General features: G+C 52.4%; 10 protein-coding genes across 10 annotated transcripts in view; 3 read left to right on the plus strand and 7 right to left on the minus strand.

Annotated features, from left to right (window-relative positions):
• Nucleotides 1-371: 371 nt before the first annotated feature.
• On the minus strand, nt 372-1,423 carry NCLIV_061240 (conserved hypothetical protein; the record flags this gene model as incomplete). The annotated part of the gene is made up of 3 exons (XM_003885677.1): nt 372-656; nt 801-915; nt 1,140-1,423. Coding segments are annotated over 3 exons (684 nt in total), but the record flags the coding sequence as incomplete, so codon positions are not given.
• A 3,049-nt stretch (nt 1,424-4,472) lies between these two features.
• Nucleotides 4,473-11,858, minus strand: NCLIV_061250 (putative acetoacetyl-CoA synthetase; the record flags this gene model as incomplete). The annotated part of the gene is made up of 12 exons (XM_003885678.1): nt 4,473-4,809; nt 5,395-5,483; nt 6,184-6,343; nt 6,637-6,766; nt 7,182-7,321; nt 7,487-7,619; nt 7,924-8,046; nt 8,685-8,729; nt 9,619-9,629; nt 10,328-10,469; nt 11,207-11,284; nt 11,711-11,858. The coding sequence occupies 12 exons, from the start codon at nt 11,856-11,858 to the stop codon at nt 4,473-4,475; spliced, it is 1,536 nt and encodes a 511-aa protein (XP_003885727.1).
• Nucleotides 11,859-15,063: 3,205 nt separating this feature from the next.
• On the minus strand, nt 15,064-20,750 carry NCLIV_061260 (conserved hypothetical protein; the record flags this gene model as incomplete). Its single annotated transcript, XM_003885679.1, has 3 exons — nt 15,064-15,235; nt 15,526-15,783; nt 16,648-20,750. 3 exons carry the CDS (start codon nt 20,748-20,750, stop codon nt 15,064-15,066), a joined length of 4,533 nt encoding a protein of 1,510 aa, XP_003885728.1.
• A 7,469-nt stretch (nt 20,751-28,219) lies between these two features.
• Nucleotides 28,220-32,147, minus strand: NCLIV_061280 (hypothetical protein; the record flags this gene model as incomplete). The annotated part of the gene is made up of 8 exons (XM_003885680.1): nt 28,220-28,345; nt 28,792-28,854; nt 29,335-29,443; nt 29,768-29,964; nt 30,206-30,273; nt 30,727-30,976; nt 31,260-31,544; nt 32,106-32,147. The coding sequence occupies 8 exons, from the start codon at nt 32,145-32,147 to the stop codon at nt 28,220-28,222; spliced, it is 1,140 nt and encodes a 379-aa protein (XP_003885729.1).
• A 1,916-nt stretch (nt 32,148-34,063) lies between these two features.
• On the plus strand, nt 34,064-42,933 carry NCLIV_061290 (putative DEAD/DEAH box RNA helicase; the record flags this gene model as incomplete). Its single annotated transcript, XM_003885681.1, has 15 exons — nt 34,064-34,795; nt 35,316-35,415; nt 35,724-35,800; nt 36,365-36,499; nt 37,073-37,180; nt 37,775-37,852; nt 38,396-38,725; nt 39,027-39,136; nt 39,805-39,918; nt 40,314-40,581; nt 40,808-40,922; nt 41,141-41,407; nt 41,844-42,046; nt 42,179-42,228; nt 42,711-42,933. 15 exons carry the CDS (start codon nt 34,064-34,066, stop codon nt 42,931-42,933), a joined length of 2,910 nt encoding a protein of 969 aa, XP_003885730.1.
• Nucleotides 42,934-43,707: 774 nt separating this feature from the next.
• NCLIV_061300 (putative nuclear movement domain-containing protein) lies at nt 43,708-46,180 on the minus strand (the record flags this gene model as incomplete). Its single annotated transcript, XM_003885682.1, has 7 exons — nt 43,708-43,757; nt 44,231-44,267; nt 44,537-44,581; nt 45,000-45,100; nt 45,427-45,475; nt 45,595-45,743; nt 46,093-46,180. 7 exons carry the CDS (start codon nt 46,178-46,180, stop codon nt 43,708-43,710), a joined length of 519 nt encoding a protein of 172 aa, XP_003885731.1.
• Nucleotides 46,181-48,080: 1,900 nt separating this feature from the next.
• Nucleotides 48,081-50,589, minus strand: NCLIV_061310 (conserved hypothetical protein; the record flags this gene model as incomplete). The annotated part of the gene is made up of 3 exons (XM_003885683.1): nt 48,081-49,527; nt 49,984-50,174; nt 50,548-50,589. The coding sequence occupies 3 exons, from the start codon at nt 50,587-50,589 to the stop codon at nt 48,081-48,083; spliced, it is 1,680 nt and encodes a 559-aa protein (XP_003885732.1).
• A 2,925-nt stretch (nt 50,590-53,514) lies between these two features.
• On the plus strand, nt 53,515-54,432 carry NCLIV_061320 (conserved hypothetical protein; the record flags this gene model as incomplete). The annotated part of the gene is made up of 1 exon (XM_003885684.1): nt 53,515-54,432. One exon carries the CDS (start codon nt 53,515-53,517, stop codon nt 54,430-54,432), a length of 918 nt encoding a protein of 305 aa, XP_003885733.1.
• A 7,550-nt stretch (nt 54,433-61,982) lies between these two features.
• Nucleotides 61,983-66,774, minus strand: NCLIV_061330 (hypothetical protein; the record flags this gene model as incomplete). Its single annotated transcript, XM_003885685.1, has 16 exons — nt 61,983-62,020; nt 62,114-62,210; nt 62,309-62,390; nt 62,500-62,678; nt 62,807-62,912; nt 63,016-63,331; nt 63,506-63,625; nt 63,725-63,827; nt 63,921-64,047; nt 64,144-64,212; nt 64,316-64,424; nt 64,608-64,662; nt 64,802-64,953; nt 65,066-65,189; nt 65,524-65,696; nt 66,234-66,774. 16 exons carry the CDS (start codon nt 66,772-66,774, stop codon nt 61,983-61,985), a joined length of 2,391 nt encoding a protein of 796 aa, XP_003885734.1.
• Nucleotides 66,775-67,835: 1,061 nt separating this feature from the next.
• Nucleotides 67,836-69,106, plus strand: part of NCLIV_061340 (hypothetical protein) — a gene marked incomplete at both ends in the record, with an annotated part of 1,676 nt that continues 405 nt past the window's right edge. The window contains 2 exons of the mRNA XM_003885686.1: nt 67,836-67,959; nt 68,547-68,791. Of these exons, the coding sequence (XP_003885735.1) occupies nt 67,836-67,959; nt 68,547-68,791 (369 nt within the window). The remainder of the gene's footprint in view (nt 67,960-68,546; nt 68,792-69,106) is intronic.

Consider the following 69,106-nt stretch of genomic DNA (forward strand, 5'->3'; position numbering starts at 1 on the left):
TCCCCTCATATGTTTTGCGAGTTCTGCACCACTGTTGCCAAGACTTTTCCCGCCGTATTTTCAGGGCATGATCCTTGACAATACCGAAGAGATGCTTGTTCAATGTCACCATATATAGATTATAGAGAATGTTAAAACGAGGGACAGAGATCCGTTTTATGCCACTGATCGGAGATCGACTCAGGCCCACGAGGGCGTGACGACCTGTATTGACACGAGAAGACCCATACCAACTAAGCGTAAGGAAAGAACGACTTGTTTTAAAGGATAGCGTTAACAGTGTATAGCTTAACAACCGTTGCGGCGTCATAGCGCATGCACATCGCCGAACAACTATATATATATATATATATATATTTATATACACGGGCCTGTAATAACGCATGTACACGTACGATAGTCTGCATGCTTGCAAAACAAGAAGCATACTTACATATGCATATGTACGTAGGGAGCTGTCGGAGCAGCATGCCAGCAAGAAGATCCAGTTCCTCTCTCACCCGAAAGAAGAGTTTGCGGCTGTCGAGCAAGAAGCCAACTACCCGTTGCGGGGGCGAGACGGTATCAAAATACAGGTCGCTTCGGGTTGGTAAGCGTGGAATGTGCCAGGTGCGCTGTTCGTTTCCAGAGTACAGGCCGATCCCGTACTTTCTCTCCTACGAATAGAGTTTCAAATTTTTGAGAAAAGAGTGAACCTTCGACCGCGACATAGGCTGTATCGCCACGCAGGTTGGGATCCCTTCGGGCTGTTCGATCCACAGTTTGTGGCGAAGATCTTTTGCGTCGAGAGCCTCGCTGACCTTTCTAAGCTCCTCTTCGCCGTGGACCTCCAGAACGACTTTCCGCATGCTGTCACCTTCTGCAAGGTACGCCTGTACGGCTGGGTCAGAATACGTCGAAGCCACTATGCTAATGCTGCGCGCAACATTAGAGACAGGATTTCGAGATGTAACCAATGAACAAAAAAGGCGTCCACCACGCAGACGCAGACACAAAAGAGGTTTTCCCCCTTCCAATTTTCTGTCCGTGCGCACGTCAAGCAGGACTTATGTGGCTACGGTTCGCGACTACGGCGTGTAAGAGGGATGCGAATAGTGTTTGGGGGAGGAAGCCGGTGGACTCCGTGTGATGCCGCTTACCAAGCATGACATGCCTGAGCAATGACTGCTCCTGCGGGCCATCCCAGGAGAGTCTGCAGGTCTTTCCGGAGCACAACATACTGAACAATCGGGTCTGGGCGGCCTGTTTTTCTCTTCTCTTTCGCTCCTTCGGCTTTCGCATTTTCCTCTGTTACACCGCTGATGCCCGTTCGTTTCGCGCTGTGGTCCGTCTGCTGGTTCTGGGCCCTGGAACTCTGTTTCTCGAGTGCGCTACCGGGTGCCTCACTCGAAAGGGGACAGAGCTTCCCGTCCGAAGTGTCCATTCTGGAACGCCTTCTGAGGAACACAGCGAACTGCCGTGCTTCTGTGACTGTTTCCACTGTTTCAACTGAACCGGCAGGCGGTCTGATGGTACGCGGATGCTTAGGATGGCCCACGGGGAGTGACGAAGGCAACACGGAGGTCTGAGGCGGGTGTGACGGCATGTGACAGTACACGAAGAGCCTGTTCCAGACTACCCGTTTCGTCGACAACCCGAAACTACTCGAGAGGTGAAACGGAAAAGAGGTTCCCCTCCACATTCGAAATCGACAGAACGCCGAACGAGCGCCCTTCTTTTAGCTCCTTCAACGGTGGCAGGTGTCCTCTCACGCCGTTCCATACACATTCGCTCGCACTTTCCCTATCCCCATGAAGAACAGCTTACAAAAATAGCGTTAAGCAGCTTGCCTCTACAAGTAGAATAGTGTATTCTGCCGCAAAGGTCGACAGGCACGACACAGTGACTTTTGCACTGAGTCCGACGACCTCTTCGATCAGGAATCCTTTCGTTCGTATTATCCCTCGGAACGCTCCTCCCTCTTCCACCCCTGAAGAAGTTCCCAAGAAGAAAAGAACCGCGTGAAAGGCAACACCGTCGGAGCCTGGAATGTGTGTTGCGAAAGGTAGGATGGTCAAGCCGAGGAGAAAGACCGGACCGGCTCAAAGCAGACAAAAGCGCTACCCTGGTTGAATCTGAGACCGCACGGGTTCCACGGAGAAAGTGGGGCGGCCTGTAAGCGGGAATCAAATCAGGGCCTCCTTGGGGTTTTCGCGTAAACAAGTAGACGGCAGGACGATCGACGCCTAGAAAAACGAGCCCCCATAAAGAGTCGCCTCGGTCTTCGGGGTTTAGGACGCCGAAACGGTCTTTTTAAACAGCAAAATCACCAATCGTGGCGAGACAGGATATTCGGAACACAACGGGGAGGCTCGAGGGCATCAATACAACTACAGGAAGACATATGGGCGTATACAGTCCACCCAGCAAAAAACGCAGATGTATAGAAATTTATATATATATATATATATATATATGCATGCATTTATCTTTGTTGTCAATGTGCATACATGTCGTCTAGAGCATTTTGCGGGCTCTCATAGGGAAACGCAGAGTTGTCACTCCTTTCTTTTTGCCTCAAATACGTTAGTAAACAGAGGTCGCAATAGCACATGGTGAGGAAAGGCACATAAACAAGTGAAATCGAGAGAAAAGGAAAACATCGCTTCGGGAAATCCACACACTACTGCCGTTTTCTGAATGGTTAAAGGCAAGCCCTCCGCAATACGCGTGTCTGGTGGCGAGTGAAACACACAAAAAAGCTTTTCTCTTCGAGGCTCTTAGGTCCATCTCTAGGGTTGGATTCATGGGTGACGTCGATGAAAGATTTTATATGCCACCGTCAGAATGGCGATGTTTCATGTATCTTTCATTTTATGTGCGCGTGTTGTCTCGAGCATGCAAGAAAAAATGGCTGTCTAGAAGCAGGGAATCAGGTGCATGCATGTACCAAGCCAAGTCGCATAAGAATTCTTTGTACGGGGGTGTCGATGACTTTTGGGCGGTTTCAGACAATGATTTTCCTTCACCTGTTATCCCTGAGGTCTACTACTACTCTCCATTGGTGCATATTTCCGTGAATACCTTTTTTGGCTAGGAGAGTTGATCGTTTCAGTGCACTTCAAGCGCCCGACCACACGCTTGGAGCCGGCCCGAGTGCTGCGTCACAGACACGGAGATGAGTGGTGAGGATGTTGAGTCTTGTGCATCGATAATATTGGACTGGCTTCCGTATCTCTCTTCTACCTGAGGCACTTGCGCATAGTCTATAAAGAGCAACAGCACGCGCCGTGTAGAGCCTGTAGTTTCTACAGCATAAGAGTACTTCGGCTGCTGCACAGGAAACCTGACGCCTGTGCTGCAGATACTTTTCCTGGAACGTCCTCAAGACTGCAACGGGAGAAACGCCGTCCTGCCAGGAACCAGTCATCCGCACCGAAGATATAGAATCCTGAAGAACTGCAACCAACACATCGGAAGCTAAGAGGCTAGAAAGCCAAGAAATCGAACTAAAATCGGAAAGGTGAGGCCTCCCTGGCAGACCAAGCAAAGCGGATTGCTGCGGTTCAAAAGGCGAGCAGGAAAATGAATCTCTGCTAACACAAGCGCGCTTCGGTCCGGTAAACGCCGGAGTCAAGAAAAGTGGAATTGCCTCGGCAAAAGACAGGAGAACGGGCCGTTGACATGGCACGCACCAAAGTGCATGCAAGCGAGTCCTAATGCATTTGAAACGACAAGAAGCCAAGCAGAAATGTGTCGAGCTTCCCGGAGACAAAGCGCCCAGTGCACAAAATCACAACACACACGTTGACCCTGCAATAGAAATAAGTCTATTTACATACCTTGGCAAATGGGCAAACGCCTCTATATGTACATTAACGAGAATGCACATTTCTACCTATGTATGTATCTACATTTATGCTTATAAAGAAATATATATACGCAGAACTCTGTGTGCCTACAGAAACTCATATAGATTTACATATATATACATACCGACCACCAGATCTGCAAAAACGTAGAACAACTCGACTTTTTTCTGCACCACGTTTTTTCTGGTCGGCTGTCCTCCACGATATATATTCTGAACGGCACATCGAATCGGTCAATCTCTCTCCTTTCTTTGAAGCAGAGAACGGGACCGATCACGTTTTCCTCCTCTTTCCTTGTAACAAAGGAACACATGGAGCAGTCAAACATCTGAGTCAGTGCATCCCTCTTCACGGCCCACACTCTGGATAAAGAAGGGAACACCCGTAATGTTTTGCCTGTTGTACTGCTGTTCCAATTGATGTTCGACTGCCGTGTAGGACGGAGGACGAGTGTGCGGAAAGAAAACACATGAGCATGTTTGTGCATTTTTAAACGCATACAAAAACGGTTTACCTACCATCCGTGCGACGGTAGAAGCACATGGGCATTATAAACAAATACCCATGTCACGACAAAAAAAGAAGGAAAGATTCCCCGGCCTAGTTTTCTGCATCAAATGCTTAGTAATCCATACTATCTGTAGGAGGAGGGAAGCCATGCTCCTCTTCATATTCTGACCTCCACGCATGGGGGGAAGGAGTACGTGGATGGAGTCGAGGTTTGTGAACGAAGCGTTCGTACTCTCTGAATACATCTGGGTTTTGTGCGCTTGCAAGATTTGTTGCAGGCAGGCCGTTTACGAAATTCTTGAGTTCCTTCTCCATTAGCTTCCCGTTTTTCGTCTTGGGGATTTCGCCAACCATAAAAATGTGTTTTGGTACATGGAAAGATGTCAGGGTCTCTCTGATCATCTTCTTCAGCTCTGCGACGAACGAGGCCGTGTACCGGTGTGTACCTCTGAGCGTGCACACAGAAAAGCAGAAGCGCAAGGAACAGTCACGATTTATATCGCATATGTTCAACCGACGATAAGGGCAGCCAAGTTTGAAAAGTTCCAACGGTATGGAATCTTGTACGCACGAGCAGTCAGTACCCGAAAAGGTGTAGGAGTGATGTTCAGGCGATAAATGCAGTGTTCCACAGACACTTTCGTGTCCACAAGAGTGCAGAATTCGTGTAGTACTGGAGAGTTCATGTAGACGTGCACGCAAGGTCAGAAACAACCACTGGTTGGACGTTGGATGATTCCTTCAGCGTCGTGCCTGAAACGCCGTCAGTAAGAAATTATGTTAGATGCTCGCTGTGTGCCGAGGTCACAGGTGGTGTACTGGTCATATCGAGATTGAAGGACTTTACCTATTTGATCTTCTAAGGAGACATTGTATGGTTATGCACATCAGCACTCGAACGCGTCGACCACTGGGAACGCTGCGGTCCTCCCAAATGTACAGCAACGACTGCCGCTGTATTCATGGATTTCACGCAGTATTCATCTTCAAGAGGCCTTTCGTGTTCTTTCTAAGGAAAACGTTTTCAACCTACGCGAGAACAATGAAAAGGACGATGTGCTCGGCATCATTGTGAATCCGCCCAACGGCAATGCACTCCCTAACGCCTCGGTGTCCCAGGACCTGTGAACAGATAATTGAATACCGCTAAAGCGATACGTCGTTAACTTCAACATGTAGAGGGAAGGCACAAGTCCGGCACAGCTTTCTCAAACTATGGCACGTAAAAAGACATGTCTGCCGAACGATAGGTTTCTAGGTCTGATTGTGCCCAGATACAGGAAAAGCACAGATCTTTTCAAATCTGCACTCGCAAACAAACATAAAGAAAGAGCTACTCGATGTACCACACCATGGAAACAGCCAACGGCTCTTGTCCATTTGCATCCAAGGACAAGGAAGGTAATCTCTGTCAGTTCTCCCGTGTGTGCATCTCGCAGAACACGCCCCGTCGCCCTTCGTATGTCTTCTTTCTCTCGCGTTCCGCCGGGCCAGTGTGTCCCCTCCTTTCGCCACATTTCTTCCTTAATGTAGTGCATCCCACCAGGAAAGGCTGCAAACACCTGCCTGTCACGTAGAAGCCCTTTCGGCTTCGTTTTCCCATACATTTCTTCTGTAGCCCCGTTCGTCGAATGCCTCTCTCCGTTTTTTTCCTAAGATAAGATCACCCTACACACCCTATTCGCTGCGGTGGGAAATGCCATGTAGAGTTGTTCTTTCTGTGAAGTCACATAGAGACGCTCCCTCGCCTTTGGCTCTTGATCTTCGTTCTTCTCTCTGTCCTTTTTCTCTCGATTCCTCTCTTGCGGGTTATCGGGCTTACCACTTGGTAAATTTCCGAGCTGCTGACTCTGACACCGCTCGGGTTTAATGTCGCATCGCTCCGTCCAAGTATCACGAACCCTTTTATTGGGGATCCAAATGAAAGGCAATGGTCGCCTTGTACCCACATTCCTCCCTTCGCTTTGTCGAAGTACGTTTGGCTGGGACCCGTGCACCGGCGAGACAAGGACATGAAACCGGCGTTTTGCATGAGTGAAAGGGGAGGGTGGACGTAGAACGAATGAGGAAGGAAGTAAGGGAAAACACAAGTACAATGTTCTGAATGGAACGCACATGACGGCGGGATACGCTAAAAGTTTACCAGCGGAGAGATAAGAAAGCGACAGAACGCGCACAAAAAAGACAGAGACACTGTGCAGGGGTCTGGATAGCCGAGGGAAAACCAGCATATAAAAGCTAAGCTGCTACACGACGGCATACATCTACCACGCACATGTATTTTGCGCGGTTTTCGTCGTCCCAGAGTTGTATAGGCTGGCTGACGAAAGGTTGAAGACACGCTAGCTCGCCTGTCCGGCCAACGGTGCTCTCTCCAAACGGATTGACCACAGCGACGTCCATGCCTGGAAAGTCGACAGAAAAGCAAAAGCTGCCGGTTCGTGTGCAGCGAACATCGCTAAAGAATACAGTCGTTTTCTCTGAAAAACCTGCTCTGGAGCAGACAGGCTTCTTGCACAAAAGGGAAGAACTCCACTCAAGCGTTGTCTAGGGATCCATTCTCCAATCTGTAAAATAAAGCAACCGTTTCTGAGCGAGAAAAAAGAAACCGTACAGACAAAAGAAAACGCGATCCACAAATCGCATGCTCTGTTTGTGACACTGTGTAACCTATGACCCAGACGGACTACCAGGTTGGCCCCTGGAGCACGATCAAGTGGATGAAGACGCTTTTTTCCGTCTGCAGATGACGTTGATTTAATGTGCCATTTTCATGTGCATAGGTGTACCTGTACATGAATGTAGATATGTATATCTTACCGAGGCCTTCGACCTGAAGAAGTCCTTCCCGGACTTCACCGGTTGGATTTCCAGTTAGGAAGCAGGAACATATGTCAGAGCCGCCAGACATAGACACGAGGTGGAGGTCTCTCTTTATGCACTCTGCAGCGTAGCGAAACCTACAGAACAGACATTAGCAGCAAACGAATATGAGGGTTAAGCAGCTAGCAAAACACCTTTTTGCTCCCGCGGAAGCGTGGCATCGTATACGCGGATGGTTCTGGGGGGCTGCAGTAGAAACCGAAAAATAAGCATCAAAATTTCTTTAGAATCCCTAGGCGTACGAGTGTGGGTATAACGGCGACCCCGTTGAACATAGCGTGCGCAGACGGCTCAACGAAAAGGTAGATTTGGGGACGATTTCCATTTTTTCCAAGTCCTGGAGGTACTTTGCACTCGTCCCGAAAAGAGTGCCACCTGGTAAAATCCACGAGAAAAGCAGATCACAGAAAAGGCCCCACGTTCTGTTCAACTGCTCCACAGGAGTAAGGAGATGTACCCCGGCTACCAAACGAATAAGTCGTATTCCAAAAGCTCTTCTTTGCAAGAGCACTCATTAGCTTCCTGCGTCTGGCGGTTTGCTAATCTCTATGCACACACCCAGCGCATAGCTATCTGCAGTTACGTAGAGCACCGGATATGTACTACGTTAAGATTAAAACATATTCGGTGTAAAGTTGGAAGGTAATGCAGCTTAATCTAGGGTCGCCGACGGTCGTACCGTGTTCGTCGAAAAACCTCCATAAGACTAGGGGATCCGGATGCATTGCATGGCCTTCGTACAAAAGGAGGGTGGCGCCAGAAGCGAGACCCGCGACAAGCCAGTTCCACATCATCCACGACGCTGAGGAAAGATGGAAAACGATACGCTTCGGAGCCCCAAAAGTACAGAGTTATGGAGCTATGCGTTTGATCTACAGCGTCATGCTTCGGACACTCCTGCTGCTTCTCCTTGCACGCTCACGCGTCGAGACGTAGAAACGCATACACATATGTGTATATATTGTATATATCTAGACACAGAGAGGGGGCGTACCCATTTGGATGTGCCTGATAGTAGGATTGCACATGTTTGTCTATATTCTTCTCTACATACCGATTCTCCAAACCGTGTCCGTTCACTCTGCCTAGTTCCATAGATATCTCTCAAGACACTCCAAAGTACAACTTCTCCAGACGCACTGGTCGCATACATGCATCTCTATACACGTGCACGTAGAAATGAGTATGGGTCAAAAAGCGCTCCACAGACGCGGGATCTCGAATGCCTTTGTTTACCGGATCCAAGTTCAATTGTGCTTTTCATGACCATCATGTTAAGTCCCGTAAACAACAGATACGCAAATATGTGTGGACATACGGTGACAGCTTTCAGCGCATCACGGCGAGCCCTAGGTGTTCTTATTTGAGTCTTCTAATCTTGTCCAGCGTAACGTTGAGGGTTTAGTTGCCAGCACTACGTCATTGTCGAGTTTTACGTACCTGTAGAGTAGTAGAGCATGGCGTCTCCCGGCCGAACGTCCAGATCTGAAAAGATAAGACGTAGACGAGGGTAGGAAATCCGCTGACTGCCGGTGTCACAAGGGCTTTTTTACTGAGCAGCGTTTGGAGTAATTTGTCCAGAACAAACCAGCACACCAAGGTCGATCACGTGGACGTCTAGGTCGTCGCAAGTCCACGTCAGTCCTCAGCGGATATTTGCATAAACATAGTTAGAGGTTTTACTGTTGCGTCGGTATGCTTAGACACGCAAATCTATTTGTGACACTCAACGCGTCCTTCTATACGTAAAGACGCTCCTTGACTTTTTTCATGAAGTGACAGAGAAGAGGGAGCAAGTTCTAAAGTAACCATACTGGATACAAGCCATCGGCCGTCGAATAACAGTGCCCCTCGCATTACTTCTTCCATAAAGCGTCTTCTATCTTCGGTCTGTATCTGTGTCCGAAACCACGGAAATATGAGCATGCGCACGAACTCTCTAAGGCAGCTAAACACTTTGTAGACACCCCATATCCTGCACTGGATCAAAAATGTTTGTCCTCTGACTGGGTGAACAAGGGATACGACAAGAGTGCGCGTGTTTCTCTTGCAGGCGCGAGAGGGACGAATACAACCAAAAGGGAGAAGGTGGCTTCACTGACGGAGTTGATGCTCCTTCACAAGCTGCAACAGTAACCCTTGGCGGTGTACAAGACGCTTTGGTGGACCTGTATGCACAAAGCAATGAAAAACAACAGAGGCCGAGTCGGTAGCAGACGGGTTCCGAGGACTTGCGCTCGACTTGGTTTCTGGACAAAATGGGGAAAGCGTCATGAGGAGATGAAATTATCCTGGGTCTACTTTCGGTTCCGATCAGTATTTGTCTTTGTCAGAGTGTGGTCAGCAGCGACGAAATACGTGTTCTGCTACTCACCCGTCGTGCCGCTGGAAAATAGAATAAAGAGGGGGTCATTAAAAGACAAGGCCGGAAAAGCAAGCTCCGTAGCAGCCGACCTACACAGCAAGCCGTGACATCGGGTAGTTACCTGACAGTGTTACAGTCATTGTTCTATGCTTATCGTGTGGCGAAATACGAAACGTTTGAGCTGCGGCGTTTTGCTCCAAAATTTATTCCGCTGACCGTGTTTTGACTATCTCCCTGCCTGCGTGAGTTGCATCCGACTGTCACCAAGGAAACCCGTGGCAAACAAATTCTGATAACTGGAAATGCTTAGTTTGACTTTGGCGAGTACACGCACGTGCACACGTATATACACACGGTGTAAGGGGTGTGATAAATTCGGAAGTATAGTTCTAAGAGAAGAGAGGGCAAACGATACGTTTGCACACTTATGCTTCCTGGAATACATTTCATGCGTGTGAAGCGGACTGCATCCTTCAGCCCGGTGATTTTGAGACAATCGAGGGAAGTAGTAATATAACATAGGAGAAAAAAGATAAGTGACACGATTTGGACGAAGACACACACATTCTCACGATGTCCGAAAACAACAGAACACATTTATACTGTTTGGTTACCAGTGTTTTCCTGGAGTTTTCTATTCAATTTAAAGGTCTGCTAGAGGGGCAAAGAAACTGCACTGCAGAATACACCGTGGACGGGTGGACATTGGGAAACGTACGTGTTCATGATATCGGAATACCTCGCCTGAAAAACATCAGGGACTCGGGATACGATGTCCTCGTGAAAAGTTATTTCCATTGCGCCATCCAGGGGAAGTGTAAGGAGAGTCTTGACGCTTGCCATCCGCCGGCAGAGGTCCTCTGCCTAAACACAAAACAACATCTTACAAAACCGTCACGGGAACGACTGCGCAGAAAATGGTCTTGCGTTCCGAGAAACGTCGCACAAAAAAACGAGCGAACTGTCAGTCCGGGTTCGTGTCAATTCGATGAAATGCCACTCAGTTTCATGGATGGATGTAGCCATGAGGATATAAGTAGGTAAAATGCTTGTAAACGATGTATACCCATACGTGGCTCTAAGAGGTCACAGAGGTGATGTGTGGGACCAAAATAAAGTTTCAGATCCTCATCTCACTTTTCGAATACATGAAGTGGTTCTGCCTTTCAGTCGGTAGACATCTGAGGTGACCAGAAGTCTAGGAGAGAGATCGTCAAATCTACTATGTAGAACTGGAAGGGAGAAGTCCGGCGAACACGACGACCAGATGCCTGCCAGGGCCAGGGAGAGTAAACCGTCGGTGTGATTCGAATGGAAAAACAAAGGAGTCATGATGCGCCTATAAATTTGTATTTAAATGTTGTGATGGAAATGATGGAAGCGATCGACTGTAAGTTCGCTACAGATTTACTGACGGATGGGGCTATCGCTGAGGGTCTTCGCACTTACAGGTTGAGAAAGAACAGGCCTTCTACGTTTGTGAAAACCAGCCAGTGGCGCGCTACTGCACATGCACACTGCCCTTTGGCCGTTCAGGTGATACTTGGGGGGAAGGAACTGCCTGCGACAACCGTCGCCATACGATCGATCTCCTCACCTCCTAATCCAGTAACAGCGAGCATCGTTACAACCGTCTCAGGTGTATTGCAAACCACCGCCGCGACCCGATCCCCCTCTGTAAAAATAACGCCAAAAACGGTTAGATGGAAGCTTCATGGTCGGCATTGAGCTATGTTTTTGAGTACTTGCGACCACAAGCCAGACCCTTTCTAAAACGGAGCTGTAGGGAAGAAGTATATATATGTATGTCACATATACACTTGTGTGCACCAAGAAAAGTTCTGATATATATATATATATATAAGAAGTATATATATGTATGTCACATATACACTTGTGTGCACCAAGAAAAGTTCTGATATATATATATATATATATATATATATATATGTCTAATACAGATGGAGATATGATCGCATATAATCTATGTGCACGTTGTCGAAGTGAATATGCCTATTTGTTTACGTAGTTACATGCGTTCTGACACTAATGTGTGGACGCAACTGCACGGTGATTTTTGAGAGGCGCGAGGCGAACTTACTCTGTAGACCTATCCGTCGGAAAAACTGCATCATTACAGCCACTTGACGACGCAAGTCGCCGAATGTCATGGTCCTGGATGGTGACCCTTCGCACGAGTAGACCAAAGCCACATCTCGGTCGAGCCGCCCTGCTCCTCTACACCACATGCGCCCATGGGACAGACAGGCACGAGAGTTTTATTGTTTGCGTACACAGGAAACCCGCTGAATGTCTCCTCAGAAAACCCAAACGTAAACTTAGGGGTCAAATTACTGAGTTTATTTTGCGATACGAGATGTGGAGTAGAATTCGAATGACCTCCTCGAGTTAACAGTATATACGATCTTAAAATATTTGGTTACGGATGGGTAGGTGAGTTTGTGCATCTAAAAACGTACCGGACTACGTTTTCCGCGAAGTTTAATTTTCCTTTAGGGAAAAAAACGGTATTAACGAATGCCTGACAAGATAGACCCCTCATCGAAGGAGCCCCGAAAAGGAACTGGGTGCGAGGCAGGCCCTGGGACGTGGCATGCTGAGCGTAGAATCTGTTGATGGACTGTTCACCAGGTGACAGGTTGTCGCCTCGTATCTCTAAGAGAGGGCTGCCAGCATTGCTGGGGTTGCAAACGCCACAGAATTCCCATACATCTCTCCAAAAAAACGGAGCGTAGCGAACAGTCCAGTCATGGAAAGTGTTGTATGCTGGAGGTGAAGGCGGTGGCGGTGGAAGCGGCTGAACAAAACGTGGAGCGGATGGGCAGAGAGGCGGCGGCGCGTGGGAATGCTTCTTCGCCACGTAATCATAGAACAACGATAACCGGGAGGAATGCGAGTCATGGAAGGAAGCAGACGCAGGAAAAGCCACTGGAGGCTCTTTGTCCACAAAGTACGGAAGTGGAGGCTGATCGCTTGGCCGCTGAGGCGTTCCGCCGTTTTCGGTATGTTCCACATCTCTATCGTCGTCAAAAGTATATATGCGACGGCTTGTCGAAAAAAGCGAAGCCATCTGAAAAACAGGAGCTGTTGCCCAAGCTTTCTGACAAGAGTGACCTTCTACACCTAATGCTGTGGCGTGCTTTATTTTGCACTGATTACCGAGAGTAGGCAGATACCCTGGGAAGCGAGCGGCGCAATTAGCAGCCGTACTCGCACAAGGGGGGCGCACACCTCCGGCATTTTGTCGATGAACAGCAGGAGGCACAAAGACTTCAGCAGACGGAACGTCTAGCGATCCTAGTGTCCTATTGCTATATAGAGAGCAGTGGCACCGGCTTGTAACTTTTCTCCAAAGGGCACATAGAACGGTTGCCGGTGCTCGACTGCTGCTAGGGAAGATTGGAGAATTCCGCAAGTAAGATTCAACCGATAAATGGTGGACGAGGGCTGAATTAGGTGCCCGACATCGAGTAAGAGGCCCGAGTAGAAAGACTTCCATGTCAGTATGCACGATTTATAGTCTTTCGATTTCCGTGGTAGACAGGAAAAGAATTGTACTACTGAGCATGCCGCTAGACTGACAAGCTAGCAGCCATCGCCGCGCATTGCCGATCGTCGATAGTAAACAGATGTTACTTACAACGAGTGCTTTGCAAAACTAAACACTCTTCGGGAAGTTCATCAGCTGGCAAAAAAGTCCGATGTGCAGACACTTTTGTCATTCACCCCCCGATAAACGATGAGGAAAGCTCGAGAAAACGAATGCCCATGGGAAGAGGTATCCTCAAATGCATGTCCAAAACAAGGACAAATCTCCCACGCGGCTTCCTCCCTTTATCCTTCCTCGCACCCTGAAATCTGTTTCTCATACTCAGCAGCCCATCAAGCAGAAACTTGACAAGGTAAAACACAGCATTTCCAGGTGGGTTGACAGGGGGGACCACAAGGGAAACAGCTGAAAGGTAGGAGATAAGATTGCCTGTCTGAAATGTGTATCGACTTTCTTACACGGTCAGATAGAGGCGAACAATACGATTTTTGCATTGCGGTTGGGACCATTCCGTCGCTCAGCACCTCATGAACCCACTGTCGTCATTTGTCTGGCTAAGCGTTTGTGCTAGAAGCAGCGAGGGGTGGGGAAAAAACGTCGCTGTAAAGCAGTGCATACCAGCACAGAGCCTGTCATCCCGAGCGGCTGTCTTCACTTAGGCACGAGCTTGGAATTTGAGTTAAAACATGACTCCACGATCACCAGATCTTTTCCTTCTCTACGTCTTGGCGACAGGAAACGCTGCCATTACATCACAGAGAGCGTCAGCAGCCGCCGCCTGGCTCTCGGTTACTTAGTTGGAACTGACGGAAACTCACTAGTCAGACTCTGACCTAGAGTCTTCAAGAAGTGTACGCGCTCGTCTCCAGAGATCCGCCTTCAGAGCTTCTATTTCTCTGCTTTCTTGCTGTTGACGATGTTGCCGCCGCCAAGTCGTGAAGAATCTTCTTATGAGCAAATAGTCGTACTGTTTCATAGCCTGAAGGTATGGCAGAAGACGAGACACGCCGTGGTAATTAGGGCCGGACCGGTGCTCGAGCCATAGAACAAGGTGCTTGCTGGCGAAAAAGGGTCCCAACCTGAATTCTGTGAGAACCGCGTTTGGGCTACACCTGACTGCCTCCAATTTGCCCACGAAGCCGAGATTTTTGAAATACTAACCGGTTCGTACTGAGCCTTCACAAATCGCGCCACGTTTTCCGTGAATGCCAGGAAGGCACGATGGCACCGAGAAACTCGAACTCGTTCCAGGATCTGGATTTGCAAGAGGCGCAAGGAACGACACAGCCGAGTGAAGCTGCTTAGAGAGGTGTATGCATATGAAGTCCCGTTTACGAACGCAGTTAATTACTCCTACACGTCGGCGGCGAGCATGGTAACTGTGACAAGTAACTGGACTTTCGACGCCTTCAACAGCGTTTGCATTTTCAAGGTTCAACTCTTCCGTGTTCAGTTTATGCGCCGTCCTTGAGGTAATCAGCAACACCTGCTGAGCCTGCTGTCAGCGTGTTTGTACCCAGCTCGCCGGTGACAGTGGATATAGTTCCGCTCCATAAAAATGGTAGCCGCTTCTCGATTCTGTGTATCTCTTGCATTACAGGTGCACTGCACTGGTATCGCATACGTCCATGCTGGAATAGTGACACAGGGGATCTTTGGCGCCTCTTGGACGTGGAAACTGTCCTCGCCGTCGAGCCGGTACGAGTTATTGATAAAGGCGATTCGTGCGCTACCTTCGGCTCCGCGAAGCGTGGCGTTACGATGTTGCTCAGCGCGAAACTCAGCCATAGATTCGTCTCGAGCATACCAGGCGACACCTATTGACTCGGGGAGTTCTGGATCAGCACTATTTCCTTGCCATATTTGTTGTTGATTTGATTTTTTCATGTCATTACCTCCTTTGCGCGTTCCCTTTCGGCCACTGTGCTCGATGCCCACTCACGGAAGGCCCCCGCCTTCAGCCTGTCCGATCGATTCCGCATCCACTGACGGGCAAGAGTGTCTCGCGCGAGTGGAATCGCCACGTCCATGCACCGACGCCTCACTACTATAAGCCTACAAACAGAAGCAGTACAGAGCCAAAGACATTTTTCGAACACAGATATAACCTGGTTTCCCACTACATTAGTGGTAAGGTTCCGCAAGCCAGAGTTACACTCGTATCCACATTTTTTTCGATTTCAGTGGTGTGTCTCTCTGTGGGTACAATCCAGGTGTTTTTTACACGAACGTTACGCAGTTCTTCCACCGCTGACTGAGTGATGAGTGAAGTTCGAAGATCGTGGGATCGTCCGGCTGCTGGTGTAGGGCATTACGTGGATAGCTTTTCCCTAAGCTGACCTTACCTCCAGCAGTTGACTGTGCGACGAGTCTGACACCTCGAAAGGGTTCTTTTTGCTTCAGTCACCGTCACAAGTGTAGCCTCTCTTGCAGCGCAGAGGGCCGCTAAAGTAGCAGCTTCCAAACGTCTTTTTCTGTAAGTGACGGCGCGTTGGCGCAGTTTCACCTGCTGCCTGCGCGCTTCCTCTCCAGCAGCCGCTTCTTCCTGCTGTCGTTGCTTTTCACGTTGCCGTTGCTCTTGAAGGCGAAGTCTGCTCGCCTTCCTGAGCAAGAATAGCCAATAAGATTTCGGAGTGGCTCTCAACTGATCTTCCGATGTGGACTAACATCTTTGTACAGGGTGAGAAGAGACAGTTTATTGGTAGATGCGTTTTTGTTTGCCTGATGGGCAGACGCGAGCTTCTCTTCCCCTTGATGGTGAGGTTATCATCCAGCAAAAAACACAGTATCGGAGAGGGACCACGAAATAGCAAAGGGAAGGCCACCGGCGGAGTCAAGGCGGCTAGAAGAACAAGTTAGGCGTACTTGAATCTAGGCCTCTCGGCATGACCGAACTAGTGTACATGGCCATATCAGTACGTAGCCAAACACGTTAGCCTATGTCCTGACGAAGACCCCCTGCCACACACAAGGGGTTCTTCTGCATTGTGAAGGAACAGGCAATCAATGGAAAGCCGTCCCAACGGCGATGGATCCAGTTCTTTTCTTCTTAGCTGAGACCAACTCAGATACCGACGATGCGTACTAACTTGTCCAGCTCTTTGTTTCTCGCGAGCACCTCCGCCTTCCTACAGGGAATGGTCACACTCAAGCCTAGTTCAGCAGAAGAGTTCGTAGTGCGGGCCCTCGAGCCGCAGGACCTGAAATAGTCGTATTTCTTTGGTGCAACCAAGGAAATGACGGAAAAAAAAGTCTGCGTACGGTGTTGTTTGTGATTTCGTCTCGCCCCGTTGTTGTGGAGCCACACGGGAATTCGCAGCCTGACACACTACAGAATACCACATAGAACCGACTTTATAGTTTAGACAAATTTCACGCCGTATGCGGGCTCTGGCCTTTTCATCCCATCTTCGTCAACCCTCATTCTAGGGCTTGGTAAAATCCCCTCTCTGGAGTGTGCGCCCTACCTGAGCTTGAGCTGTTCTAGACGGTGTCTCCTTTCTTCTGCTCTTGCTTGCATCCGGACTACAAACATATACGAGTGCCCCGGTTTTCTCGTTGATTGCCCTTCCCCTAACAGCTGTGGCCTCTTCAGACTGCCAGACGGCGAAACCACGGTAGGATTCCCCGGCCCCATACGTTCCAGATGGCATTGGCTAAAACAATTTAGCGTCTCTCGTCTGTCACTCAGTCTGGTCTCAGACTTTCCTTGGCTAGCGCGGCTGCTGCCAGTCGGGCAGCCGACGCTCTGACCCACGGCGTTTGGTCCACCGGAACGATTTTTCGGGTACGCACCCGAGCAGTAACAGGCGCCGAAAGACAAAGGTTTAAGCTTCATCATGACGTGCTCAGATGGCATTGGATGGTACATGCTCCTTCGGGCCCTCTCACTACACAACACGTCAACTTTATTTTGACTTCCGCGCCGCGATTGGAAATTACGCGGACGCTCCACAGGATGAGCTTCACCGCATGTCTCTGGCGAGCGATTTAGTGGGCCTTCTGCCGTACAAATGACTCCAAGAGAGCATAACAAAGGACTGCTGCTCAACCACGGATGGTAAGCCCTTGGCTGTGCGTGGGTCAGCGACTTCTGAGCCTGTGAGGGAAACGTGGCCATCGCCGGGACACCAGGTGCCCCACCCTGATTTCCGTTTGTACAGGGTTCTTCCACGGCACAAACTGTGACAGCAGATCCGCCAGACCTGCCCTCTTGTCCACACGCGTCACGGTGCACGCATCTGTCTTTGGCGTTCCCGGCCTCAGTCCGTACGTCTGTCGCGCTGGCTGCGGCAAACGGTTTTGTCGCCATGGGAGCGCCAGTTAATACCGACTCTCTACACGGGAACGGGGACACTGCGTGCCCTCGGGAAGAGTCGTCTGCTGGGGTCGATGCAGCGTCATGCCAGAGAGATGAGGCAGTGCAACATACAGCAACGTCCGGCCCCACGTTTGAGGAAGGTACGAGCCTTGGCATTGCTGCAGCTGCCCCGAGATCGATTTTCCGCTGATCAGGCACCCGTTGATCAACAGGAACAGTCCGCAAAGAAATGCCGACAGGCGGTGCGGTCTGCAAATGAGATGCTGTCGGAGCCAGCGGTGAGGTCGCTACTAATACAGACGGTTTGTCTGGCGGAGATGACGGAAGTGTAACTGAGGCGGGCAGGAGCCCTTGAGGGGTTGCGCGCGTCGGGGAACTGCTACCACTGACGGAGAAATTCTCTGAGGGATTCGGGCACCATCTGTAGCGGCTGCACGGCGCGAACAGTGATGGTAAGGAAAACAGTGTCTCACGAGAAGGCGGGGAGAGCGGGAAGGTGGCCGCCATCCGCTGTAGATGTTCCGATTGGGATTCAGGGTTTACAGGAATTTGGGAGATGCTAGGTAGCTGGGGCACAGAATCATGGGGTTCAGAACTGCATGCGAAAGATTCTTGGGGTGCCTGAACGGGGAGAGGACTGGACAAAAACGGATCGTTGGCCACGGGGACGTTGTGGGCGCTTCCACCTAGCTGAAAGCATGGTGCAGGTCCGGAAGCAACTTCGGCCGTTTTCTGGCTTTCACCCCCCGTTTGTCGCCGAAGTCCTTCTCCCGTTTCTCCTGGCGCTGCTTCGACCTCTGTCGGTGGCATCGGCTGCGTACCACCTATTTCATATTGGACCAGATTACGTGTTTCACAGGCCAACGAAAAGGGCGCATTCACGGAAGACCTCCTTTGCTCTGAGTGTCCCACGCGTAGGCGCTCATTTGCTTGTGGCGCCGTGCACCCGCTCATCGACTCTTGAGGTGCCCGAGTCGCGTTGTGACGGAGTTGCGCAAGAGCGCGAGCGCAGAAAAGCTCATCCTCCAAAATCGACAGGAAAGATATCGCTGGATTCCCCGAATCTGCCAGAAATCCAGGGACCTCAGTCAGAACGCGTCCTGATCTCGACTTCTCGCACTCGGCAGTCCTCCCCGCTGCAGAGGGAGAGGCTTTTTCCCTGCCGGAGTGGGAAGTGCAAGATTTCTCAGGGGCTCCAGATTTGCAGAAGTCAGGGATCGGAATGGATGAGTATTTCACGGGCAGATAAGAGAAAGCAGCCTTGCTCTCCATCGGGGAAGGCTGTGTATGTGACTGTCTCATGGGACCTAGAAGCTGGCTGCCAGGATGGTGGTCGTTGCAGCTTTCCGGAAGAGGCAAAGACGCAATTCGTGTTTCGCAATAAGTTGACACCGAAGTCTCCGTGAGACATGGCTCCATTGCTACAGAGGAGAAAGCGGGGCAAGGCGATTCGACCGCTGCATCGAGGTCAGACTGCGGCAGAGGGCTGTGAGGGATGCTGTTACCGGCACTTGGGACTTGAGCGGCCGTTCTGCTGGAGAATTCTGTCGGGCCATGCGGCGCTTGCAGAAGGGAATCTTCCCAGCTATGGAGCTGCAGTTTATGAGACGGTCGGCAACGGTCGTTTTCGCTTTTCGTGCTCTCCCTCTCCCGCTCGAATGGCTGCTCGTGGGGAATTCCACATCCGGCAAGGTTCAGGTGACTAAGTTGCTCTTTATCGTGTGATGTGGGGGCCTCTTCGCGACGACTGAAAAGGACGCACACCTCGGCGGCCAACGACTCATCAAGAAGCGCACCAGCTGCAGCATCGGCATCCTGTAGCGCATCGTTTGCTTCTGCCAATGCAGCATCGACTTCTCCCAGGACAGCTCGAGTTTCGGCAGACTGAGAAGGCCAGGATGACGAGTGCTCATCGGAACGCTGGCCGCTTCGATGGCCAGCACGCTCGTGAGAACCCTGAAGAGACACTGGGGTTGATCCTTCGTCCGCTGTCGTGTCATGTGCATGCAACGCCTGCCCGTTCCGCAGACTTGATGCTGTCGGTGAAGATGCTACCTCTAGAGGATCACAGATCGGTGACTCTTCAACCGCCGCCCACTCATGGAGCCGCAAACTAGGCACCAGCAGCTCACTGGAAGCCGCCGACATGCCGAGACAAGCAGACTTGGAAAAGCATTCTGAGTCAACACCACTCGGCGAAAACGCACGCGATGCGGCTTCCGTGTCGGGTGCACCGATAGTGGGAGTACAGGCCGCCGCGGAGACTGACGTCTTCATGCGCTTGTCGTCCGTGTCTTGTTCGATCGATGACCAGGGGCTGACAGCAGTTGATGTGCATGAAGCCGTGCGGCTACGTTTATCTAGTTGGTCACTCGAAGGACCACATGGCGAGACGAGCGTATGCTGCGAGGAACGGACGTCCGTCCCAATCATCCTGTCTAGACGACCCAACGACGCATGCTGACCACTGCAGCGGCGTGAGCCGCGGCGCGCTTCATCCAACGGGTTTTGCTTGTCTTCCCTTCGACACTGACGTTGGAGAGGCGACCTTACACGGCACTCTGACGGAGAAGGCGCGACAGGTGCTTCAGGTACGCTGTTCGTCGCTCGACGGAAAGTGCCCGACAGAGACAGCTCTTCATTCGCGGGGACACCGGGCGACGCCGGCACCTGTGGTGCCGCTACAGGCTCACAGAAGGGTAGCCGAAGAGGCATTGACATCTCGGCAGAGGAGAGAGGCGCGTCTGAAGGCTCAGTTGTGCTAGAATGGGCGGTCCAGGAAGGCAGTAACTCCAGCGATGTAGACGCCAACGGCTCGAGGCTTGGCGAGCGTAGAGGTCTTGGAGCAGAGGTCACGGCGACGGATATTTCCCTTTCCTTCGCTTCAGGGAAGAAAGTTTCATCATGAATTACTTCAGGGCTCACAGCTGCACTGCTACACTGCTGATCGGTTTCCGCAGAAGCACACGGAGCAGAGACGACTGTGTCTTCCAATATATCGCGAATGGGCAGTTGAGCCAAACACGTCGCTGGCGGGGAAGAAAAAGACATTCCAGAAGCTGGAGAGCTTCCCGAGTAGCACACACATGTTACACCGGCGGAAGCAACACCGTGCTTTGGCTGTACCCCCTGCTGTCGTGCAGTTGTTCCATCGCTATGGGCGCTGATGTCGCGGGGGGTTCCCCGTTCGATTGTTGCTGCTTCTGGCGCATCCCGGACCGATGGTGATAGCCGTATTTTGCTGCGCATTTTGGGTCCGTCTGAAGCCGCGTAACACGGTTCTATGTGATCCGGAGGGCTGGTTGACCCGTTGCATACCTCACCAGACAGTGATGGAGAGACTGAGGGCGATGGACTTGTTGAACGACGTGAGAACTCAACCGAGTCGCTGGATACAGGGAACGCGGACTGCGTCGCCGTCGGATTTGGAGGAGACTGGACTCTTGCGTCAGTCGCCTCCGCAAAAGCAGGAAGTGGCAGAGACGGAGGCGTGGCTGTTTTGTCACTTGGATATTCGGGAAATACCGGAACTCGAGACGGGGTGCTTCCGCGCTCTCCGAGGATCTGCCGGAGACGTTGCCGCGGATCTTGAGTAGCCTGTTCGATGAGCCTGTGTTGCCGGAGATGACGCAGCTGACCGGAAAAGTGAGGACACACGCAGGATGACGAGTCAGGCCATCTCCGTGTCCGAGGCAAACAACGGATACACAATACAAGGGAAAGCCCTATGCCTAATGCGGACCAGGCGATTCGAAATATGTACGCTGTCGTTTTTACCGGCTTTTGACCTCTTACCAGGTCGAGCTTCCTGCTCCGATAAATAGATATTAACTCGCTTCCAAATTCCAGCCGCTTGCGTCGCACAATCTGTTCACCGCAGATTCATCGCAGATATCAAGCGTAACACGATCCGGCTAGTCGAGGTAGTAGGCCAAAGTTCCCGCGACGAGCACTGCCTTACAGCCCAGAGGGTCGTCAAAGTCGAAGTGCATGCGGAGGTTCATTCGGCACAAAGCAAACTAGGGAACGTGCATGGTAAAACCCCGTAGGCGTGGCAACATGCGTGTGTTTCCCTTGCAACGGCATGCACCACAGAAGTGTCTGACTGCCTGTTGCAAGACGTCAGTCGTGAAGTATTGGGATAAGGGGGTTGTGAACGTGACTTACTCGTGCCAGCAAGCGCCCCAATACGCGGCACGAGGCAGCCTTCATCTCCACCACTGTGGTAATACTTGCCGTTGACATAGATGATCTCCTCGGTTTCGCGGTAGTGTCCTTTTTCGCCTTCGTCTCCACGGAAGGTTGCGCCTCTGCCAGCGCCTCAGTGACGCTGTTTTGGCACCTGGTGGCCTCACCATGCGGTGACAACTCTCTTTTTCCTCTTCCTGCCACATTCCTAGTGTCCGAGGTTCTCGAGTTGGTGATACCTATTCGTGGTTGAAGCACTTCAATGGGTCCTTGTTCCAGCCGCTGTGACAGCTGGACGCTATTTCTGTCGTGCGTCATCCCCTCTACACAAACTCCCGACTGGCGCTGTTGTGCTTTCGCTGAAGGCTTCAAAGATTTGCGAAAGGTTACTGAAGGCTGAGAATGACGCGCAGAAGCTTTGTTTCGAGGGGGAAGAACTTGAGTGCTATGAAGCGATCCTGTTTCTGGCTTTTTACTGGCCGCGCTACTGGCTGGTGCTGGCAGCTGGTGTGCGGTATCTTCTGTGATCCCCGAGCTATGCCTTTGACGTCTAGCAGCATGCGACTGCGTTTGCCGAAGCTCTGCCAGGACAGAAGCAGAGCATTGTACGTGAACACTCTGGCAAACTGCAGAAATTTTAGAGCATCGTAAACGGAATCTGTGGACTCGTGGCAGTGTCTTGACGCTTCAGGAAAGACCTCATGCGTTTTAAACCGCAGCCAGACGCCAGTTAGACAAAATAAGTTTACGGCTCCGATATTGCTGCTGTGTCGTCACCCCAGGCTCCTTACTGGGTACCACGCGGCAATCGGTAGCTTGTGCTTCAGGTCCCACCAACGGGAGCTGCCACGAAGAGACACCGTCAACGTCTCTGACCCCGTGCCATCAACAATTCCTCAGCCACGCCGTGTAGTATGCATTGTAGGCTTCAGATTCTAAAGATCATCTGAGCGTGACATCAGAGAGCCGGTCAACGCTGAGAATTGCCGGTATCTAGTCTTACCAGCAGTACGCGTCGTGCGGGGTCTCTGCAAAGTCGAAGACCAACGTGGACCTGGCACTTGCTGCGAACTGCGTGTGGCTTCCGGGTCTACTCGTTTTTCACCTCCTCCCTGACTTGTTGGCACTTGAACAACCATGCGAGAAGGTTCCAGTTCAAGCATGCTTGGTTTCACTCCACTACATGTCAAGGATGGCTGCTGGCATGCAGCAAAGCTATTCTTAGCGCATTTGCGGCTTAACAACCCTTGATAAGGACTGGCGGTCCCAGAAACGGGCTCGAACTTCCGTTCTTCCTCATGGCTGCAGTCGACGGACGGATCAGGAAAAGCTGGCACATCCCTGCAGGTGCCGTCACTTGGCAGTTGCGTTGCTGTGGCCGATGTACCTCTCCGAGCCAGTCTCCGGCTCCGAGACGGAATTTGGACTTGAATTGCCCGTCCAGATACGCCTTCCCCGATACCTGCGGGACTTTCGGGTGCGTCAAATGCTCTAGTAGATAGCCGATCGAGGCCAGAGGCGCAACGGCGTACGGATAAGTCGAGTCCGTCTCTCGACTGCGGGGAGGAAGTCTCTTGCTCGCAATGAAGAGTGCGCTGGGACGCAGAGAAATTAGCTGTCGTAGAGGCTGCTTTCCTAGCTTGGCGCAACCTCTCTTTCAGAGGCCCGAATGGTGATGCAGACAATGTTCCCGGTCTCAATATGTCGCGAAGTCCGGTAGTTGGCTGTCGGCTTACCCACTGACTTGTTTTTGTGGCGCTGCCGCCAGCTTTCTGAAATGTGGTGGAGTCACTACGGCTCCGCGCCGTTAGTCTCGGGGTTTCATACTTATCTCCACTGACAGATCCCCCTTTCTCTGGTTTGCCTGAAGGATTTCGGCAGACTCCTGGATCGACTATTGAGGAACGAGATGTGGAGTGTGCATGCGAGGAGCCAACACCAGTTTTCTTGCGACTCCCCAGAACTGCTGCGCGAATGCTTGCTGCAACGCCCTCTGTCTCCTCAAAGCTGGCAAGCAAGCTCTCGACGACTCCCGCTGGATTTTCAGAGCGCCGTGGTCGATCTAAATCTCCAAGGAAAGGCGAGGTCATCCTATCCCACCCTCCATCTTGATTCCTTCCCCCGGCCCTCAACGCGAAAGGCGTCGAACCATTCCCTCTGCTGTCTTCTCCTGGAATTTGAACCCTCCCCTCATGACAGCTTCGGGAGGATGACAAGCTCCTTTGCCCCGGAGACACCCGGCATAAACGAGGTGTCCGGCTCAAGGAAAACTCTGCTCTTCCTGAGGCCGGCGATGGTGATTGGGACGAAAGTGCGCGCGGAGTCAACGACGGTAGAGGTAATGGAGCCGAGTCTGTGAACAAACCGGCAGGCGGGCAAGCTCTGCCCACGCGTCCGTGCCGTGCCACTGTACTCAGAGGCGAAAGGAGTCTCCATCTTAGCCGAGAGGCACTCCAGGCTCACAAAAAGTTAGCAAGAGACACCAGGCTGCTACCGTTCGGCTCCACACCTCTGGTTCACGTTTACTTTCTCACCTCGTAAGTATTTTCCCAGCAAGTACTTAGCGTCGAACAGGGCAGGGGAGTTCTGGGATGATCGGGCATCAGGAGTTACACGTAGTCGCATGGAAAAGCTTTCGAGATCAGGAGCACCCGATGATTTCGTAGACGACTCGGCTGAGGAAGCTAGGAGAGGAAACAGCGAGTTGTATGTTGCCAAAAACAGTGATGAGAAATCTGCAGTTAATGGCCGCGATGTACGAACCCCAGAGGAGAGGAAAAGCTGTGTCTGTGCTCGCTTCACCTGCTCACCCAAGGTACGCTTGGTCTATGCTAGACTATGCACCTTAGGACAGCATTCTGGTCTGAGCTTTTCCAGAGCTAAAGTTTCTCGCGCTACACGTTACTGTCCCGCTCGCTGCAGGACGACTAGTAACGATTGATCTTCCTCATTGTGGTTGGTATAGGGTCACTCTATTTTCCCCAGCCTTCCAAAATTACTCGCATACTTGATTGTACGCCTTCTCGTCGCATGCAGAAGATGACTAGGGGTGTTCGGATGGGCTGAGAAGACAGCTCACGACCAAAGGAAGTGGTCAATAACGTCGGTCTTGGCTCTTACCGAACGCGTTGTCGAGCCACGATGTCTTTTGCCTGCTCCCTCTTTGCTGTGCCTGTGTCCCCCTGTCCCAGCTTTTGCGTGCACCTCTTGCTTCAATCCGTGATGGATTCGCCCCTGGTCTGTATGCTGCAAGAAGGTCAAACCGAGGAACGGTCACTGGGCTGCCAGATCCCGCGAACACTCGCCTAGATATCACAGGGCTTGTGCGGGCGTCACCTAGGGACGGGCTGGGCGTGGGCATGATTTTTGAGGGGACATTGAAATACGACGAAGTCAGGGGGTCCTTGAAGCTGAGTCGCGAAACAAGGGGGTTTCTCCTCTTTATTCCATCCAGCATGTGTGATATGGGGTATATTCGTCTCAATCGTATCAGAGTACGGCGATTTCTGCGGGATTCCTTATACCCTTCTTTTAATGCAGCTTCTGCATTTCGGATAGAGATCACAGCTACCTATTGCGCTGTAATTCAGCATCTCAGGTACCGTGCTATGCGGACATGCTGCAGGTAGCAGTGACCCAAGCCTGGATCCGTTTGCAGTTGCTTCGATCGATGGAGTTTAGCGTGTCGTTTCGCCACCCTTTGCCTCCGGTCTAAGGTTGCGTTTTCACACACTCTAATTCAGAACGTTGGAGAAAGGGTAATGAGGTCGACTTTCTTGATCGAGAGAGAGGCAGAGGTTGACGCAACATTCATATCAGGTAAATAGTTGTTGCACCGTTTGTGCGCAGCGTGTGCTCCACCGTTGATAGGTTAAGCAGTGGAGACGCCGTGGCTGCTGGTGTCGAGATCTACTTTTCTTTCGTCGGCGGGGTGGGGTGACCGAGAGGACGAACAGGGATGCAGCCTGGAATCATCACCAGGAGAGAAAACAGTCAAAGAATGGCGTTCGAGCTGCTATAATCCCAATGTAAAAACGGGCAAGGGTATGTTACACAATGCCAGAAATCCCGGGTTTTTGTCCGTCGTAAGGCTGTTGGTTCAGGTAGTGGCGCGGCGCCAGTTTCCGCTCCGGAACAAGCTGATCCACGAAATCGGCCTTTTAAAGTGTATTTTGTTCGTCCCACAATTTGGTGAGGTTTCGAAGTTCAGTTTAGCGCAGGCTATTCTGAAGACCGCTCATTTCAGTGGGCGTTAAAGACACTATACAAAACAGCGACTCGTGTATGGCTCCATTGTTCGCGAGACCGTTCCGTATCTTGCTTTGAGGTGACTGTCTTACCGCGGCTGTCTCGAAGGGTCCACGAAGAAGATGAACGTAAACAGGGACACGACAGCTTTCAGTTCGCTGCTCTTCTCAATTCCAACACTACGAAGTTCTGGGACTGCGAACTCCGTGCAACATAGGCACAATCCAGCGAAACAAAAACAGTCGCACTTCAACCGGTCTTGTAGTAGCGTGTTTAATTGTTCGATCCTCGATTGCGATTGCACCCCGCCAAGCCGTACTCGGTGCGGGGCATGCACACCAGCACACCACTGTTGGGGCTTCATTCTTGCTTCCATATTGCGCTGGCTTCAGCTACACTGGCACCACCACACTACTTGTTTGATGCCAGTCACGGGGCTCCTTTTTAATCAAGTATCCAGAGGTTTCACTGAGTGGGAGTCGATGACTCTGGCTTGGGACCGTTGATGCCCTGCCGATTCATCGAGAACCATCGTGTTCTCAGCCTGGTCTCCACTACTAGTCCACCGGACTGCGTTAAGACTGCGGGTCATGTGCCAGACTTCAGTATCCTACCACATTAGTTTATATTTGCTACGTTCCAGGCGTATTTGGTGGATTATTGTAATCAGCCGTATTAACTGCGACAAAAAACATTTACAAACAAGACACATTCTTTCCTTAGATATTTGGAGCTGTTTTTTTTTCATTATAAGGAGTAACCAGTATTTATTATTTACTAGTTTTAACGGCACGATGCAAATTACTTCTCCCTTTAATTTCGAATCAGATTCATAACTAGGTCCCAATCTTTCAATTGTAGAAATTAAATCTGTTTCTCTTTAAACAGCTGCTCATATCGTAGCACTTTCTCCACCTTTTCGTACCGATAGATTGCATATGATTCTATTAGGTTTAAATTTAGATACAGAATAATTTGTACAAACGCTGTTCCAGCCAAATGATTTTTTTACATGCTGTTTAATGGGGGAAAGCGAAGTAAAAAACTGAAGAAATAAACTACACCTCTAATATAAAATACATTTTGTATCACAGAACATTAATATCAACCTATTCATCTTAATTCGGATCATTTCTCAGAATACGAAATCTAATTTAATTAGTTTGTTACAATTGCAAGTTCTTGAATTCACAGCTCGAACCTCACTGTTATACTTTATGAATGAAAAAACACTACAAGGATGTGGTGCATTTTGTTAAGCAAAGCGTACTGAGGTTCAGGCGGTGAATAGCTGAATGTTGATACGCCACCAAAATGTGACTCGAACTGGGGAACGTTGAAGCGGTAGGAAAATCTGTCGGGTAATTGTTGTCGTGCGTAGAAGGCAGCCCGACAATTGACGTGTAGTTTTGATGTAGCCATTAAGAATAAACGGTTCGAACCTATATGCCCCTCGGAATCAAAAATCAGTTGCCTCACCACCTGAATGTTTCTGAGTAGTCGTACTTGTTGTCGTCGAAATAGCTATCAGATCAGTGTATACCGTACAAACTAACATCAGGAAGGAAACTAACACAATGGTGGAAAACCCGCAGTCACAAAACAATGGGCACCAATTGGTTTTCAAGCTCCGTACTAAAACAGCGGAAAATAGTCCAACAATGACAGGATAGCTGTTACCCATAACCAGCCAAAACCCTTGGGAAATACCTGCAAATATAAAAAAAATCACAACCGGCATGGTCCTTAGCAGGGTGCCGATCGTTTGGCATACAAATCGGTTGCCAAGAGGTTCCTTCTTTCTGCAGGTGTCACCATGGTTGAATAGGGTAGTGGTCTTTAAATGGGGCCAGATTCTAGACAGTGGACAAGTGAAACACTCCCGCTCCGCAGGCGCTTCCGTGTACTTCCCTAATCGTGTTTCACTCGCCTTGAAACTGCTTGCGGCAATCCTAGGACGGCTAGAAAGCTCCTCAGGAGCAACATCGGCATTCGAGTTTCTTCATTCGTGGCTAGTTCCACAACGACATATAGGTGAGGGAAGAACTCCCTCGATAGAAAAGAGAAAACAAAACTTATATAAGTTTGGCAGCAGGGCTGACCATGCTGCCGCTCGGTCTTCTTCAGCGAAATAGGCAAGCACCTATCGCAGTGGACTTAAAAAACAAAACTCCTTCGTATTTGCAATTGTTTACTGGTTATCCCACACCCTCGATGGTGGGGGTTTGAAACGATGGTAGCCCCGCATTCACACAGTTGGGGGGTCAACTGCTCTGCTCCCATCACTCCGTCTCTTTGAGGTCCGTGGTTGCCGAACCCTCTGCATTTTCCCCCCTCTCCTCTTCGTAGAGCGTGGCTACGTGCTTGAGAAACGGAGCCCGGCCGGCTTCGAAGGGGGTTACGCCTTCCTGAGAAAGCAGAAGCGCGCCCACAGCCCAAGAGAGACCACACTGTGGACCATCGAGAACTAGTAATTAAGAGTGACGACAATTCCATATTTCTGCGGTGTGACTTGCCGCTCCGACAGACACAAAGGGCATTCCTGCTTGGACCTTTTGACGATCAGTGCAGGCGAACAGAGGCCGCCGGTGTATCAAGGCCTATCGAGATACGAACACCAGACACACTCTGATGCAAATGTCACAGTGGAACAGATTTTCAGCAGTAGCCTAATCACCACGTTCTCGTCCCTGGCCTGGCTCCAGCGCTCGTTGAAATCCACCTGCGTTTTCTTCGTGTCACGCAGACTTGCGAACACCTCGTGGTCACGGTGTCCCAGTCCTCCGCGTTTTCAGACAGCTTTCACAGACGGGAAAACAGTTATCCACCAACTGCTTCAGGTTCCATAACTCACCCTATTCTTCTGAAACCGGAGCTCAGGATCCGTTCGCATCAACAGCAAGCACAGATCGGCGTGCTCAGAATTCTGCAGTCAGCAGCCGGCCAGCAAGCAAGCAATCGCAACGAGCCTCTGCCGCACAACGAGGCCTCCACCGACCTTACTGGAGAACCAAATCATCCGGTTCTCCTGTGGCGACATGGGCATGGGCCGGTGTCTCCGTTCAGCACTTTGGACACGCTATGCTACACAATCCGCCATTTCCTCTCTATTATAACAAGGTGATCCACGAGTTATTTCCCTAGCAGTCCAGTTCTTTGGCACGGGAGGTGCCGAACAACATCGGATAACAAGTTCTGTACCGAGCCTGCCTGCTTCGCCGGTGGAAATCCCCACGTGACTAAACCACAACGCTGTGGTGAACGGCCTTAGCCATCTCGGGCTCCTACCACAGGACCGCACGATTCTGTTTCTGGGTTTGATTCAGCGAGACATCCCGTCGCTGCGACAGACGCCGCATTTCTGACGCAATTACCGTACAGGAAAGCGCTGCCCTACTCCCCGCAGTCCCCTCTGTCCTCTGCGAAGCAGACTAGCACGGTTCAGTGAACGAGAAACCGCACAAACCATGGCTGTGTGTTCGATGCTCTCACGGACTGTGAATGCACTCACCACTGCAAGGTGAAGCAAGTTGTCGCCTGTGAACTTCTCGTGAACCTGAGAAGATGCAATCGAAAGCAGACGAAACTTGCGAAGCGGCGAAGTCAGAACAAGCACGTTGCCACCCCCAGTCGCAGGCGACGACTGTTTGAATCCCCGGGATCGCTAGCTTAAACGTGTTTTCGCTTTGAGCTTGTTACCCCAACCGCCTGCAAGATAGTCAGTCATGTTTTGTGAACGCTGCATCAACCCTGAGTATTTGCTCTGTGTTGATTCCACTTCGTTTTCAACGGTTTCAGCTTTCGCATTTTCTGCATGGAAATCGCGCTACGCTTCACGTCCAGTCTGACCTGTTTCGACGCAAGGGGTTGGGACTGTCTCACTGCATTTTTGCCGCAAGAGGAATGCGACACAGGCCCTCTCGAATCCAGCGAGATCTACGCATACCTGCACGCTTGCGCCTCGATGCATCAGCACTTCCACGACCGCTTCCTTGCTGGCTACTACTGCCTTGGACAGAGCAGTTCGCTGAAGAAACCAGAGATCACGTAACGGACCCGACAACGTCCTTTAACCCATGCACGTCGCCATATATTTAGATACGTGATTTTATATATAGGAGAGATCCCATCTCGCGCTTGTGGACCTGAGAATTTTTCCTAGAAGTGTATTCCTCAGCCCGGTTCGGAAGTCGTGTTCCCAGACTATGACAAGCACAGTAGAACTTGGATCGGGTTGTTCCAGCGTGGGAGCACGGCGCCTGTCGTACCCCGTAGTTGTCGGTTGCTTCGATCTCCGCGCCTGCGTCCAGCAGAGCTTCAACGACGGCTTTATGGCCTGCGACCAATGGAACACCACAGAGCAGAAGACCCGTACACTCGCAGTTCAAGGGAAAGACCGAGGAAGCAAGACGTGCGGAGTCGCACGGCATCGGCGCGGACACACAACCTTCCGAGAGCTTGCTTTGTTTCCCTGCGCCACGCTCAACCCCCGACTCGCCACCGCGTTCTCTCGGCTCAAGGAGCCTTCCGTTTTCAATGAGGTCTGGATGGTATGGTCGCGTTATTTCGAATCCTTGTTTCGACACCTTCTCTCCCGATGGGGGCGTGAAGCGACACTCTTCTCAACCTCGCCGGGCGAGTAGTGCAGGCCGACGCGTCCTCTCGTGGTTCGCGATGTTCGTCGTTTTACACTCTCTTCTCCGGAAAACTTGAAAAAAGCTTGAGGTCTTTCCCGCGTAGACCGCGGGTATTTCTAAGCCTGTTCAGCACTTGAAGACTCCAGTCTCACCTTTCGCAGCAGCTGTCGTGAGAGCTGTCCCTCCAGAGGGCGTCTTCGCTTCCAGCAGTTCCTTCACAATTTCGCGGTTCGGCTGCAGATCTGCCTGGGCAGCGGGTCCGCTCGCCTGGCGCGTCCTTGCGGCTTCAATGAGCGCCTCGACCACAGGCAAGTGTCCCGCCGACGACGCAGATAACAGGGGTGTCCAGCCGCCCTCGAGAAGAAAGAAAAGAAACCAGGGAAACACATCCGAGGAAGAGCCCTGCGGGGTAGCGACGGAGGGGAGTCACGACACCAGAGAGAAGACACGGACAGAGCACCGAGTCGACTCGCGTGCACGTTTTACGAGTTCCCGGAGGCTGTGTCCTTCCGGCACGCGCGTTTTTGCGTAGCATGGGGCATGCATCTTCACCCCACTTCTGTGGCAGTAATGGCCCGTCTGGGTACTTGTTTGTCCGGAACGTCACGCCAGTCCCGCAGCTGTGTTTGCGTCTGTTCTCTGCCTCTCGATTGGACAGCAAGACAAGGCGCGTGCTCGCTCTCACTTCGTCCGCTTTCAAAAACCCCGCGCCTGCTCGAAGAAGACACTCCACAGCCTGCAGATGGCCAGCGGCACATGCTACATGAAGCAGGCTTCGTCCATCTTCGTCTTCCAAGGCGTTGAGGTCCTCTGCATCCAGCTTTTTACCCGACTGAGACGTTTTCTGTCCTTCCGCGCTTGCCAGCTCTGTCCCTGGCGAAGACGCGCTCGAAGCGTGTGAAGAAGAGGGCGAGGCAGGGTCAGAAGGAAGCTGAACATGCGAAGTCAAGAAGTCGACGTCGTTCGAGGCCTGTAGATGCAGACACACCACACCGCCGGAATGAACAGAGAGGCCCAGAAGGCGAAAGAAAGAGACATGCAGACCGAAACGGGGGCATTCCGTCGAGTTGTGACGGCGAGAAGAGGGCGGAAAGCGGATGGCACGGCAACATGGGAATCCTCGAGATCGGCCTCTAACCTTTCCAGGAAGAGGTGAAAAAAAATCGAAGGGAGAAGGCCGCCCCAAGTACGGCGAAGACTCCAAAGAGACAAAGCAGCAATGTCGCCCCCACGTCTATTTTATGCGCAGTTTCACGCGCACATATTCCTACAGGGCGCCCGCAGAAACGCACGGGCTTCCGGTGCGGCAAAAACGTTCTCTCTGCAGAACAGAGCTGGTCGAGTTTCTGTCAGCTGGAAACTGGACAGAACGGGATGCAGTGCCCAGGAAAATGAAGCGCGGCAACCCGTGCCTACGCATGTCGCGCTGGCGTTCTTATCTCCATAGAGGAGCAAGACAACGACACCAAAGAGATGTTCTCTCAAGGCATTTCCCAACCGTCTCCTCTGCTTCCTTTAAAAAGAAACCTACAGCCGCTTTGAACAGCTCGTCTCGTCCTGCAAATCGGGCCATTTTCGTGGCTGTCTTGGTCGAGGGCAGAGCCGCGCAAATCGTCCAGTGGGCTTCCGGCTGTATGGACCAGTTCGTCGGCAAGGCCGTGCATGCAGAACTTCCGCCTGCGTGGAGGTCTTGCGAAGCGGTAAACGTCACGTGGAGGCTGAGAAGCGCCGCGAGAAAATCGGCCTATTTATGTGCTCGGCTGTAGCACTGGCCGTATACCGGGATGCGGCCTCCTTTTCCTCTGCAAAAGGCCTGTCGCGCCGCATACAATGTGCGAGAAGATACCCCCAATCTGAGGATCGAGTCAGGAAAGCCGCTACCAAGAAAACTGGCGACGGTTCTGCGCGGACGCGATGCACCGTGCGTTAGACGTTTGCATCTCCCTCACGATGCACACACTGAGAACGGTGATTCGGCGAGGCTCTTTGCTCCGCCGGATTTTGGATGTTTTTGACGGAGAACTTCCGCATTCGGCGCGCACCACGGCAAGACAGAGAGACGGCGATGACGTCGGAAAGAAGTACGTGGCCTCGAGAACGAACCGGACAGAAAACAGTGAAAGAGTATCTGAACGGAGAGACGTACAGATGAGTCTGTTGAGCACTGTCGGAACTGTAGCTCCCGCAAAAGGCGGATATTCCTGGATCTTCGCGGACGTTTTTTGACGGCGCGACCGCGACGTCAGAAGCCGAGACGCCTGTCGCCCTTCAAGGACATGTGCGTGTTCGGCCAGAGCTTCAGGAATTGGCGAAACAAAGAAGAGGACGGCGAGAAAGGACTTCCTGGTTGGTCACTTCGCGTGCAGAGTCGCGTGCCTTGAGAACGCCGCACAGGGGCGCGCTTGCCAGAGAAGACGGTTTTCCGAGAAGGACGAAAGCGCCCAAAGAAAAAAAGACAAAGGAAATCGAAGAGGTGCGCGGCTCGTCACTGGAGAATGAAAATGCGGGAATTTTTTAAAGCACTAGATGCACACACAGAGGGAGGAAAACGCTCACATGCAGTCGTTTGAATGTGTGCAGAGGAGCAACGCGCTCCTTTTGCGCAGCGAGCATCGACAACTCTTCCTCTCTGTAGCTTTCTCGATTGTCTGCCTCTTCAGCCTGCGTCGCTGCAAATCCGTTTCTACTTTCGCGAAGTGTTTTGCTTTAGCGCCCTTCTCTCTTTCCCTGTTTTCTCACCGGAAAGTGTGTGCGCTTCAGACGCGCAAGGCCGCAAAACCAACGGTCGCTCAACTGGGTAAGCTGATCCGCCCAGCGCATGCACGCGCCATCCGAATTCTCCTCGGATTTCTTCGCTGGACTCGGGCCCTTTGCCCAAAGTTTTCCCAGACTGCCAAGGAAGCGCCGCGAGCAGCTTTCCCAGTGGACTTGTGATGGCGGCGAGAAGACGAAGTTTTTTAGGTCTGACAGTGAATCTCTAACGAGGTCCGAAGTCCCTCTCCGCGTCCCCGCTCTGTGGGGCCACACGAGATCGGTTTTTTGGGTTTTTTTTACGCATACAAGATTGTCTGCATGCAGCTCTGTTTTTCGACGCCCTTACCTTAAAATATCAAACGATAATGTCCCGGTCAAGTCACTGAGAAGAGCTCCTGTCCGGGCGCTGAGCCTTCGCGTTACCGTTTGAGTCTAGGTCTCGGGATCGCGTCCTTTTTCTCTAGTCAAGCTTTCCTTTTCAGTTGTCCATTTCCCTTTTCTCTTTTTGACGTCTGTGTTTCTCTGGTCGCGTAGTGCAACAGGAAACGAACTAACGGCTAGCTTCTCCCGTCTCCGTAACCCGTGTGTTGCGACTTTTCGTCCCGGGATCCTTCGGTGTTCAGGACTTTACATATATCCACATATATATGTATATATATATATATATATATGGATATGTAAAGATAGACACTACGAAGGAAACGTATCTGCATATAGTTCTCCTCTGAGGGCACAATGGGGGGCAGAGCAGCCTTGCGTTACCAGAATGCGGGAGGAATCCGCGATAAGAGGAAACGGGAAGAACGGTTGGAACTGAACAGAAAGAAGAAGGCGAAGAAGCGCCAAGAGGAGTACGCCGCCGCGAGGCTGCCTGACATGCGCACCAGGGGAGACAAGTCAGCCTACGGACGCTCTGTGAAACACCCTGTGAAAAAGAACGGGCGATTGAGCGATCTCCAAAGTTCCTCTGATGAGGACGATGAAGAGGCAGACGAGGAAGTAGAAGCGGAGGAAGAGGAAGAAGAGAAAGCAGAAGAGGAGGAAGAGGAGGAGGAAGGCGATGAAGAAGAGGAAGACGAAGAAGAGGAGGAAGAGGGAGAGGATGACGAGGGAGAGGAGGAAGACGAGGATGAAGAAGTGGAACTGAGTGACGGGTGTTTGGACGAAAGCTTCGGTGAGGAAGAGTCAGATGAAGCGGAAGATTCCGAAGGAGACGATGGACAAGGCGAGAGCGGAAGTCGAAGAGGACACGCGAGGACCACGGACCCGGTAGACGGAAATCCGGTCGCACACGAGCGAAACCAAGGAGAAGACTTGGCCGTGGCTTCTGAAGGAGAGAAAAACAAGGTCCAGAAGAACAGAGAAACCGCTGCTCAGAAGCGGCAATGCGCGTATGTGAAACACAACGCGCTTCTTCACACGCAGACGGCGTGGGGGGATCTCCCCTTGAGTCGGCCGCTTCTCAGGGTGAGTCCACGGGGGCGCTTGATCTTCCTTTCTCTCTGCACATGCACGTCTCCGCGAGACCTTTACTCGATTCCCCCTTCACCTTAAACACGACAACGCAATTCAAAACCGATTTTCCTGGAGACAAAGCGCCCCTGAACCACATGTAGAAATCGTGTTTTCCCCCAACAGCAGTGCTCCAGCACGAAACGTGCCCCCACGCCTGTATATATATATATATATATATATTTATACATCATAGATATATGTGCCCTATATGTATATATATATGCATACAATATATATATATATATATATATATGCGTTCTGGCGCCAGCGGTTCGGTATAGGCTTCTCTGAGTGCTCGTTCGCGCCTTCACTCGCCGACCTGGCCGGCCACGGTGTCAGAGTAAGAGACTGGCTTTTTTGTGGGGCGCAAGCTTTGTTGGGCTTTTTTCTCTGGGCCGGCGAACTCGGACGCAGCGACTGCCTCCTGATTCAGCCGTCGCTTGCCTCGCCCGTTTCTGGTGTGTCTGTGTAGGCCATTCAAGATCTCGAGTACGCTCACCCCACGCACATTCAAGCGGCGTGCCTCCGTCCAGCTCTCGAAGGCCGCGATCTCCTGGCCAACGCACAGACCGGTCAGTTCGGCTTCTGCATCAAAGGCGCGTATCACTTCCGCTTCCCATTCATGTGTGGGGATTGGTCTGCATGCATGTGTGGGGGCGTTGGTGTTTCGACACACGTGGATGCGGCGCAAAACGTGCGGTGCAAAGTCCGCGTCATTCTCCCCGTTTGTCTCCTCGAGTTCGTTATGCCGCCGACGGATTTTCGCGCGAAACGCAGGTTGCGAGGAGGGGCCATGAAGACTGACCTCTTTGTAGCGCGAAGAAGCTGCGCTGCCGGTGAAGCCTTGCGGCGTTTTCTCGCACGAATGGCGTTTTTTCAGGTTCAGGCAAGACCGCAGCATTCCTTCTTCCCACGCTGGAACGGTTGCTCCATAGCCCAGGGGTTCGCACTCGCAAGGTGAGGAAGGCAGAAGGAAACGCCGCTCGCAGCCGGCTCGCCGAGGGCTGTCATATCTGGCTCTCCGGTCGGTCTTTTAACTTCCGGGGCGACAACTGTCTCTCGAGAGCCAGAATCGGAAACCCTACGTCTCTTCTCTGTGGCCGTGCTGCAGTGCAGGCCGCGGTCGATCCTGGCCGTTTGCACAATCTCGGCGCGCAGGATTGCGTTCGAGGATGGGGTCTTCCAGTTTCGGAAAACAACTCAAGAAACATGCTTTTCAACCGAGAGGGCTCGTGACTGTTGGGCATGTATCTGACTTGACTCCACGCCTTCGTGCTCTAGACGGCTGCGCGCCGTCCTGGGCGTCGTGGGTGTGGAGACCTCGAAACGGACAGGCGCTGTCTGGGGGTGTCTGTCCGGATGATCATCCTCTCTTCCTCCTCTCTTCTTTTCTCTCCTGTCCTGCGCTGCTGCGCGATTCTGCTGCCGTCTCTGTTTGCTCGCCGCCAAGCGTACGGAGTTTCGGATTCGCCGTTCTGACGCGTCTATTCCTCCGGAGTTCCGTTTGCTGTTGTTTTCCAGATGACGCCGAATGGACCCGCGGGCGGTTTGCGAGGGACGAAAGCTCTGGTGTTGCTTCCGACTCGAGAGCTGGCGATGCAGTGCGTCCAGATGCTTCAGTGTCTCTCCAAATATACTCCCGTTACCCACGCGCTGGTACGTGTGGCCCCTCTTCTCAACAGCCGGAACAACCGCCGGAAAGGCGCGGGACCGTGGCCTCCTCTCGGACAGGTGTCGGGCGAAACGGCTTTGAGTCGCAGTCCCGCTAGCCAGGAGAACGAGCAGACCGCAGAGGAGAGGCGCGCGGCAACCGGTCATACGACCCGTCTTTTTTGGATTTCACCGGATGTGTGCCTAGGCCGAAGCATAGAGATGCTGCGATTGTCGACTAAGGAACATCCAAAACAGTCCGGTTGTCCCTGTGAAGCTCCCGGCGCGTCTTGTCTCTTTCTTCTCCTCGCGGCGTTTTGTCTCCTGGCGCCTCACGTAGCCTACGCACGGTCCTCTCCGCGAGACCAAAGTGCTGGTTCGTCTCTTACCCTAAAAACACGGATTTCACATGCAAGCGGCGATCCTCGGCAAGTTAACATATATATATATATATATATATATATATATATATATATAAGTTTGTAGAGATATGGTTTAAGGATGTACGTTTACGTCTACACGCATGTATATTTCTTTCTGTATATTCTGCAATTTCCTTCGTTTCTGATGCTTCGCTAGGCTTGCGGAGGGATGACCTTGAAGGCACATGAAAACGCGCTGCGGCAACAACCGGACATTGTCGTGGCAACTCCTGGGCGTATTCTGGACCTACTGCTGAACTCACCGGTAAGGCGCATCCATGAACCGATACCCCATTTCTCGGCGGTAACTCACGCGTTTCCAGTCTCCCTGGATGCGCTGCGGTAGCCAAACGTTTCACACAAACAGCAAGCGTGCATATCCACATCTCTACATCTGTACAGATATAGGTGTATATGTGTAGATTGTACACATATACATCTACATAATGTGTGCGGAGGGAGATGCCTCCGGTTTGAGTGGGGATCGGCGCTGTGGTGTCTCCCCGTGGAGCTCTGTAGCGAGCTTGCGGAGGAACGCGCATGTCGACATCGCACAGAGGGGTAGGGTGGCTGGCGTCTCCTGACCGACTGCTCCTTGGACACTCACTTCGATAAGGAACCATAACTCCTAGACATGGATGACTCGAAAACCGGTTGACTGGTATGGAGCTGTCTGGGTGTGAAAGTTCCATCAAACCGAAAGCCGCTTCTAAGAACATTTTCACAGAAGCTGGTGGCCCCTGGAGCACGAAACGCGCTTTGAACGGTGCCTGTGGCGGCGCCTGTCGGATGCGAATGCGCCACACAAGTACGAGGGGGGAGACGCGAATCGTCGCTTTCTGTCTGCTTTCCTGTTCAGACCGTCCACCTTGAACTGCTCGAGATCATTGTCCTCGACGAGGCAGATCGGCTGCTTGAGCTCGGCTTCCGCGAGGAGGTATGTCGGAACGTGACAGGTTCACCCTTTCGCCGGGGGTTGCGCCGTTGACTGGCCTTCCGGCGATCTACCGGCCATGCTCTCTGTACCAGAGAAGTTCGGGCCTCGGGGGGGGGGGGGGGGTCAGGCATTCGACTTCTCGTGTGGCAGGACTTCTGCACGTCCTGTTCTTTTTCCGGCCGGATGACTCTGACGTGGCGTCAGTTGGAGAGGTTCCGGCGGAGGCGCTCTCGCCCACGTGTCAGTGGTTGGTCCCTCGCATGTGCGGTTCCCGGGGTGCGCGCCGTTCGTGTGGCCGCGAGAGCTGTTTCCCCCTTTGACTTGCTTCGCACGAAAGGCGTCTCGTCCCGCGTGCTGCCGCCTTATACCGGTGGGCGTCCGTACCGGGTGTGTCCATGCTCCGACTGTTTCTGGTCGTTCTTTTTTCCCTTCACGCTGGAATCGGCAGCCTGACTATCGGCGGCGGTCTCCTGCGCTTTCCCCTGCGTCTTCACTTTGCATCCGAGTGTGTTCTGGGGTGCTTTGCGCTTTTTGCCTCTTCAGATTCTCGCGATCCTCCGCCACTGTCACCGCGCCCGTCAGACGCTCCTCTTTTCCGCCACTCTGACCCCGTCTATTGCGTCTCTCGCCTCCCTCGCGTTGAACCGCCCCCTGCACATTTCGGCTGAAGCAGCAGTCGGAGACAGCACAGCGGACCGCGAGAAGAGCGGCTTCACCGTCACGTCTTTGCAGGCGGCGACCGCAGCTCTGAAGCAAGTCTCCTCCACGTTGGAGCAACAATTTGTGATGCTCCAGAGAGACGAGCATCGTGCACCGGCCCTTTTACACCTGTGCACAACCGCGTACACGAAAAACGTCATTGTTTTCTTCCAGGTGAGGTGGGCGCTTCCACCCGTGTGTCTGCGCCAAACAGGACGTCCAGAGGACTGTGCCGTCGACGCGTAACGGCAAAAGGAGCGACTCCGAACGCGGCTTACAAACAGGCCTAGGAGCCGCCACGCGCCACGTCCCAGCTGTAGATCTGTGCGGTCCGTCCACCGGCCTGTTGTCTTCGCGTTTTCGTGGGAACTCTCTCGAGTGGAGCTTGCATACTGGACCGTCTCGCTTGTCGCGCGGCGATTTCACAAAACCCAGTCTTGACCGCAAAGCGATTGTCGTTGCCTTTCTCCCACAGACCAAGCAGCTGGCGCACCAGACGAGTCTCCTCTTCAAGTTCATGGGCTTGCAGTATGCAGAACTGCACGGCAACCTCACACAGCAGATGCGCGTCGAGGCTCTTGAGAGGTGCGTCTGGTTTCCTCGATTTTCCCGCGTTTCCGCGACTGTGCGGACGGGTACTCCCCCCGCGCCCCCGACAGCCACGGCGATGTGTCTCCAAATGAAGAAGGCTCTCGCCCGGGAGCGCCGGTCCGGGAGCTTGCCCTCATATACTTCTCGTCTGGTGCCCAGGACGCTTTCCCTCGTTTCACGCGGCTTCTGAGCATGCAGCGATTCGGTTTCTTCCGCGGGACTGCTTACGGCCGTGCGCGGGCTCGGCTCGGACACCGGGTTTCGTAGCTCCTGGTCTTTCCGAGTGTCTCCTCTCCGAGCAAAGGTCTCCGCGTGTTTTGCACCCCGCTTTGCTCGCCTGCGTTTTCCGTTGCAGACTGTGCCCGGGGTTCCACATTTCCTCTGGCTGTACCGGTCTTGTGCACGAGTGGCGGTAGTCCAGGAAACGTTTTTGGCAATGTCTCTTTCATTCGGAAACGAACGCGTTACCTATAGTGCGTCATGGATGTTCTGTCCATCAGTTCGCTGATGGAGGGGGTCTGCGTACACTGGGCAGAATGGTGTCCGCGCGTTTGTTTTCTCATGTTGTTCAGAGTTTCTGTCTCCCTCGCGCGTAAGGTGCGGAACTGATTTCCGATACACCTGCACACTGCGGGAGTCTTTTGTTTTTTGGTTGGATGCAGATTTCATGCCGGGGAGGCGGATTTCCTCCTGGCTAGCGAGTTGGCGTCTCGAGGCTTGGACATTGCAGGCGTAGAAGCAGTCATCAATTTCAACGTCCCTGCCGATATTGACCGGTTAGTAGTCTTGTTGAAGGAGAATCCTCCCACAGCTATCTGTTGCTCGACACTTCCGCATGTGGTTCCTCGCTTCTGGTCGTCTTACGCCCTCGTGTCAGTGGCGGTTGTGGAGGGTTTTAGCAAAGGCAAGGAAGCTGTGATGGGAACGGTGATAAGATGCATGGGCAAGGACCGCCAATCGGCTTTGTCGTTTTTTCTTTTCGGCCCAGCTAACTGAGCACTCTGTCGCGGGGACCAAGACTAAGAGGGCGTTTTTCGGCGCGTGAGGAGAGCTGTGCGTGGAGGTGTGCTTTTTCCTGCGCGTCCGGAGGGAAGCGCCGAGCTCCCAGAGGTTCTCCGCCTCACGCTGTTGTCTCTCTGCCTTCTGTGGAAATCTGTCTCTTTGTGTTCAGGTACATCCACAGCGTAGGACGCACAGCCCGCATGGGCCGGAGTGGAGTTGCTGTGACTCTTTACCACCGAGACGGTCCAGAGCGTCTGCAGGTGAAGAAGCTTTTGCAAGCTCTGCGAGGCGGCCTCAACCAGTCCGGCGAGAAACCAGGCAAGAGCAGGAACAGCAAAGGCAAGGGAGACACCGCGCAGGACGGGAGCTCGGCCGGTGCGCCTCGTGTGTTTCAACGGAGAATTGACGCCGATAAGCTTGAAGCTCTCGAGAAGAAGGTATGTCGGCTGAAACACAAAACGGAGCTCGCCAACGAATGTGTGGGGGCCCGAAAAAGACTCGACTCGAGAGAAACAGTTGCTCGGTAAACAGGGGTGACAGAGTGGTGCGAGCCTCAGCGCCACAGCCAGCGAGAGTTGGAGCCACGGGGGCGCGACAGTCCCCGTTTTGGTGCGCTCGGCAAGAAGGCGCAGTGTGTTTCTGGTGAATGCGAATGCGCTTCAGGTCAAGTCTCTGCAAGGAGACATCAGCCGAGAGTTGAAACGCGAGAAGCTGGAGCGCGAAGTACGCCTCGCTGAGCTCCATCTACAAAAGGCAGAAAACCTCCAAACGCACGCAGGTACGGGAACTAATCACTTTTCATAAATACAATTAGTGAAAGCTCTTTCGATTTCCATGAACGGAGTTCTCCCTCTACGGAACTAGAGGACTCCTTCCGCTCGGAGCCGGTAAACAAAGACATTCAAGATCTAAACCAGTAGTCCAACTCGTGAGAGGGTTTGGTACTGGAACGTCTAGGTCTTGCGTGGCGTGCGCTTGCCATTTGTTCCACTGCAGATGAGATCTACTCGCGACCGATGCGACAGTGGTTCATGACAGCCAAAGAAAAGCAGCGGTTGAAGGACGAGTCGAAGGCTCTTGTCGGGAAAGACGCAGAAGAAAGGGAGGCGCTGGAGAAGGCACGCGGCGGCTCTGCAAAAGAACGCAGTGGCCAAGCCGCCAGTGAAGACGAGGCGGAAGAAGACAGCGAGGCTGAGACAGAAGACGCCGAAGACAACCGCTCGCTATCGGGCAGCGACGAAGACATGCACGGTGCCGACTCAGGTGAGCCTTGTGTACACACCCGCGAAAAGAAAACTACAGAGGCGGTCCAGGCTGTCCTCGCGCAGTTCTTATCGAGAAATCTTTTCGCAAACGACACAGCGGGCTGTCGGAAAACCGCAGTCTTCAGGGCGGTCGTCCCTGCGGCACTCTGCCGTCAGTGTGCCGTCAGCCCTTGTGGGAACAGGGTCGAGGGGCGGAGCCTTTTTTGGCGAGCGTGAGCATGCCTGATTTATTCGATGTGTAGCGTACTGGTCTGAGTGTATATACACTCAAAATGTAGGTCAATCTCTTTGGGGCGGGCAACCCCTTTCGTTCCCCCCACTCGCCCGTTTTGTGCTCCACTGAGCATTGTGGGAGTACGGCGAGCAAAACGATTCATGCTGCGTGGACGCCTGTGTTTGCCTGCCGTCACGGCCTCTGCATGCTGTCTGTACAGACGAGGAACTGCCGGACTGGATCACGGCGTGCAGCGACGACGGGCAGAGCGTGGAAGACGAAGTTGAAGAGCCGGCTCCAAAGAAGAAGAAGGCGAAGGCTGTGACAGTGAAGGAATTCAAAGTCGCGAAGCCGAAGGCGCAGCCGACCGGCGGGCACAAGGAAAAGAAGAAGCAGGAGAGGCTGACCCCAAAACAGCGGGAGGTACGCACGCTCTGAGAGACTTGAAAAACGTGAGAGCCCGAATATCAGAGCTGCATTCTCCGCCGCCCTCTCAAACTCTTGACGAGAGCGTTCGTGTCTGTTTGTGCCTGCGTCTTGGTGTGGTGCTCTCAGAGAATGAAGGAACTTCAGTTCATGAAAGCCGCAGGCCGCTCAGCCAAACGGTGAGTCTCTTTGGAGATTCCTCGGACACCTGGCATCCTGTCGATTGTGTTCTCAGTAGCCTGTCACCTGCCGCGGGGGGGAGACGGCCGCGCTGCACTGTCGAGAAACGCCTCTCTTTCTCACCAGACTGGAAGCGACAACCAAGCTAGCCTACGGCCGTGTTCGTCCTTGAAGGAATGCTTTCGTGCGTGATCCTTGGGCGCCTGCGCCGGTCGGGCCGAAGGCCGGGTCGCCGTCTCGAGCCGCTCCTTGGGGGGTTGTCCCAGGGTCTTTTCCAGAATCGTGGTGCTCTCTGCGTGCGTCCGCATCGACTACAGCCAGCGCATCTAAGTTGATTCTTGGTTATATATTTGGCTAAGCTTTGCCCTGCTGCACGGTCGAAGGCTGCCTCCCTGTCAAGGGTGGGCGCGGTCTCTTGGGACAGTGTTGCCTCTGTGCTGAAAAGACTGTTGCGCTCGGTTTGATTCCGCTTTGTCTGCAGAAGCCAAATGCCGAAGCGGCTGCGCGTGACTCACACTTCTCCAGAAGACGTCCACAGTGGCAAGGCGAGGCGGCAAAAGAACCAGAAGAAGAAGCACAGGCCTTGCTGGCGAGCAGAAGAATCGAAGAAGCCGCAGGGCGGGAGAGACGAAAAGAAGGAGAGGAAGGTGAAATCCGTGGGCAAAAAGGCCTTCAAATCAAAGGGCCGGTATCGACGCAGATAAAGGGCGTGCGGCGGTCCAGAAGAGTTGCGACAATCTTTGTGCCTACCTAGCAAAACTTCCTGTGCACGGTGCCGTCAACCGGATACACCGCAAACTGCTTCGGTGCCCGTTTCTGCAACGGTTTCAGCGGGAGTGAGCGCTAACTGGAACGTCCACGCTCCGTACGGGGCGATGCCAGTCACCTCGACGAGTCAAATGTGATGGCCGGCTCGCCATACAAGTGTTCGGTACACCCTCAGAGACAGCGCAGGTCACTGGGAAGCCTGTTGTGGAGTCTGCCTCAGCTGAAACGCGACTGAAGGCTTCGCCTAGAGGAGTTTGACCGACGGAGCGACTGTCGACGCAGGAACGATAGGAGGCAACCTCACCCCGTCGTCCTTGTGCGGCAACAGCCACACACAGTCTCTTGCGTATCCCGAGAGAAAAAGACATTCGTGCAGCGGGTTTGCAGAGTCCAGACGACTCGCTGGTGCACACTAGAGAGACGCGCAGTCAGTGGGGCGCTACGCGGTTTGAACGAGACGGCTCTGTGAGAAAGCGGCCCACAGTCAGTTTGCTTGGCCGCGCCGCCAGGGCGACGAAAAAAGGCAACCGTTCAGGGGACACGACGGCAGGCATAGACAAAGCAGAATCAGACTACGGCGCGGCCAGGGGATCGCGTCGGACTCGACGGGTCGGTTCCCCAGCACGGCCAAGCGCCTTTCAGTGGACGAAAAAGGAGAGTTGGCAAAGAGTCGCCAGGGCGAGAAACGCGAGTCGAGTCGGGGCATGAGGTCACTTGTACGACACGCCGCCCATAAACGTCCGAGGGTCCGGAGCATTGCCTGAAAGGAAGCTCACAAGAGCACACGCAAGATGGCACCTGGCTTCTCCGAGTCCCAAGCGTACTGGGAATGCCGCCGGCGATAACCTGTGCTGGCTCCACCATGTTTACAATCCGACACGAGACTACATTCTTGTGAATGTCATCTCGTCTGAAGGTACGAAGAGGCATATACTGGTTCAGAAGAAACACACTGCCCTCCAGCTCCATCCGGATCCCCTAGGCGACCAGTTGTGTGTTTTCCTGCCGCCACGAAGACTGCGGCGCGGGCTCGGGTCCCCATACACCTCTTTGAGGCGCCGCGAATAAAAAGCGACATTGTAGTGCCTAGAGTACTGAATATGGCTCCAGTTATGAGATACAGACAGCCAAGTTAGTTCGCGCAGGAGCGCCTCTGGGCATGTCTTTGATCACCGAGAGCCAGCCCCAGAACCGGGACTGGTTCCATCTAGGCGGCAACCCCAAAGGACTCACCACTGAACGTCGCTCCGGAGAAGTCGAATCCAGGATTCTGAAAACATACACAGAGCACCGAAACACCAGAGATCGACCCAACAGCGCCGTTCTCGGTGCACACAGCTGCGACGCTTTTCGGAACCCCAAAACCACGGACCGCCTCTCACGTCAATGCAGAGCTCATCACTTCCAGGGGTCGAACGCGATTCGACAACTTTATCGGTGGATCCAAAAAGAAAAGGTTAGCGCCGTGGCAGGCGCCTGCCACGGCGCTAACCACGTCTTGGCACGGATGGGGAGTGGCGCCAAGAAGAGATTCCTCACCTCCTCCTGGAACCGTTCCAGCATCAACTTCTTCTGCACTTCTTGCTGAATACAGCACATTCAGACAGGCCAAAAGATCCTCAGGTTGAGCGCACAAACACACGTGGTCCACTGGAAAGAATCGGAAGGCCCATGGATACCAATTCGGCGGTGAAACCCCATGCCACGAGGCCTCGCACGTGAGGCGCGCAAACAACCCAAGCAAAGCCCTGATGCGTAGTCTTTCTTTAAAACGCGTTAATGAGGGGATCTCCATGCAATCAACACGAATTCCGAAGGAGAGCTAGGGGGGGATCACCATACGTCACATGCCTGCTCCCAACTATTCATTTATGTGCACGCCTACCTACCTACCTATAAATATATATATATATATATATTCATGTGTACATGTAGATACACATCTGGGACCGGATCTCTACGTGAGTATCTGGGTTGTGTCTTCTCTCGCGACTCTGCTCACCTGACTGAACGGATCAAGAGTGCCGCCATGGCCCTTCAGTGCGGCGTTCCATACTTCGCCCTTCTTCATCTTCACCAGCAGAATGTGAAGTTCCCCGTCCTCTGAAAACAATTGGCCAGACGCACGGGATCCTGACTTCCCCGAGGCACACGGCGCGAGCTTGCGACTCCGCTCGATGATCTCCGGTAGCAAAATACCCATCAGTGCTAGGGGACTTGCAGGCGCAGGAACGCCAGGCGTTTCGCACCAAGCTGAACCAAGGGCACTTGATTCAAAGGGAAAGGTCTTCAGGTCAGATGCGTATGGCTTGTCACAAATTGGCAGCAGAGCCTAGAAAGACGTCCAGTCATGCAAGCGAATGTGACACGAGGAGTTGGAAAACCTGCTGAACGGCAAAATCTTTCACTTTTCCGCGTTGCGCTCTCACCGATCATCCACAGTGACGGGTCCACGTTCACGGTTGATTCCGTCGGTGCCTAAGGAGAAACCAGAAAGAAAGAAGCTTGCTTTGACAACTTGACAAACACCAACGATAGTGCCGCAGTGGCCGACCAGTGCACATTCTTGATCGCGACCGCTCTTCATAGAGACATACTGAAAAGAGAGGCGGTTTGCCTTTCAAGCCGACGGTCAACATCGTAGGCGTTATTTTGATATCCAGATCCTTTGCCCGCGCGCCTTCCGGCGGCTTCAGGTACAGATGAACTTCGTCCAGTGACTGCTCCCATTCGTAGACAAGCCGGCCTGCAGAGAACGGCGTCGCAACGAGAGAGGTTAGCCGCGTTGCCATGTTTCAGTTGAACCGTCAAGACTGATGGTTCGGTCCAAGAAGGCAATCGAAAAGTAAGCTCGAAATCCAAACGGCCATTTCCCCCGTGGATGAATGGATGGATGTTTGTCGTTACACGAGTAGGGGTATGGGGTGTAAAAAAGGTACAACACCTACGTACACGGACGTGTAACTGTCGATGCACAGGTTCAAAGTACATCTACATGCAGACACCTGCAGTCGAGCACGTCTGGGAGTCGGTAGGGAAGCACGAATAAGGATTTTGGTACTCGAGATCCACGCGGGATGGTGCACTCAGCACACCTTGGTCGTAGAAGGGGCGTCGGCCCTTTGCAGAAGTTTCTGCCTTCTTCAATAGAGAAAAGTCTCCGGCTTCCCCGCCGACGGGCATCATCTTCCCCAGGAACAAGTTTCTGCGTTTCGGCGCGCGGGAGGAACTTGGGCATTGAAGGCAACCCTCGAAGAAGAGGCCTTGCCGCGGAGGCCCCGTGACGTGACCTCGACTACGGCGACGCTTTCCTTGCTGTCTTGCTCGGCTGGTTGGCGTGCATCGAAACCCACGCCGCGAGGGCAGTTGGTACGACAGCAAAGTTCCCACCAAAATCTCCACGGGGTAGCGCCCTCGTTTATAGCTTCAGAACCTGGATGTCAAACAAAGCAGCAACTAGGACTGGGACGGACTATGCAGTGCTGCGCATGCGGTTTCGATGTCCGCTGCGCAGCCTTGAGCAGCTGCAAAGCGAAATTCCTTACTGCCAGAGGAAACAAAGACTGAGTTTCGCTCCACAAAGACGAGGGGGTGAACACAGACCAAAAATGAAAGCATGCCTGGGTGAATTATATCAGGCGAGCAGTTGACACGGGGTTCGGGCACCTGCCACAACGCTGCATGCCGGTAGCTGGTCGTGGCGGATGGCAAGGCAACGGATGGGGGGGGGGGTTCCTCCGTGCGGGCGGTTTGAAGATAGATACCAGCCTGGGCAACTTGGCAGAAGGCTTGAAAACGCGGTTCCTGGATGCTGGGAAAGGGGTATCCAGTGCGTTTGTGGGTACAAACGCTTGATCGCGCCAGGCAGGGTCAGCACACACGAGGGCCAACCCAGGAGCCTGGCGATCAAACCAGAAAGGGTGACCCGCGTTGGGCGACGTTGTCGGGAGTTAGCCGACCCACTATCTCCAAGCAAAATCGAAGTTTTCAAACTCCTTCTACGCGCATCTTTTTCAAATAAGCAAATTGCAAAGTGGCAACAACGCGGCAGATCCAGCAGGGATGTTTGCCTGGATTAAGGCGGGCGTAACGTGCACCGGGGAACAGCAGTGCGTGGCGCTACAATGCAACAGAATGTCACCTCGGAGATCCCCTTCCAAGCGAACATCCAGAATTGTGCTGAATGCTCGAAGATCGCTCGCGTCCGCAAAGTGATTGACAGTCTCGCCTTTTACAACATCTCTTTGCTAATCCAAGTGACTGCTTTCTTATCCATGTCTCTGTGATGGCCGTTCATTTGAAGGAGTGACAAATACGTTGGTGATGCAACATTGGTTAGCGCTAGAATACGGTTCATTCCCAGAGCGTCATGGTTGATAATGGATGAACTTGGACTCCCCTTTCGAACGTCACGAGTTTTTGCATGAAAGCCAAGGTTCCGCCAATGGTGGCGTTCCGATCCACCAACGCTGGAAGACTTCCACGGAGAGCAGAGTCCGTCTTCGGGTATGGACGATTGTCTGAAAAACGCCCGTGTTTCAGCTCTCCATCCACGCAGAGCGCCGCAACAATGCCTGAGCGTCCTTTAAATAACGTCAAAACGTCACTCAGCCACCCTGCTGCGGAAACTCCCGTAGAGCCCACTTCAACAGGGGCCAGACGCCGGATCAGGACTTTGGGACTGAGTCATGCTCATCCATAATGACAAACCGATATACCTTTTGGAAGTCTTGGGATTAGTCCGTCCCGTTGCATGTGCATTGCGGTCAAACGTACCACTGAAAAACCCGTGCTGAACGCACGTGTAAGTTCTTCGTACCCAAGCGTACTCCTTTTCCCGGTCGCGCAAGATCCCAAGAAAACCAGGCAATCCACTGCTCACCTGCTTTAACCTGTGGGGCATATCGTCGAGCATAAGCTCTTTTCATAGCAGCTGGCGTCCCCTCGAACACTGTCACCAACACGGCCTTCACATGCAGCTTACCTAGTGGATGAAGGAACGCTTACCATACAACTGCGTTCCATTCGCTTTTCTTCCGTACGATCCGTAGCTACTTCTCTTCTCTCCAGTTGGTGTCGCCTCTTAGCTACTCAAGAACCCCCGAACCAAAATGGCTCGGTTCCTGAGCTTCATCTCACAGGCATGAGGGAAAGCAATCTTGTTGGCATTCCGCAGCTGTGCGTTAGAGTTCATGAGATGGTCCCAAGTTGCTACTGTTAATAGTCTGGATCTGCCGTGCTGGAGCACGACTGCCCTCCCCAACAGCGAAGCGTGTACCGCCTCTAATTGCGATTCATCACACGCTTGCGAACATTCCTCTTCACGATGCCGCAGATATTGCTCGGGGCCGTCTTCGTTAGGCGGACCACGCTGTGTCGTCTCCCGCGCACCTGCGTCACCATCCGCTTTCTTTTCCCCCCGGCATGAAGTAGAAGACGCGGCACCGCGTCTGTCAGATACAGTATCGCCTGCCTCATGGCGCGCCAACGCCAGCGAAGGAGAGTGACGAAGCTTCAGCCTTTGCTGCGCCTCTCGGCACGCGACGCCCAATACGACCCCGTAATGTGCCTTACGGCCTCCTTTGAGAGCAGGGTATCCCCCCTCAGAATCGTATGGAACAATCAGGAGCCACCCGCGGCGTATAAACGAGGTGATCTGATTCCACGCATTAGTGTGGAGAAGAAGCGTCTCTCCATCCGCCTCAGCGTGCGGTTCGCCGTCAGCCGTGTCACCGTCCGAGTCCTCACAGGGGGCGAATTCCACCGCTGTCGCGTCAAGATGTGCGCCTATTCGGGCTAGCCGAACAAAGTCGTAAACGCTGAAAACCTCGCCGTCCATAGAAATCCCCCACTCTCTCGACAACTTCAATAAATGGTCTCCTAGAGCGACAGCACTAGTCAAGGCCGTACCCCTTGCAGCTCCCGTGCTGGGGACGGGTCGGTCTGCGTCTTGCCCCGTCATCGCAAAGAACGTAGACGCCATGCAAAGGGCACTGACGCCGCACGAAGGCCCAATCTGTCTGCACCAAGGCACGTTAAGCAGCCTGTACGTCCAACCAGTCCGTGTGAACCCCGCAGCGATGTTGTCCTGTTCAGCCGCGGGCTCGGACACACTCGAGCTGCTCGTTTCCGCTGCCTGGGGCAGCAAGGTATTGCCAGTCGTGCCGCTTGCCTGAAAGTCTCCCAGGCATTCGCTTGCCCGAGTGGCCTGCGAGCCTTTTGTCAGCAAATCCAGAGTAGCAGCCACTTCCACACAGCGCTGAGACAGCGGGAGGCGCTCGGGCTCTGCGATGCATGGACCCACGCGCTTACGAAACCAGATATCTCTGCTTGAGGTGTCTTCACGCGGTTGCTGGTTTCCGGAATCCGAATTGGCGAGTTGTCCCAGCAGACTTGCTTCTTGCATACCCATGGCCCGCTTTTGCTTGTTCATCAGATTCCGGAGCGTGGAAAGCATTGCCTCCTGTTGATGCGAGCTCAAGCGGGAGAGGCATGGACTTTCAACCTCCGCAGCCTGGCACCGCTGGTAGCTGCAAGACACAGAAATGCATCACATGTGAAGTGGTTGGATGAGGTACTTATACGTAGAGTACCACCTGCGGATGGTAGGAGACAGCCGGTCTCTACAGATCGCATACTTCCCCGATCGACAGTCACCTATACTTGCTCAATGCTTCTCACCATAAGACCTGCTTGCAATAAAACACTTCACAGCGCTACCGCAAATGCATACACTACAGTCCCAGCGGAATGGTTCAACAGAAATCAGTCGCCCCTCCTCTGATGGAGCGGGAACCGCGTCACGTGTATTGTGTGATTTGTCGAGATGGTTTGGACGCCATACCAGTCAGCAAAGCACTTCAGTCCTCAGGCCGGCTGCTCGTTACTACGAAACGAAAAGTAGTTTTCTGCTGAGAGCCTCAAAGCCGGATCCACATTCGCTGCGGTTGTGCCTGCGAGGTGGCCACTAAAGACAAACAACTCACCCAAGTTTCGTGTAGAATCCGGCCGCAGCACGGGTCCACAAAACCACGTAGTCCGCCTTCAAATCTACAGCGGCCACCGCCTCCACCATGCGCATGAGAAGTTGTCCCCAGCCTTTCTTACGAAAACGGGCATCTACCACTACGTAAGTAGCCGCGACATATCGCGCCGGGCATCCGGGCAGTGAGCAAGGCTGCAAAGGGCCAGGCAAAAAACAGTCCAAATCAGACGCGCATTCGGAGGCACGGCTACGCCCAACATCATAACGACGCTTGCATGACACATTGGCGCGAGAAAGTTTGCACAACCACTTTGGCAACAGGATTGAATGGATCTCAAAACACAGTTGGATTCTCGGTGAGGTGCTACAAGATGGCATTTCCGCCGGAACCGCACAGCAAAATGGGTGCGAGAAGATCCCCGCCTGGAGACAGGACCGTGTGGATACCACAGTGGACTAAGAGTCACCGCCAACGGCGCGGCTTGTGGAGAGAAGACAGGTATCAAAGTGGCAGAGTGCGCGGCTGTGATATGTGCAGTATATCGTCTTCTCGCTAGTAGCTCACCAGCAGCCTCGCGTGTCCGACCACAGACGAACCGGCCACCATCAAATAACTGCATGGAAGGGTATACCCTGATATGGTTTGTGTGGTTGCCACGGAACTGCACAAGAACTGTTTGAGTGCGACACAGTTCTGTTCCACGTGCGGAGGCGACAGTGTCGGTGATTGCGGGTTACTTGATAGGGGCCCCAACCCTTGGTCGCCGCCTTCAGCGCTTCTCGTCCACAGGGAAGGCCACGCTGTCGTCAAGATGGGGACAGCCTGAGAAATCCAGTTCTCTGCCCGCTGGCCGTCCACGCGGCTTCGCCGAGCCGCGCCAACCATCGATGCGGAAACGCTGCCGCGAAGGTCTCCCTCCAGCTCTTCTCCAGCGTGGAACGCAGTGGCGACACTCCAGTGAGCACCTTCTGACGGCGCGTGCGCGGAATGCCAATCTGCCTCATTCTGACAGCGTGTTCTCTCGCTGGGAGTCAAAAGAGAAGCCACCTCGACTGCTAGATGACAACCCCCGCCGGAGGGATGTGGAGAACAGGTTACATGTCCATCTCTTTTTTCTGCATATTCAGGGTTCGTGGAATCTTGCGCGCATCGTTCATGGCCAAGTCGCACGCAGAAGACACGACATGTGTTACCACTAGAGGTGTCTGCCAGCGTGTCCATTGTCACTTCGGTTTAGAAACTTAATGTAGCTGCCCGTGCTCTACTGTGCCCAATTAAAGAATCCTTCTTCGAAGAGAACTGCCTTTATGTGGCTCTCCGTCGGCCAGCAAAGGAAGCTGGCAATCAATCACCGGCTCACAGGACCAGGTCGGTCCGGCGCAGCAGCTGCCGGCATCTCACGGCGCGCGGGGTCGTAGGTTCGCTTCTTGGAGCATCTGGGCAAGCGGAGAGTAGATAGGTGTCGACTTTCACTCGGTTCCCTACGAGGTGTAGTCAGCTTAAGGGTCATTTTGCGGCATTTCAACCTGCTTTTTTCCCATTATCGAATCAACTGAACGGAGAAAGTTAACAGACTGACGGACTCAAAACGAGAAAAGCAGCTGAACCGTAACAGGGGCATACACTTGCCGAACGCTGTGGAGTACACAAACTCCCAGGTCCGATGTCCGTATGTCTCCGTCTCGACGCCAAGTGTGACATCCGTCAGCACTGCGGTCGTCAGCCAGCAAATACCTTCTGTTTCTGGCGGAAGGCGTCGCAGCATTCGGTGCATGATCGGGCACAGCACCACTGTACAGAGAGAAAAAAGACCTGGAGCCGGCAGGGACACAAGCCTCCACGGGTAATGCGTGAAAACAAGCACACAGAGGAAATCGGCGACTGAGAACCAAATACCTACGGGCCCAGCACAATGGACTCCTCCGTCGTCAACAAGTTCAAATGCAGGTTTCGGGGCCGTGATGGACGCTGCCTTGCGTAAACGTCTACTACGCGTCGAAGATGTGTAGATGCACGCGGATATTCTGTGCAACAAAACTTGGCCACAAGAAAGGTGCGTGGATATTCACTTAATTCTTAAACAGCGACCTAAAGTAGCTGAGAAACACCAACGAACAGCACACCGTCCCCGAAACAAAAATTCACAACAGTGTATGAAAGTAGTATTTAGACATCAACAAACAATTCTGTTTGCGAGCGATAAAGAAGCGCATGCGAGAGACTGGGGCATTGAGTATGAATCGAGGCACCGCACAGCTTTTCGCCAATATTTCTAGCGACTAGACAGGGTCACGTGACACCACATTGCCGACTTGGGAGGGGTAACAGGCAACGCAGAATGGAAGGGACACTTTTATGAGAGGAGACGGGCTCTTGAAAAGACGTGAAACGAGATTGGGGCGCCCAACGATGTGGAGAAGCCTGAGACCAAAACTGGAGACCGCGCCCTGCCCTGTCGAGCAGCCAACCCACGCTGGCAAGCGGCGAGCATGCCACGTGCAAGTGCCTGCGCGACACCACAGGACGCAAGGATTCATGGCGGATCGCAGTGGTTTCTCGCCCTTTTTGTGGTTATTTTGTTCTGAAGGACGCAGATGACGTTGTCTTCAATTTCATAGGTAAGGATACCCGCAACAGAGCAACAGGTTGTGCACTGGTCAGCGCCGGTCGGGCATCACTTTTTGGTTCCAACAGGCGCACTCGCTGCGATTTTCGGATGTTGCAGGAGGCTGTTTCACATGCTGCGCGAAGAAAAAACTGCGCTCTTGACTCAAGAAAAGCGGTACAATCCTAGTCTCCGTACGTGTGACTCTTCATTGCGGGTGCAAAATAAATACCCTCGTAGGAGTTTGATTTTCATTGTTATGCAGTGGCTGCGCGCTGGGATTGGCTACCGGCTAGTCGCGTGGGAGATTAGGGCTTCGAGCCTGTTCTGTGGCATCTGGAAGCATTTACGCAAGTCTGCGAAAGTACCTCAAGAGCAGAGGCGGACTTCGCACACTCGGACCACTCATTGCAGCTGCTGTTCCCCAAACTCTGGTGCATCTTCACCCGTCTACCGTTTATAAGTTCAGTGCGTCGTTCGAATGTGATACATGGTTTGTGCAGGTCGCCTAGAGCGTGAAGCGAGACGAGAGAAGCAAAGCAGGCCAATTGCTCTTGATCTGTTCTTTCAGGGGCATCCGTAGAGCGCTGGATGTCAGTGGTCACCGTCAAAGGCAACGCGACTTGGAACGCCGGTTGTCCACGCCTCTCGCAAGATTGTTCTCTAGAACGAGCAGGCCCTCGTCCCGTGGAGGCGGGTTTTCCTACACTCAATGAAGCTGTGGAATCTGAGCGCGGGAGGTTGCTGTCTGTTCTGTCCCGAAGGCGTTTACCCTTCAGTTTAGGAAAATTGGCGCCAACTAACATCTTGTTGGCTCCAGACTCTAGCGAAGAAGCAACCGCCAGCAAGCGTTGTTGCGTAATCTACAGGACCGGAAAGACTTCTCAGCCACACTGGAGTATTGAGGTGTTGTTGGGACCAAAAAAATGGATGAAATTGACGTGCGCATGACTGATCAGGGAACAGAACCGGACCAGCAGTTGGGCCGGGGTCCCTCAGTGGTTGAAGAAAGGCAGGACATCAAAACGGAAACAGGTGGGCAGGAAAATAGTTCGGGGAGTCAAGATGGGTCTCTTTCAAGGACAGAGGATGACAATGGAAGGGATGAAGTTTTAGTGAGCAAGGAAGTGACAGTTCTCGTTGTAACAGACGTCGACAGCGGCGACCGAGTACAGAACAGTGGACTGGAAGCGGATAGCCGACACGAACAGGAAGAGGAAGCGAAACATGTACTCGCGTCCGAAACCAGAGAAGAGGTACAGAGCAGTCAACAGGAGGCGGATCGACGGAGAGACGAGCAGAAGGCGGTAGCTGAGAAAAAGCAAATCGAAGCGGCTGGCGTCACAGAAGACCCACAGTCTGCACCACAGCGCCCTCACGATGAGAGCGGCCGCAGTGACGAGAGCGGGACAAGTGTAGTGATGGACTCATTAGAACGCGCCTTTGAAGCCATCCGAGGGGTGGCGCAGTGTGTCAGTCGAAGCCTGGAAAGGGTAACCCAGGAGGACTTCCGTGAGAACGCGAGACAAAACATTCATATGCTCGCAAGGGGAAACGTAACACCTTTGGAACAGTGCGTATCGAGCCTGCTAGGAGAGTGCTCAGGGTTGAGTGAGCAAGTATTTCCATGTGCGGCGACAACACCAGAGGCAGAAGATTCGGGCACTCCGAAGCCGCCGCCAATTGTCATGGTTGTAGACACACCAGCGGGCCCGTACATACGCGTCGTGCCAAACTGTTTGGTGGATGAAGCCGTAAAGCAGGGACTTGTCCAAGAAGAAGATGTTCAGCTTCAGAGGGAGTTTCCTTTTTATCAGTCCAAGCAATCCCTACAACTGGCGTAAGCTCGTGAGGCGAGAGAGACTCCCATTTACGCACCACTTTCTCCAAGGAAGAATGCGAAGCGTAAACACAGCAATTCTGTGTTCGGAGACGGCGATGGGAGCCTCTATTCCAGTCCCGTCTTAGTGGCAGGTGTGCGTTCCTTCATATATTGAGACCTCTTGCTAGGACACCCGTTCGTTTGCGACTTTGTGATTGTGGCCCGTCTCTGGCCTTCTGTGGAACGTCTTTGCGTTACGATGTTTGCCCAAAATCCAGGTCTTTGTTCATTGATGAAGCTCGCTTATTTGGGGCGAACGTGAGGTTTCAGCACGACAGCGTGCGGGAACCTCCCTTGCTGCGGCTGACCTCCTCTGTCACATCCGTGACCCCTATCCAAATTTCCCCCCTCACAGCGCACGCACATATCTACTTGCTGGGCGTGGCGAACAATGCCGCAAGTAGCATGTTTCACGGGAAATCATACTTGAAATAATCTGCTCCAGAACTATGGTACTTTGGATACTACGCCTTGAGTGCCACAAAATTCGGATTGTTAAGCACTCTTTGTCACGATTCTGAATTAGACCTGGCTGTTGTGGTGCACTGGTGCCTGCATCACTCGTAGGATTCGTGATTTTTGCTGAAACACTGTATCACATTCTGCATCCCATCTGATCGTGATTCACCTTCTGATACGTAGCTTTTGCTGGAGCTGGAAGCTCTACCCGGGCTAGGTTTCACATTTAAAGTGCTCATCAGTGGCGCTCCACTCTGAGAATCCGGGACAGCATGGATCGGGCAGCTCAGTTCTTTCTTCAGAGCCCTGCATAAACCAGTGACCTTACTCAACTAGACGTTACACACAGACGTTACTGATCCCAGAAGGACATTGTAGACTCGCCCCAACAAAGGTGGTTTCGAAAATTGTTTCACTCTCTTGGCATTTGCTCGTAGTTCTTAGCGCGGAAAGAGAGCTTTCTTCAATGCAGTTGTCTCCTCTAGCGGAACGACATCACCTGCATACGCCCATCAGACAGTCCGTATCATGTCAGCCGTAAGGCTGCTCAAAAGGGCTTCTACGCACTCGAAGGTGGAATACCTACTCTCGGTAGGCAGGGCATAGGTATAAGTAGGTAGCTGCTTTCACCCATAGTTTGTCTAGCAGACGACTTGTCTGGTGCGCTTCATTGGAACGCGTACGTCCTACAGAGATACCACGAGCCAAATCTCCCTAAAATATTCATGCCTCTCATTACTTCGCTCGAAGTGCTCTGACGTGGCTCTCACCTCTCCTGGTAAAGTATACGGAACCCAGGCTATCTGTGATCGTGCGATCTTCTGGTTCAGGGCCATCTTGCAGATCTACTGACGATACGAAGTCCAAATAATTGAACTCTTTTTCGTTTCCTTTGTCGCAGTAGCGAAGACAAAGCTGCAGTCACATATAAACGCCCCCACTGGCGCAGGTTTTGCCTTCGTTTGAGAGCATGCCAGGATGCACACGCAGACTGCTTCCATGGTGCGAAGCGAGTTATCCTGCGGCCTCTGGAATTTTCTACGTAGGGACCGCGCTCTCGCTGTTATCAAGCAGGCCCTCACCATGGTAAGATCTTTTTCTGATAAGGGCAATCCCAGCATGCTCATAATCCTGGAAAGTTGCAACTTTGTCACATGCATCCTGAAAGTGGAGCGGATGAAGAACATCAGCGGCACCGTTGTAGATCCTTGTGTTGTGAATGAGCATATGTTTGCCTCGTTTCTAATGTGACTAATAAGCAGCTCCACTTTTTGTCCTATCGCATGAACCCGAAACAAAGGGACGAACACAGCCAGTGCGCGTCTAACGTCCTCTGTTTGTCGAAGTCTTGAAACGTTGGCTTGATCGCTTTTCGAGTCTTGGCGATGCTGGTTCGTATAACTTGTTCGATTTTGTCGATCTCCGCCTGCATGCAGTTAGATATTGGATTCATCAGTCAACCAGCTCCGGGCGAAACAGCACGGTCCAAGGTTTGCGATAGCGACGTGTCAGGTGTTTGTGATCTATGCGTAATTACCTCCTCCTCTGGAAGACGCCGGATGCGATTTCTTTGGGCCGGTTCTACAATTTCCTTCCCAGGCAAGTTCACCCTGGTAAGCGGGTGCTTGTCCAGGTCCTGAATAGAGCCATCATTGTGATAAGGTATGGGGCTATATGTGCATGAGACTGCATTCCGGACATCTGCTGTCGTCGCCCCAACTGACGTGAAGTCAGGCAAACCGACCTCGATAGTAAAAGCTTTGTCGATTTGTTCACAAAGTGCCTGATAATTGAACATTCCATCCTCACGAGAATACTTCGCTACGAGGTAGTCCCAGTCTTCCTGCAGAAAGAGGCATAATCCTGGCAGCAGTGCTTCATGGACGGCTCCAAGTAAATGAATCGACTTCTAGAGATCAAGTGGAAACGAAAAAGGTCTGACGTACGTCTGAGACGTGAATATTGAGCTTCGAATCCAAGGTTGCCCTTGCCTGGGTCCTCGTACAGTGGCCTTTCCGCAGGTGGTCAACATCCTTGAAGTGTTCTTTGATTTGAAGCTGTTTTAGAGCGACCACCGCCTGTCATCAAGGCGGTTCGCACGGGAACGCGGCATTCGTCGAGAAGTGAAAATGTTTCCATGAGGTTATGCAAACAGATGGCACAATCTGCTCCGGACCCCATTTATTGAGAGATTGAGAAACGGAATCGTTGGGGTACGGGTGAGTTCGTGTATTGCTGGGTCTCACGGAAACCTCTCTTTGTAATATGGTCTGGAGTTTTCACCTGGATTTTGCGTTCCGGTTCCAGGTCTTCATGAGACCAGTGACGATTGGAAGAGCGATTAACATACGGAGAGGTTGCAAACGGTAGGTAAAGTTCAGCCGCCTTGTCCGCGATAAGGTTATGGACGAAAATATAATTAACATCTGCGTCTTCTCTACTGAAGTGGTCAGCAAGAAGAGCTATTTCTTCCTCAGTGAACTTTCCTGAAACATGGATCGTCGGCAGCATCGCATCAGCCCAGGGCACTGAGATAGGGCATGTGCGCGTAGAAACAGCCTATTGAGATACAGACACACGCCATATTCGCGGACGTCCGGCAGAGAGACTGTCCTTTTCGTTCTGACCTTCTGCAGCCTCAAATGGAAACTGCCGTCTGAAAACAGTGCTAGAGACGTATCCGCTCCGGAGTTTATCAAAGTCCTGGTAGCAATATTTGAGAACAATGCCACGAGTTCTTGATAACAGTGCAAGGCGCCGGATGATGTCATCAATCTGAACCATCTTCTCCTGGGGAAGAGCCTTGGGAGTGAACCTCGGAGGCAGGCATGCACCTACGTACAACAATGAATGGGAAGGATTGAAACGTTCTCATCTCAGCAATGGCTACCAGGTAGCAGCCTCTCATGCTGAGCACAGAAGAGAACAAATCAACAAAACGGAAGAGTTCGAGCTGGTCGCTGACTTCTAGAGCTCTCGTTGATTTCCGAATACATAGATTTCTCCGGGTATTCGTGAATCACACCCTAAGGCTACATCATCTCACTGACCCTGCCTGTACGCGTAGATAACGAAGAGGGTACGAGGGATATCCACCTGGTTTCTGCTCCAGTACCGAAGTGAAGCTCTTGAACATGAACGTGATTATGAGGTCAGTCCCGGTGGTTTGCGCGACCACCTCTTGTAAAACCTCACGGGCGGAAAGCTTCCCGTGCAGACTGCCTGTCGCAGTTGCTGCCCACCTGGTGTAGGCGGCTCAAGCAGGGGAGTTTTCTCTGCTTGCGTTATTCTGAAAACAGTGTTAATGCTATCACAAAACTCATAGTAGCGAATCCCGCCTGTCTTCTCATCCGCATACGCGTGAAATAGCACCTGCGCTTCATCGTGGTCTAGAGACACTCCGCACTGGTTGAGAGCTCGAATGAATTGCTGCTGGCCCACAACCCTGTGATGCAGCAGGTCAAATCTTTGGATGAACTCTTGTATGCGTATTCGTTTCGGATAGATTATACGTTTGATTCGTTGTTCAACCTCCTCGACTTTTGGCGGATGTGTACGGTTGGTCGCCATGTTTGGTACAGATGAAATAGGCATGCCGGACGTATTAGCCGCTGTTACGCGGCGCAGAGCAGTGAAAGCCAATGATATGTCTGTACGCATCGGAGCTGAAGATAAACTTACACAAAACCAAACGGTTAGGTGGGTAGCGACACACCATGACTCGACGAGAGAGACGTTCAAACGCGCATGCAATTAATTTCCATATTTGGCTGTTTTCGCCTGGGCGTGCATCTAGTCCCGCACACGAACCATCCGACAATATCTGGCCCGTACACATGTCTTTTCCTATTTTTGTAAGAGCCACACTTTCGTTCTTTTAAAGGGCTTTCGTCGAGACCGTCCAGACCGGAGAAAGTCCGGCGGGAAGCCTCCGCATGTCGGAGGGTTCGTCCACGTCGTGGCAACAACAGCAGCCCCAAACTGTCCGGACCTCTGTGGCAGCCCCGTCCGAGCTGTGGCCCCAAAGAAACGCCACTGACAACTGCAGTTTTCACAGCAGAGCCTCCAGGTAGCCTGTCTCCTTTTAGGGAAAGGAAGCCACGGTTCACCGGGGAGTTGCAGTGACATCTCCTGGGTGCAGGCGGGTGAATCATACATGAGCGCCTAATTGTGTGTCAAATGAGGCAATCTGTGGTCTTTCCACGAGGGGCGGCTGCTCGTGAGCTTCCTCAGTAATACCCTGTGGAAGAAATGAAGTTCCTCGTTCGTATCTTGGAGCTCTTTCTATTAATAGGACGTTGGCACCCAAGCCACAAATAACGGCCACTCACAGGAGCGCTTGGCGGCACTGTAGGGTTCACAAAATGTCAGCATAGAGCATAGCCGGGCCTAGGCCACAGACACGCTAGCTTTGTGACTAGGTCGGGTTTGTCTCTTGGCCGGTTGTTAATGATGGCGGAGACAACAATGAAGCCTTGACCAGTGGTGATCAATTTGAAATGGTAGCTATTGCATTTCACCGGCTTTGCCTCCGCCGAATCAGGTGTGACGCGCTCGGGTTTTATGCGTATTAGCAACCAAACTCACTTCAAGTCTCACGTCAGGACGCGTTTCCATTGCTCGAACATTGTTGGAGGAGTTGCACCAGCAATCGACGAAGCTGCGGAACACACGCGAGGCCTGATGCCAGCGTAACAAAGTGACACAGCCATTCAGAGAAGTGACTGAACATCCGCGGTCATATAAACCGTTTAACACCCTCTCAGTTCGAGTAGAGGGCACCAGCAAGAGAACTGGTATTCTGGTCTTTCGTTTTTCGGTCGTGTTTTATAAAAGGTACAGTTACGCGACACCAAACTCGTGTTAACGTCGTTGTTGACAAGACGTAGGCGTTTGGCCCGAATCGTCATGCTGCCTCCCCCTCCCAGTGCCCAGAAAAAAGCACGTTCTGCCACAGCCGCTCAGGTAACGCAAAGGTAGCAGCAGACGTGACGAAGTGCGGACACCAGTTTTCCACCGTTTGGTAAAACATTTCAGCTTCCTTTTAGCCACGGCACCTTATGAAAACCGATAGCAAGCGAAAGCGTGCAACTGTACATTTTGGGCGCTTCTGCTGCTTCATTATTTTAGAATATTCTCCTCTTGACAGTGTGCCGTTAAGCCGCTGTAAGTACACTCCCTGTTACTCATCTGATTCGCGACACCCACTTCTCGCACGCGTACGCACGTGTGTGTTTGAGTACCCAAGTACCCCGGTTCCCCCCAAAAAACACGTTCTGCATTTGATTCCACGCCGTGTTTTTTTGTCGGACACAAAACAATGAAGCTCTCAGCAACTGCGTCTGCAAGCTGCATAGCTGCCCTCGTTCTGCTGGCCTGCAGGAGTGAAGCATCTCCTGTTTTTTTGGGCGGCCGAGAGCTTGAATCCAGGTTTAATCAGCCGCCAACCAAGGAAGAGGGTAAGCTCGTCGTTCTGGGAATGCAGCTGGAAGCGGATTTACGTGTAAACCGACAAAAGTTGACGAAGCGGAAGCGGAACTCAAAACTGCCGAAGGTACTTCGTATGCCTTGCTGGGAATTGATGCAGTTAGCAGGATCCCCTTTCTTTCAGATGATGCTGCGCTCGAAGCGAAAAACTTGGAAAGTGAAATATCGTATAGAGAGAGTTTGCAGAGTCAGGATCAACGAGATGTGAGTCCGGCGCTTCATGAGCCAACCTAAACACCGACCGTACATCTCTGAGTCTCCAGGAATCGGCAGCGAATGCGATGATTAACAAAGAACCGGAGGCCCCCGGCTGTTCGGTAGAGAAAGTAAGAAAGTGAGACAGTTCTTAGCTGTAGTTTTCCTTATTGATTGAAATTATCAGACCGGTGACATGGACGTGGCGACTGATCCTACAGATGTCTTAACAATTGTACCCATGAGCATCTCTATTTCCAAGAGGCACTTGAACATAAACTACAAGGGTAAATCACTCAAAAACCATATCAACTGCTTTGGCGCGGTCATCTGAGGCTGACCGTAGGACGGGCACTCAAGCCTGTAATGAAAATCCCTCTAGTAGAAATAAAAACGCCAGCAAACACGCTGGCACGAAGCAGAAGGTGTAAGTCACTGACAGCCGTTCGTGTCCAAACCACTGCTGTTTAAACCCCTCTACAGGCTTCAGACTGTTTCACAGCACCAAGCCGCTCGTCTTTTGCGCGGACGACACGGCAACTAGAGAGTAACACAATGAACTTGCTACTACCTAGAATTTTGACCGATGAAGCGAGGCACATTCAACAGCGAATGGATTGGAAATATCTACAAAGCTGTGTTCTGTATCAACTCTGGCAAGCCCCTTACACCGGCTCAACAAAAAGCAGAACAAGGTATGTCCTCGAGCAAATGCAAGTTTCCTCTAATTTTCTGTGAAATGAAGGCGATACAGAGAAGGGAGAATCAGTTGCCTTGCCTTCGAGAAGTACCAAAGTCCAAGTGAGTCTACTTTCTCCTGGTGTGTCTATACTTTCAATCAACTGCTAGCACCCCTCCGTAGAGATGGATCAAGCAGATAGCTCAACAAGGTGAGTACCGAAGGGGTGCCCGTGTTAACGATATGCTACAATCTTCATCTTGGTCAGAGGCTGAAGAACTCAAAGACATCCAGGTATGTACGGTTCTACATTACCGAAAGAACGAATTTTGTTAACACGTTTCAATTCAGGAGGGTGAAATGATGCACCGGAAGAAGAAAGATGCTGTCGACGAGGTTGAGGTTAGTAGTGAGCCACACGTTACGAGGAATCCAGACCAGAGACGTTTTACAACAGATTGTGGGAGGTCCTGCCGGAGCCCCACCGAAGGTACGCTGCGTCAACCAACGGGAGGCCTGGAGCAATGGCCTCCACCGTAAACTAACAGGTGACTGTCAATGGTGACGAACTGACATTTCCCCGCGTGGTTCAAGGAGAACACCTGATGAATGCAAATAATCAAGAGTTCTAACCAGCGGTTAGTCTGTCTCTGAGACCTCAAGTCTGGCTCCTTAACACTGCATGCCATCCGTCAGTCGCCGTACGCATCCAGACGGTCGCGAGTAATTCCTGAGCCACCAAAGGAACGCAAAAAGGACACCTGACATTGTTCCTAGCAGTCCCTGAAGCAAGTCTGGCAGTTTCACTTGTTTGAGGACTCACCAAATTTTGTCATCTGCTCCGCTGCGTTCTTATCCTTTCGCCCACCGAGGCGCTCTCCTTTATGAATGTGCTGCTTCCTGAACATAGCTCTCTGTAACTGGAAACAAAACGCACTCGAACACAAAGGCTGTGATATCAACTTGATATCTGCGGGGTAGCGAACTGGACTCTAGAGGCCCGACGAAGCGCCCTTACCTTCCTTCTGGATTCGTGCACTTGCGGTCGATATGGCGCTAGCTTTTTGAGCGAAATGTGCGCGTTGAGCTCTTTATCAGTTCTGCAGGCATCGATCGACACAGTGGTGACTTCGTCTGCTGGATCAGTAACACGAACGCGTGAGGTGCTCATCTCAAAGAAGATTTCCTCCAGTGCTGTAGTTTCCTTACTTTGATAGAATGTCCTCCACTGTTAGTCCGTAATTATCTGGTCTGACACTCGTGTATTTGAAGCGAGTAGGAAGGTCCTTTCCAATAATGTCTTCGTAGTCTGTTTGGAAGTACTCATCCAGGTACTCCTTGATGGTTTTCGAAACATCAGCTGAATCTGGTTCGAAATGCTTCGGAGGCTGCAGGCCCTCACAAAAACAAACTACCTCATGGGGAAAAACGGGCTGGAATGCATGAAGCTCAAAGACTCTTGACCAGGGAGCTGCAAAAGTTCGAAAGTGCCTGCCTGCTTGCTACTAAGTCATACCTGGCAATCCCGTGGAACCGTCCGCTTAACCAGTTGGTGGGGGTGACGAACGTTGCGGAAGCAGTGCTTGCAGAGTGTGTAATTATCACACGTCATACAGTCGAACCTGAAAACAAACAACACCGCCAAACGCTGCGCATCGATAAACTAAGGGACCGTCTCGGAGAGGAGCCGTCGAAGACATACGGTGGAAAAGTGTGTCTAAATACCTTTTTTTTCCTCCTGGTATCCCACTGCCACAGCTGTCGCACATCCACCACTCCGACGGGCCCTGCTCCGATGGCTCTGGTGGATTTGAGTCGTTGCCTTCCACGTCCGCATCTGCTGGTTCGTTTTCAACAGTGTTCTCGACACCTTCTTCGCCTTCTGCTAACGGTGCATACGCCACGTCGTCAGCCACTGGTTGTGCGTTCCTTTTCTTCAACAGCTTCATGAGTTTCCGCTGCTTTTTCGATAAAGATTGGAGAGTGTGGTCATCTTCACCAGAGACACCCAAATCTTGCTCATAACCAGCAGGCACCTTGACTGCAAGCGGACAAAACGAACCAAGGGAAATGTGCGAACAAGTACGTTGCAGTGTTGCAGCAAAGGGGTAGTTCTGACAGAGCACAGAACTGAAGGAAGCCAGTTGCAGCAGCCGCACCAAGCTACGCGCCGCGCAGGAATGTCCTCTCGCTACGGTGCAGGAGTCAACCTTACGGAGTTCGTCCTCTGGTACAGTTTCCTCCCCCTGCTCATAGTCGTCCCCGAGCATTGTCGCCATTTCTTTGTCGTGAGACTCGGGGTCGAAGTCGGCATCCAGGTCGATGGCACTGACATCTGTGAAAACGCAGCCACAATTAGAAACAACGAATGGTCTCTCCGCAGGCAAATGTCACCAATTGCACAGTCAAAAGCGACAGTTGACACAAACCTTACCAAGTTCCTGGTGTCCAGTCATCTCCTGTATTTTCTGAATCCTCTCCAGTATCTCCTGCTTCTTCAGAGCCTTCAGTCGCCGGAGTTCCTCCTCCCGTTGGGCCTGAACACAAGCCATGACATGCCGTGAATGACATACATCCGAGCGATACTATCGGCAGACGCACGAGTACCACAACAGTCCAACGCAACCCACCTTCTCCTCGGCAAGGCGTGCCTTCTTCGCTTCTCGTTGCCGTCGTCGCTTGTCGTTCTTCTGCCTGACAGAGCCTTCAACTCGGCGGGCGTGGCCCTGGATAGCTGAACCACCTTCCTCTTCAAATCTGCAAAACACAGCACCTGAACACGTCTCTTGTGACTCCGTTGTTTTCAGGGAACGCATGCCAAACAGGCAAATAAATGAAAGCAGGAAAGCATACCTGAAGTTGTACGCCGCCTCGAACGCGTCTGTCTGGTCAATATTCAGTTCGTCTTCTTCCTCGTCGAACCTACACGCAGCAAAACGACACCCAACCACTGTCCAGTCCGCGATTTACATCAACTGTGTGGGGGAAACAATGCTCTGGCGGCTCAGATGACGGTAGCACTTACTTTTGATTAGTCTGTTCATCTTGTAGGACAACCCTGTCCTCCCTCCAGCCTTGGTTCAAGATGTAGTCTCGTAGAAACCGTTCATCGGGGTCGAGATTCTCGTCCGGGGCTGAGTTCAGAAAAGACGCAACCCATGCATTGGGAATCGCAGGTGCCTTCAGAGGCCTGAGTGGTTCTCTACGTTAACGGCGCATGCGTGGATGCACAGTATCCATCTACCTTTCTTCATTCTCTAAAGAAAACCTCTGAACGTGTATGCCGTCAGCATAACAAGGATATTGTCAGGCTTTACCCCAGTAGCGATTTAGAACGGTGGTCATGTCCGCTTGTTCCTTTCCTTTTTTCGACTGCAGGCAAACGCAGCAAAAACGGAACGAATTAGAAATGTGCGGAGACAGAAGAGAAGGCGTGTCACTCACTCACGCCCGCCGCTGTAGAGGCACACACGCGTAGCAGTGCAAACGGGCTGCGGCGGCGCATGCTTACGCTCAAAAATTTTTTGTAATCCTTCTCTTCCTGCGCCAATTCGTCTTCAGTCTTTTCTTTTTTTTGAAGAAAAGCACCGTCTTCGTCTACTCCTTCGGCAGCAGCGACGAAGGCCTTCTTCAGCGCGGCCAACTCGTCGTGATAGCTTGGCGCTACACAGAACGGCACAACATCGAACGACGCTTTCACGTCCACAGATCCGCCGAAGTTTGGAGTTCACGTGGCGCCCTGCTTTGCCTGTGAATATTTAATTCCTGCTCGTACCTTGTGACTCCGTTTTCTTTACAGACAAAGCGTCCTCTTCGTCGACAAACGCTGTTGCTCCACGTTCCTCCAGCGTCTGTCTCACCAGGTCTTTATACGTCGTCTTCTTGCCTGAGTCTTTATTCTAAGCAGACAGGGACACGCAACCAAGTCGTCTCCCAAACATGCGTCCAGGAAACGTCGCGCTGGGAGTGGCCTACGTGCACCCAGCCAGCGCATGCAGTGCCGCGCCCCTGTCGACCGCTGGCCCACTTCGTTTACGAGTCCTTGCCTCTTTTGCCTATATGGCATCGTTGTGTCCACTAACTCTGGGAGAGGCCAGACGCCGCAAGACGGGACAGCAGATGCGTTGCGCGGCCTTTCCCCCGACGTCCACTGTATCAGTGCGGATGTCAGCTAGTCCAGAGGCTCCTGTCTGAGTCCTCGTTGCGTGCCCCTGAACACCGCGAACGACTTACAGCGTCGGCACCTAGATCGTCTTCGAAATCATCGTCACCGAAGAAGCGGTAGTTCTTGTCGTACACCGATGGATCTTTATTTCTGATTCGCGCCAAGGTGTCCAGGATTTTCGACTCAACCTTCTCCGATAAAAGATCGCCATCTTCATCCTCCTCGCTCGATGACTCCGTCTCTGAAAAGAAGTACGTGGAAAAACCGCACCGGCCAACAGGCTCGCTCCCCACAAAGATTCCACAGAACTTCAAGATCCCGGGCGACAGGGAGACACACCGTTTCGTCCATACACAGAAGCAGAAATGTATCGACTCACAAAGAGAGATACTGCGTGGTTAATTTACACATATATAGGCATTGATCAGCATATGAATGCGCAAGCTCGGTTGCACTTATAACAGATACCCATAAATATATATATATATATATATATGTACACGTGAGTAGTAGTATGGAATTCAGGTGACAGAGTTTTAGGATGGGCGGGCACGCGTAGATGCCCTAGCGATCCCACAACCGCTCTCTGCACAGGTGCCCAGTGGCGAACCAATACGTATCCGATTCCGGCCCACCGCGACTGGCGCTCCACGCGCTATCTCCGTTGCTTGGGAGCAGAAACTGAGCGAAGGAAGGCGCCCGATCGATGGACCTGTCGAGGACGACGCAAGACCGCCCTGCATGCCGTGCACCTCTAGGCGCCAGGGAAACGACGTACCGTCTGAGTCGTCGAGCAACTCTTTGTTCTTTCTCAACATTTCTCTTCTCTTCCGAACTTCGTACGCTTCAGCGTATGCCTTGTTTATGGCGATCCTATCGATATCACTCGATTTCGTGCCGGAGCTGATCTCCAAGTCGCCATCCGAGTCGGACTCAAACAGATCATGCAGACCGCCCTTTGAAGCACTGGTCGCATCCACATCAGCACGAGAGCCCTCCGCGTTCGCCTTTCTCTTCTTGGCGCTCCGGCACGACAATTTGCTGGCCGTGTCTTCCTCGTCATCCGCTCCTCGTGTTGCCTGTCTCTCGCCCTTCACAGCGAGTCGGCTGTCATCGCCACTACAGTGCTCATGCTCCGCGACGGCTGCAGTTCGCCTCTTTTCCTTCTTCCGGGGTTTCTCGTGTGAAGACTCGAGAGCGCTTCCACTTTTGGAGGAACACGACTTTTTAGCATTGCTGTCTTCCGCGAATTTGCCAGGCCGCTCCTCCGCGGCATCCTGGCCACAATCGGGGTGCTGTCGCCTTTTTTTCTTCTCCATTGTCTCCCCGGATACAGCTCTGCTTGCTTCTGTGAGTCGACTCCTGAAAGTTTTCTGCCCAGTTCCGTATGCCAGGAAGTTCCCGTCTGAACAGGGGTTAACAGACCTTCCCCCCAGTGGTACGAGTCGCAGCAAAATCCACGGTTGCGGGGGTGTGCTACAAGAAGCTGCAGGAGGCGAGAGGGCTCTGGGGAAAAAGAGCGACTGGGTTTTTGGTGACCGGTGTGCGTTTTCCCGGGAAAAAAAGGTGGAAACCAGAGGGCCCCGTGATGAGGCAAACGGCACGCCACTTCGCGAATGTTTTTAAAGAAGACAATCCTAAGCCGGTGGATGTCAATGTTTCCACAAGATACTCAATGGACAGACACGCAGGGCGGCACGGGCTCCCGACCACAGCAAAGGATTGACAGGGAAAATTGACTGATATTTCTGGCGAGCCGTAAATTCATTGACGAACTAAAAAGAAAAAGAGTCGGCATCGCTATGGACCTCTCTCTCCACGCTCAGCGAGACCTGATGCTTCTCTGGCCTCGTTCTTTAGCCTCGCCAGCCAGAAAAACACGCGGTTGAAAATACGTTTGAGTAGGCTCACAGACAGCCTGAGAGCAGTGAGTTAGACGCAGTCTGTCGCCTAGGTGATTTCTGGGGAACGGAAACGCGTGAAACAATGCGTCGTGCGTTCGACCAGTCCTACGTATCCAGACTCTGAAACAATGGAGGTCGTCATGGACTTTCATGATGTAAAGGTATTCATTTTCTTTGCCTTTTCTTCGTTTTTCGCGTGTCGGCGCTCCCGCCGCGGCGAGGGCATCTTGCATGCGAGACGATTTTTCGGGAGACAGGAACATCGACTGGAAAAAGCTTGGGCGGAGCCGAACCTGCAGCGCATGCAGTGGGTCCATTCGAGTTTCGCTCCCCAGTGTGACAGACAGGGGAAAACCAGCCGGTGCACGCGGAAGCGATACTGCCACAAAAGTTTCTGCTCCACATCTCCGGCCGCACATTCCCGCTCCGATACTCGTATTTCCTGCAATTCTTCTGTCCCTGTCTCCGTCCACAAAATGGTTACTGCCTTCGCAACCTCCGACGAGCTCGTCACCCCGTGTACCTACTACACGCTCACGTGGGGAGACGCCGCAGCGGCGCCCAAGAAACCAGCGGACGACGACGATTTCGATCTGTTTGGTGCGTTGACACTGCGTTTTTGCCGAAGAGCGATGGAGACACTGAGAGAAATGAAGCAACTCGTCTGTCTCTCTGCCGTGGTGGAGTGTTTCGTCACCGATAAACGTGCAGTCACACAGCTTCCGATAGAGCGGACGCGTGCAGTCTCAATCGCGTGCAATCGTCGAGAGACGTTTCGTCCTGTGTGTCTGGGGTCTGAAAGCGAAGTGAAAGCTTCGCGGGGCGGCGGATCGTGGCCAGTTGGGCTCGCGTAGTTTTCAATTCTACTTTTTAAAACTGTGGCTCTGTCCTCCCCCGGTGGTGACCTCGATTGCTCGTGAGGAAGCGAACTCGAATCACTTGTCCCTCCGATCTTGGTTGTGGCTGAGAATCAGTCAAGACTGTCCATTTGCGTAAACACGGCCCCAGATGCGGTGTGACGATATCTCAACCGGCAAATGACGTCGCATGTGCCCCGGTCGTCGAACTGCACACGCCGTTAGCCGTATTTCTGATCAAGAATTCAGGCTGCTGGCTTTTCCGTGGCCGATCAAACACCATTCGAAACAAAGAGAGTCTCGTGTGTTGCCCCTTGGCTTTCTTCACAGGTGAGGAAAGCCCGGAAGACAAGGAAGCCGTGAAAAAGCTTGCAGAGTCGAAGAAGAAAGAGGCGGCGGGGAAGAAGAAGGTCGTGGTGAACAAGTCTATGTTGGTGATTGAGGTGAAACCCGCAGATGCAGACACAGACTTGGATGATGTATGCAAGAGGGTCAAGGCGATTCAGATGGAGGGCGTTACTTGGGGTGAGGGTATGAAGAAAGTTCCGGTTGCCTTCGGCCTCTTCAAACTCCAGGTAGGTGTACCCCGCGCAAACGAGTGCTTCGGATTTCCGATTGTCGATCATGCGGACTGCTTGGTTCCTGTCGAGCTAGGAGATGCGACGGGGCTTTCAAAGGCTGCGGCCAACAGAGTGTGTCGAGCGTATACCAGAGTGTGACCACACGACCGCGTTCGAGTTCGGCAACCGGTGTGCAATGCGAGCGCAGATTAAACCGGATCGTGTTGGCTACGTGAACTAATCACGTTTCACAAATACAGTCAGTGAAAGCTCTTTTGATTTTCTAGGCGTCGACGCGGGGTCGGCTGTGCGGCTGTTTTCCTCGGGAAT

Source organism: Neospora caninum, chromosome XII (assembly GCF_000208865.1).
Source record: "Neospora caninum Liverpool complete genome, chromosome XII".
Classification (NCBI taxonomy): Eukaryota; Apicomplexa; class Conoidasida; order Eucoccidiorida; family Sarcocystidae; genus Neospora; species Neospora caninum.